Here is a 72,089-nt window from a genome sequence, read left to right on the forward strand (position 1 = left end):
ATAAATTTTGACATGGCTTTTAAATTATCTATTTATGGTAGTCATGTGGTGGTTGATATGAATGGAATCACCTTTTTGTTTTATGTTTTCTCTAGAAATTAAAATTAGTTGAGCTTTTTTTGTTCTATTTCGATGATGCGGTTCATATATAAATTGTATTTCATTTAATTAAATTGAAGAATGCCACATCCTATATACTTTCAGTTAGAAAGTACTGTGCTCATTGCAAAGAAAAATGTGTCACTGAGCATTACCAAACACAGTTTACATTAGAGAAAAATAAAACTTAAGAAAAATAAAGTTACTGACAAGAACAGCAAATTATATTTATAAATTTAGAGAAAAACTACCTAGAATACCTAGAATAATTTTAACTCGACCTTCACCATCTAATAGGGAGATAATAATCCATTTTGTATGTGCCCTTGATTGCTATTATCCATCCCTCCAAAATAGTTGTAAGAGGCTTATTAAACATATTTTAACAGAAGGAAAAATCTGACCTCTAGGATTAAAAATTGTATAAAATGCTTAACTTGAACAAAAAGTAAATACTATTGATTAAAATTTGTAGTTTGCTATTTGTATAGAATCTTTTATGATACTTAATAGATATTCTGTCATGACATATTTGTAATATTAAGGGAAGTTCAGCTGAAATGATCCAACTAGCAAACTATTTGGCTGAGAACTGAAGACATCTAAGTACAATGTTTTGAATAACTAGACTTCTCTTTGCCATGCTTCTCTGACCCCAGCCTTAAATTTCAGGTAGTGTATGCATGGACTGGTAAAGGAAGAAATATAATTTAATAGTCAATAAAATCAATAGAATTAGCCATTTAATTAGCGAAGTGTCAGGAAGCTGAATAAATCATACATTATTATTTCTAAAACATATCAATTATATTTTAATTATTGAAATTATGAAAGGAATTTTACAAATTTTATGAATTTAATGAAAGGTTAAATTATAAAAGTATTAGTTTAATAGGATTAAGAATTTTTTAAATTATGCATTTTGATTCATTTCACAACTTTTAAAGTATTATCGATGTTGTACATTATGTTTTTGCTTGATACTTAATTGTATTTAGTTACAAACTAGACACTACATGCTTTTTATTTTTTTGGCTTTAATTTAGTTCAAATCACATACTTATAAATTTTTTTCAAGTAATTTAGAAAAATATTATTCATTGTTGTTTTAGGTGTGTTTTAAATCAAATGATTGGCACTTAACGTGTGGGCAATCTCTGGGACTGTACTATATCTTTCTATGTCCATTTGTCTTATAGTCAAATGCCTGAAAGGTTATTATGAGGTTTGAATGAGTTAACATTTATAAAGAGCCTAGAACATTGTCTGGTAAATATTATATGGAATATAATCATGATGTAACATATTTTCATCTATGATTATTTGTATGTTTATGACAATATTATTTTCATTTTCAAATGGACCTTTTATATCTTTTTGTTTTCTATTTTGATTTTATACTATATAACTTAAATTTCTATTGAGATCTCCTTATCTCTTAGAAATTTTTTTCAATTCCTCCCATTTTGTTAAATTTAAATATTCCCTTAGGTTTCATCTTAACCTAACTTTTTTATCCACATACTTTCCCTGTAGGATGTCATATAATGCTCTAACTGTAACAGCCAACTATGTAATACTAACTTACAGATTTAAGTTCTAACTGTCATGTCTCTCTTGAACCACAGAACCACATATAAAACAACCTGTCACATTTCCCTTTGTCCAGTTGGCACCTTGAACTTAACAGACCCAAATAGAATTCTTGTATGGCCTCAATCTCCACAAGCTATTCCTGCACCTTCCTTCACTTGTCTGTAAATAGCGATTGAACTGCTCTCACCTTAGCTGCTCACTTTGAGAACCTAGGAGCCATCTTGATTCCACTCATCCCTTCTCACCTCACAGTTCATCCTTCAGAGAGCTCTTTTTTTTATTTTTTAAATTTTATTTATTTATTTTGAGAGAGACAGAGAAAGAGCAGAGGAAGAAGAGAGAGAGCAAGAGAGAAAGAGAATCTTCAGCATGCTCCACACTGTCAGCACAGAGCCTGATGTGGGGCTTGAACTTAGAAATTGTGAGACCATGACCTGAGCCAAAACCAAAAGCCAGATACCCAACTGACTGAACCACCCATGTTCCCCATCCTTCAAAGAGCTTTTAGACTTGACTTCAGAAAAAAACGCCTAGTATGTTCATTTCTTTCCATCTTGTCACTATTGTCCAAGTTTCTTATTTTTCATTTTGATTATTATGATAGCCTATTAACTCAGTTCTCTATTTACTTCTGTCCTCTATATGATGTGCTACTTACAAAATCTAAATATATTAGATAATTTCCTTCATCTGTTGGAACTTTCCATGTTTGGTTTTATGTTTTTTCCATGTTTAGAAGACTATTTTAAAGTCTAAACCTACATGATATTTCAGGTTGTATCTCTGTGATTTATTGTGACTTATAATGAGAAAAATATATTTAGTCTTTATCCCAGTTTATGGCAGAGCCCCTAAAACCCTGGGAATATCCTAAGTGATGACAGCAACAAAGGTGTCTTTTGTTATGTTATCAGGGTGGCTTTTTGACAACATCTAAGGATAGGGCTCTTTGCCAGAGGAACAAATCTAGAATAAAATGTTGGAACTTTTTGTGGAGTTTGAATCAGTCATCAATCAACAGTGATGTAATTAATCACACCTATACAATAAAGACCCCATAAAAACCCAAAAAGAACAGATTCAGAGAGTTTCCAGGTTGGTGAACAAGAACATTTCCATGTGCCACAGTCTAGGTCCCAGACTGCACCAGAAGGAAAGAAGTTCAAAATTAATCCTGCATTGTAACTGGTTTGCATTAATTGAATAAATGAATTTGGAGGTAGATAATACTCTGTAGAATAAATTATAAGCACTTAAAAAGAAAGACTTTATATATAAAGACTTTATAATAACAACTAATTTTTGCTGAATGCATATGGTAAGTCAAATCCACCCCTTAAGCTCTTTAACATATATTAACTGTCTTAGTCCCTTCAGGCTGCTATAACAAAATGCCATAGACTGAATATCTCATAAACATCATAAATTTGGGGCTCCTGAGTGGCTCAGTTGGTTAAGCAACTGATTTCGGCTCAGGTTGTGATCTCACGGTTCGTGGGTTCAAGCCTGCATCCGGCTCTGTGCTGACAGCTCACAGCCTGGAGCCTGTTGCAGATTCTGTGTGTCCCTCTCTCTCTGACTCTCCACTGCTCACACACACTCTCTCTCTGTCTCTCCGTGTCTCTCAGAAATAAATAAAACATTAAAAATTAAAATAAAAAATAAACATCATAAATTTATTTTGCACACTTCTGGAGGCTGGGAAGTCCAAGATAAAGGTACTTGCAGGTTCTGTGTCTGGTGAGTCCACTATTCACAGCTGTAACTTCACATAGCCCAAGGTACAAATGAGCTCTTCCGGGTCTCTTTTATTATTAAGGGCAATAATCCAATCCATGACAATTCTGTCTTCACAACCTAATCATCTACTAAAGGATCTAACGTCCTACTAACATCACAATATGAATTTAGGAAGAGCACATTTTCAGACTATAGCATTGACTAATATATTAAACACATATTCAGTAATATTCACATCTATGAGTTTACACCTGTGAACAAATATTCACAATAAATCTATGGTTAGAGTTACTCATATTAATCTCTATCTTACAGAGAGTGAAACTGCAGCAATGGAGGGTTAGAGAATTATTCCACAATTATAAAAGCAGTTACTGCAAAAAGCAGTATCAAATCCAGACATTCTAAAACAAGCGGTCCTGGTCTTTAAGCTATCAGATCCATAAAGATAGAATTAGTTTTGTGCTTTCTTGTTTGTGATGCTGAGCTTTTATCCTACCATGTTACTAAGACATATATATATTTTAATTTCCAATTATTTAATCACATTTCCCTTTTTCCATTATCTACTACTCAGAATTCCTAGCGTAATGCTAAGACTATTACTGATGCAAGAGAGATTCCTAAATAAACTACATTTGAAACATAAAACTATTACAAATGTTTTCTCAGTTGTATATTTGACAAAGCCGAAGAAAATGAGAACGTGATAACACATTTTGAAAGCAATTCCCAATGATTAACATGTTTGGCAAATTGATAATGTATTAAATATAAATTTAAGAGGTAGGTAAAAGTGACCTGTTCCCCTCAATGTGATTATGGGCATTCCGTATTCCTCACAGTGAATTTCAGCAGCACTACCCTACCTTGGTGTATTTTGGAGTTTTGGTATTTACAAAAATTATATTAGGAAGTAGAAAGTTTTCAGGAACAATCCATCAGAAATATTAAGGAAAGCAACTTTAGTATTTAAAATAATTATATTTAGGTACTGAGGTTAAGAGCCTCAAGGAAATTTTTGGCATGCATTTTTTCCTGTTTATAATTTATTTAATGTGATTTATCTTTTTCCATTTAGAGAATTCCTGCTGCTTGCTTTGTAGTAGTATTTTGCATAGATTTTGCTATAGGTGACTTTCATTTTTGTTACATATTTTATTCATGATTAATATGCAAATATTTCCCAAAGCAAATTACCATAAATATTTGATTAAATGCAACATGTATTATTTTTAAAAATTAAAATAAGATACATATTTAAAAGAAGCACAGTCCTGTCTTCAGAGAATGCTTTAAGATCTATCCCTGTTTAATATATTTGTTGATTTCTTTGTTCATTTAACTACACAGGCTGTAACACCCTGGTGTTCTTCTAGTCCGAGTACAGCATGCAGCAAATTATTTCAAATTGTGAACAGTAAGTAGCCCAGCTTTGTGAACAGACATGGAAATCACAGTATACGGTTTTCTCTTCTTGGTTAAAATTGGACACCCTCTCCAATTCACATTGTCAAGATTGTACTATACATATTATTGTTTATTGTAATGGCTAAAAAAGACAACCAAATTAGTCATAATGCAAGGGTCTGGATATTATAGCAAGTTGAATTTGGTAAGCTTTTTTAAAAAATTGTATAACTTTCCTTTCCTGCTTTCAATTTGTCACAATTACGATACACCTTAATCTCAAACTCTCCTGCTGTGGTAAATATACTCTGCTCCCTGCAAAGACCATATTCTGACGCTAATATGATATTGAATGTTTTTTATATCCTTTTGTATTTTAACATTATCTCTAATATAACATTCTAAATATCTTATCTCTTATAATTAAATTAACTAATATATTATAGTAGAAAGTAAATTATTTCTTTTTTAACCCAGCATTATGAATATTTTAATTGCAAATAAATTCAGTTTTATGATTTTTGAAATTTTTCTAATGAATATCAATACATTATTTACTTCTTTGATGATATATTTTTATCAGAATCTTCCAATATAAAACTTTCAAACAGATACTTTGTTGGAAATTTTGAGACTAGTTTTATGACATATTATATTATTTCTTATAACATTTGTTAATGTAACTAGTTTTACTATAAAATACATATTTTCCTTCTCTTTGGGTCTATGATTCAAGCTCAATGAAAAACTAAAATAATATGAATATCTTTCTTTCCAACTTTTCCTTACAAATGTGGAGAAGTTTGTATCCAGTAAGTCCAAAAACAGATGAGTTATAGGATGAAATAACTCTGTTTCCTTCAGAATATACAATACACAAACTAACATTTCATTAGGTCCTGAAAACTTTTTAACCATTTTCCCCAAGCCTCTTTAATTATGTTGCTCCTTCATTCCCTTCTTACTCCTTTTCCTGAATTGGTTCCTCTTCTCTTCTCTACAATTTAAAGCCAGTAAGCTGAGCACACATAGTTCACTCTATAGTTATTAACATGATCTGCAGTTAGACCTATCGAGGTAAAGTCTCCACTCAGCATTCATTATACCACTGTTGACATTATATGTGAGTTTTTCTCTCTGAACTTCAGTTTCCCTATTTGTACATGTATGATTAAATATTTATTCTCTTTTGCCCCTCTTCTTTTATGTCTTGAAAGTAACATGAATGCTTTCAAATTGGCTAAAATGGCATGTCACCATCTTAGTATATTACAATATTTATTTTTGTGAACCTGGTTCCTGGACTCAATCACTTACTTTATATGTGTCTAATAGGCTACTGAGTTTTAAGACCAAAATAGGAGAGTATGTGACTAAACACAAAAATATTTGTTAGTAGGAAAAAGCTCAACGTTGACCAGTGTAGGTTTAAGAAAGAAGGTGAATGTTGATTTGTGACTTAAAGCAAAGGTTTAGTTTGTGTTTTTTGTACGCCTGGGTAGTAAAATAAAAAAAATTAAAAAAAATAGTATAGATTTATATTCTGGGGCCAGTCAGGATATAGAAACTATATAGAGGATTAGACAGGAAGAAAAATTCTGGATAAAAATCATGACAGAACTATGACAGAAGAGTAACCATAAGGTATAATGAAAGCCTTTATTGTATCCAATTGCTGAGGGAAGGTACTCAAAGAAGAACAAACTTAAAGGGGTCTCGTCTCAAGGCTGGGGTTCAGATGTTGATGAAAAAAGTATAGTTCAGGGGCTCCTTGGTGGCTCAGTCAGTTAAGTGACCGACTTCAGCTCAAGTCATATCTCATGGTTTGTGAGTTCAAGCCCCGCATTGGGCTCTGTGCTGACAAGCTCAGAGCCAGGAGTCTGCTTCAGATTCTGTGACTCCCTCTCTCTCGCCCCTCCCCCAATCATATTGTCTCTGTTTCTCTCAAAAATAAATAAACATTAAAAAAAGAATTTTAAGTATTGTTCAATCTACTGGATAGTGGCAAAATTTACTGATTTGTCCAAGCAAGAGCAAGTCCATAGTAACTAAGCAAGCAGGACACAACCCCTCCAAGTGCAGCCAGGAAGCAAGGAGGAACTCTTGGCTTGTCTTGTGGAGGAGGTTGGGTGCAGGAAGTTGCAGAGTGAGTGGGCTACGTAAGAACCCATGGAGAACAGACAGAACATACCTGTGCTTGCAGAGGTAGTGAGTGTGGTTCAAGATGGGGGCTCTCCTGGCTGTGCATCTGTCCCTTACAGAACAAATTCAGGAAGGCTGTGCAGTCAGGAAGCTTTGAGACACTGATTTCTGTGTTAAGAGGATCACAGAGAAATTTGTCACCAAGCCAAGGCTGAAAGGTAAACCAGGGACCATACTTTGCACAAATAGCCGGGCAGGCATAATGGCCTGTTCTTACATTCAGGCAGCTCACAGCAGCCAGAAACTGCATGAGAACCCCTTCTTCCTGCAAAGCTTAGAACAGTGCTTACTTTAACAGAGAAATGCTTAAAGGAAATCTGTTATCAAAAGCATACACTGTGGAGTGAATCTGGAGCTGAGACAATAAGTTAGTAATTGACACAGAAATAGAGATTGCTGAGATATATTCCCTGATGTTACAGACTTCCTTTGTGTCTTTAAACTTTTGTTCTACCTTGTAAACATGAATAGACATGCATTTTTATAGATTGTCATTTAATGATGTATTGCATTCAAAAATAGTTCAAGGTTATTTTAATAGCTTTTATCTGCTTTGAAAATATCCACTACTGAGTAAAAAATAGAGAGAAAAGAGCAAGAGAAGTGTTTTTGATGACAAAACTGTAAGCAGCTTTGCATTCGTTTTCTTATGTTGATTCTCAAATAGAACATTGAAATTAGTGTTCAAAATGTTAATAACAATAATAATGACCATTAGATAGTAATGAAGTGGACTACAATTAGTTGCTAAGGTTTTCCAAAGCCAACATCTACTGTATATCACAGTTCTTTATGGTATGCCAAGATAAAATTAATATGTGACACTCAATATACGCATTTTCAACTCTCCTTGATTTCAGAAAAGACTGAAAGGAACATACCTATACCTATTTTCCAAGATTTCTTTTGTCCTACAGTTCACTGGCTCCAAGGTAACTGATTAATAGAAAAAAAAAATGACATTCTTAAAATTCTTCTATTTCAGAACATATTATAGGATTCAGATACATTCTAAATATGTGAGAGGTGACTTACTTACATTATAATTAGCCATTCTGTTTTTTCTTAACAAGGTGACTTGACATTGCCAAGTATTGATGCCATCATTAAAATGCCAGTGAAGTTGTGTTCTTTATTGCTAATTAGGAAGTCTTTTAATATAACTGAAGTCCATTGCCACTAATTACTATCCTAATAGAATATGTCTATATATGTACTGATTGCTTGAAATACACCTTGTGTTTAGTGAGATGAGAAATGCCCTTACAGGGCTGTGGCACTGGCTCATCAGTTTTTCTTCAAACAGCAAAGAAGAGCATGAAAGAGAAGGGAGAAGGGAAGGGAGAAAGGAAAGAAGGAAAGAAACACATATATGGTGGTGCTCAATATTGTAAATCCCTTAGAACAATAGAGTAATTGACTTTGAGCTGTGGTAAATTAAAATGTAAATTTCCATTAAGTCATCTTGTAAACCTAGGAGGGCATGCATTTGCTAGTATGCATGTTTGTATTTTGTATGTTCCTGAAGCAATCTGCATCTTTTTGACTCTGTGTATTTTGGCTAACATAAATCTCTCCTTTACCACATAAGGAAAGAATGCAAATAAAGCAAGAAAATAAAAAGAAACAAAGGGAGGTAACTGTATAAAAGGGTAGAAGAACATTCACTGAGTATGAACACTTTGCTAGATTCTAGTCCTAAGCCCATCAACAACTTTCCCATTATTTCCATCATTATACTCTGTCTTTGCCACAGTTCCAACAATAGAAAGTGAAATATGAAATAACTGGTGATTTCTAGTTGTAAAATTATTTTCTTTGGCAGTCATTTATGAACATTTCATTATGAAAGCTCAGTTTAATGTATCACCAAAGAGGAGTGAAAACTTATGTGCCAGTCATCTTAAGTGGCCATAACAGTTACTTTTATTATGAACCCTATTAAATATATAACAGTTCCAATTTTATTGATTAGAAAACAACATTTGAGAAAAGTTAAATATTTTTTTCTTGGCAAATGACTCAAAGATAAGGGGAATGCACTGCTCTTTGTAAAGTCCCAGTAATTTAGTACATTTCCCTAAGACACTGGAAAAAAATTCATGTTATAGAAAACAAAAAGTAGTCTACAAAAGTAGTCTCCTAAAAATAAAAATTACTAATAAGTAGATTTTGTCTACCAGGGATTTTTAGCCCTTCAGTTGGCTTTCAAGTTCAGAATTTTCCAAGATGCATACAAGATGATATTCTTACCACGAGTCCATTTTGAGATTTGAGTCTAGGCATATTACTCTAAATATCATGCTCTTTCTATGATAAGAACTGTTTTTGAATCACCTGAATAGCTCAGTTGGTTGAGTGTCTGACTTCAGCTTAGGTCATGATCTCCCAGTATGTGGGTTTGAGCCCTGTGTCAGACTCTGTTCTGACAGCTCAGAACCTGGAGCCTGCTTCAGATTCTGTCTCCCTTTCTTTCTTACCCTCCCCTACTTGTTCTTTCTCTCTCTGTTTCTCTCTCTCAAAAAAAAAAAAAGAACAAAAATGTAAAAAAAATAAAACAGGTATTTATAAAAACTATTTTCAATCTATGTCAAATTTTCCACTAATAACTGATTCTATTCCATTTTAATAGATAGTTTAACCATTTGTATAACTAAAATAAATGCATAACACTGGCTTATCAAATGTTAACACCAGCAATGAGTCAAATTATTTTTGTGCCAAACTTAGAATAAATTTTCCTGTCATCTCAGCGCATTTGTGTGTCTACACACACACATAGTTTTAGATCCAAAGTCCAAAGAGCTCCTATGGAAATGAAAAGTTAATAAAGTAGAAACATACTTCCTTAGAACTCTTTATTTTTTTAAGATAGAGAGTGGTTCCAAGAATTGAATTTTAATCATGTAGCTTCTGAATTAATAATGATATTTCAGACTTTCTAAAATACTTTCTCCGTATCCTGTTTTTCTTATTGTTGTTTTTATTTATTTGTTTGTTTTGGAAACAGACCCAATTCTCACTGGTCCTTCTCTTTAATTATTTTACATTATAATTGGGATATTATCTCATATTTATTTATTTATTTCTAAAACTCAAAGGAAGGTATGGGGTTCTCAAAATAGGTGTTTATTCTTTAGAGGGAGCAAATTCATACTATTCAGCAATCAAACCATCCTTTAACCAGGAGTCTAAGTTTATTAAAATCTATTTTGAATTGATGTTTTCTTTATTCTAGCTTACTTGACCTCCAATTTTAAAAACAGCTAGTTAGATTTTAACTCTATGTCAGTAATGAAAGATGATGCCAACAAAGTTTTATCCTTTGTTGTCCTTTGTCTTCTTTCAAGGTGAAAAAACAGACTGAAATTGTAAGAATAGTGTGTGTGTGTGTCTGTGTGTATGTGAATGCAGAAATGTATCATATAAGGATAAAAACTGAAATCAGCTATTATAAGTCAACTCAATATATATACACTGAGCATAAACCCATATAATTTCCAGGCCAGATAGTATAGGCCACATAAAAATCTCTATCTGTTTATAATGGAGTTGTGAATAGGAAGGATAAACAATATAATTTAATGAACAATCAGATGCTAAATCATGGGTAAAATGAATTGTTTAGAAATGCAATATATAATTGATATTATTTATTCAGTTAGATTTCAATATTCTAGGATTTATATCATTTTATGTCTCTAGAAATGTTATGTAGTTTTTAAATAATCATTTTTGTGCTAATTTGCCCTTTAAGTAATGTGCTTATTCCTTTACATTTTTTCCCTTTTCAGTCTTATTTCTTATGCCTTCCCATTCAACTTTTGTCTTGTTTGCATTTTAAGTTTCTTATCTTTTTTTGGAATATATTTGTTTATATAAACACACCATCAGGCTTTATTGATAGAAATCAATTAATTGTCACATGACTTAATTACAAGACTAGCATAGTATAATTGTGTTTCACTGATAAACACAAATTAAAAAATTTTGTCAATCTTTGGAAGCAAATAAATTATGATTATAACTTACACAGTTTGAAATCAAAGACTATGGGATATTAAATATATCCAGTGCCTTATGTCTATCAGCACTATTTCTATCCCTTGAAAAACTATGTCACTGGTCAGAATTCCCACTCTGTTTTAGCAAATATATAGTGTTTCTATAGGCTAATTTACAAGGAATTGTTTTTCACATGGAATTATAATTTACATGGAATTATTTTTCACTCTAATTAATTCAGGTACATTAAAATTACATAAAACAGACACCTAGGTGGCTCAGTTGGTTAAGCACTGACTTCTGACTTCAGCTCAGGTCATGATCTCACGGTTTTGGGTTTAAGTGCCACATCTGGCTCTCTGCACTGACAGTGTGGAGACTGCTTGGATTCCCTCTCTTCCTCTCTCTCTGCCCCTGTCCAGCTTGTGCGTGCTGCACACACACTCTCTCTTTCTTCCTCAAAATAAATAAAACATACATTAAAAAAATACATAAAACATGGAAAAGAGCAGGGCAGGTTGAAGTACATTTCTAATCCACATATTATAAGAATCATGTTAAGATAGAATAAGCATAGTAAGCAATATTAGTTTTTATATATAATAATACTTATATTTGTATTGGAATTAATGATTAAAGTTACAAATAAAAGTTGGTGTTTATGTTTCTATGTCACAGAAAATATTTTTGTTTGTAATTTTATGTTAAACGATAAAATCATTTTTATTATGCATAATGTGCCTTGGTCCAAAAATAATTTTGGTATCTTAAGAACCAAAGGATTGCATTAGGATTTAGAACTAGACACTTGGGATTTAAATTTATTTGCAAGAACTCAGAGTGGTGAAATAGAGAATATAAAGGCATGAAAGTCAGATGTTCCCAGGAGGGAAGCTTATTTACAGATCTCAACATAGGGAGCACAATGACTTCAGAGGCCTGCAGGTAATATAAATGTGTGAAGTATCTGGGTATGAGAAATAAATAGCTGTTGTTCCAAAGAACTAGAGAGTACACAAATTCTATAAAGTTATTCATCTTATTGAAAATAATAAAAACCAACTTAAAAAAAACCTGTTGGCCAAGTAAAATAAGTCAGCTGGTCAGATTCAGATCAGGAACCACCAGTTTTTTTTTTTTTATAACAAAATCATATCACTTCTCTATTTGTGTCTTTTTATGGACATTTGCACATGAGTTATTAATAATTTATTAAAATAAATAATATATAAATACTTGTCTTAGAGAGTTTTTTATTTATTGAACAGATAACATGATACTAGTTCTACAGTAAATTGACACTGTTAAATGCTTATGAATATCTTCTTTTATATAAATTCAATATTTTCCTGTGTTTATTTGCATATATCACAAAATATTTGTTAAGTGCACCCATACTTTGATTTTAGTTCAGGCCTGGTCAGTAAAAAAGAACTTTCTTGTTATCAGTAGTTACTGTATTAAATTTAACTAAATACAAATATTATTAGAAAGTAGATATATAGAGAATAAGGAGATTGAAAAAAATATCAAAACTATAATTTTCATTCTCAAAGAGTTAAAAGTAAATATTATATCTCTCAAAAATTATTCTGAGGCTATGCAAGAAGCAATTTCAGCAAGCAGGCAACAAACATATACATTAAAAAACAAATAGAGGGTTGGAAACCAAAACCCAGCAGCAGATGTGGAATTATTCCAGAATTAAGCAAAGAGTGAATTCATCCCAGAATAATTTCACCATAAACAAAAAGTAATAGTTCTAGATTCTCTGGGGGTTTTCATTGTATTGAGAAGACATTGTTATTGATGACAAAGAGCTTAAACTTGGATTAATATTTAATACATGGAAAAGTAAACAAATTAAGAATGAAAACAGTGCAAAGCCATGATATATGAAATTTTTTAAATATCTATGTAACAAATAAGAAAAATACTTATAGCATAATAATATAAGCAGTATGCATTATGTTACCCAAATCTTATAACTAAAGAGAATAGAGGGAAATGAAAAGTTCCTGGTAGGAAGAGGTAATGAAAAAGACATATGAAAGCTGCATCCTAAATTTCTATAGGAGAAGTTGATATAATATACTTAATTAAGTACTTTATTCTTTATTAAGTATAATACATATATAAGTATAATATATAACTAGGCATATATATTATACTTAACAACATTTTAAATAAAGCCAGTTATATATAAGACAGAGATAAATATAAGAAAAAAAATTCCTGAAATAGTTGAAATGTGTTGTTTCTGAGGAATAAGAATCAGAGTTGTAGGATAAAGAGAAAAAGTCTATATTTTTTTATGATAAACTTTGAGATTAAGTTTCCTTTTGTAACTTTCTACACATATGTGTGCATATATTTGATTAAATAAAATATAAATTAAAAATGGAAACTTCTGTTTTCAGTCCAACATGCAAAGAACTTGAAAGTCACCATCACCATCCTCACAACAACAACAACAACAAAAATGCTGAACAAATGGAAATTCAAAAATTCTTAGTCAAAGACTTGATGTCATAGGATAAACTGCCCAGAGTGATAGGTTTTCCCTTATCACTTCCCTAAAATGATAGCCTTCTCTCAAGGACATTATCAAAGCCTAAAGAACTGTAGTTTTATCAGAACCTAATGGACTTGGAAGAAGAGAAATACCCAAATCCAGGCTCCTCTAGAGTTCTTACCTAAATGGGAGACCTGGGAAGACCATGCTAAAATCAAAGACCCCTGGATCACAAGCTTACTAAAAAATCAAGACCTCATTGTGGAGGCATAGATTTTCTCCTGCTGCCGCACATAACACACTGATAGGTCTTCAGTATAATCACATGAGATTACAGCTGAAGGACCTGCAAGGCACAGCCCTTATTTAAGAAAAAAATAGCTGTAGGGAAATCCAAAAACAACAGAAGAGGCAAAGACAAAGAGACTGGAGGAAATTTCAGCCTCTGACACCACAGCTATAACAAACAGAAAACACACCTATACTCCTAGAGAGATAAACATAAAATTCTACAGGAAAGCTCTTTGTCTTAGTTTCTTTAACCCATGTCCAATTTGAAACAAAAATTATAAGGCATGCTAAAAGGCAAACACAGTTTGAAGACACAAAAGCAATCATCAGCACCAGACCCTCATATGGCAGAGGTTTTGGAATTATGAGAGTCAGAATTGAAACCAATTAGGATTAGTATTCTAAGGAGTTTAATGGGAAAAGTGGCCAATATGCCAGAGCAAATGTATAATATAAGCAGAGTGATGTAAATTCTAAAGAAGAATCAAAAAGAAATTTTAGAAATAAACAAAAAAAACACTGTAAAAGAAGTGAAGAATGCCTTTGATGGCATCATCAGTAGACTGAACATAGCGGAGCTAACAATCAGTGTGCCTAAATATACGTCAATGGAAATTCTCAAATTAAAAATCAAAGAAGAAAAAAACAGAATAGAATATCCAAAACTTGTGGAATAGTTATAAAAGGTACAATTTCTGTGTAATGGAAACAGCATAAGGAGAAGAGTTAACAACAGCAACAACAAATAGTTGAAGTAGTGATGGCTGAGAATTTTCTAAAATTAATGAAAGATACCAAATGACAGATCCCGGAAGCTCAGAAAGCACCAAGCATAATAAATACTAAAAACACCTATACTTAATGTATATCATATTCAAACTGAAGAGAATCAAAGACACAAAATCTTGAAAGAATCTATACAGAAACATGGACACAAATGTTTATAGCAACTTCATTCATAATTTCCAAAACTTGGAAGTAACCAAGATGGCCTTCAGGGGGTGAATGGGTAAACATACTCTGGTACAGTCATACAATAGATATTATTTAGCTATAAAAAGAAATGAACTATCAGGCTACAAAAAACATAGACAACCTTAAATACATATTTCTAAGTGAAAGAAGCAGTCTGGAAAGTCTATATATACTGTTTGATCCCAATTACATGACCTACTAGAAAAGGCAAAACTATAGACATAGTAAACTGATTAGTGTTCACCTGAGGGTGAGGTAAGGAATAGGTTGGGAGTGTATTTAGGGCAATAACTCTATTCTGTTGAGTGTGATGGTGGAGACATGTCATTGTACATTTGTCAGAACAGATAGAACTGCACTACCTAAAAAGTGAACTCTCCTGTAAACTATGGACTTCAGCTAATAATAATAAATCAATTTAAGTCCATCAGTTATAATACATATACCACAGTAATACAAAGTGTTAATAGGGGAAATACTTTTATGTGAGCTGGTTGGGGGGAGTGAGCATATGGGAATTTTCTGTGTTCTGCTTAATATTTCTATAAACCTAAAACTTTTCTAAAATAGTTTATTAACCTAAAAATATTTTTCAGGGGTGCCTGGGTGGCTTAATTGGTTAAGCAGCCGACTTCAGCCCAGGTCACGATCTCATGGTTTGTGAGTTCAAGCCCTGCATTGGGTTCTGTGGTGACAGCTCAGAGCCTCAAGCCTGCTACAGATTCTGTATCTCCCTATCTCTGTCCCTACCTCATTCAGGCTGTCTCTCAAAAATGAATATTAAAAACAATTTTTTAAAAATTTTTTCATACACCCATGCCAGTTGATATTTAAGCCTGTGGTGATAATCTAGAGGAAAAATTATTAACGTTACCTAATTAATGACCCAGGCTACCAGGTAAAAATTGTTTTTAAATTTTTTTTAATGTTTAATTATTTGTGTGAGAGAGAATAAACTTGAGTAGGAGGACAGAGAAAGAGGGAGACACAGAATCCAAAGCAGGCTCTAGGCTCCAAGCTGTCAGCATAGAGCCCGACATGGGACTCATCACAAGCCATGAGATCATGACCTGAGCTGAAGTTGGACGCTTAACTGACTGGTCTACCCAGGTGCCCCGGAAAGTTTTTAAAAAGGATCTTCAAAATCAGGGTATTGAGACTTAGAATAGGTAAGATTTTGTTTAATATATCGGTTAGTGTTTCTTCTAAGCATTCATTTAGTGACGTGGAAAAGTGGAGAAAATTACAGTAAAGAGACATGATAGAACAGTTAGAATTAGAAAGAGTATCTAGATTTAAGTTAGAATATTCTAGAAGTGAGCTAAGAGAGTCAAAATTAGACTTGTAAGAATGGGCATGGATAAAAATTATGAATCTATGTAATCAATTGTTACATTATATTATTTACCTTACAATTTATCTTGGGGCTCCTGGGTGACTCAGTCGATTAAGTGTCCGGCTTCGGTTCAGGTCATGTCTCAGCGTTTCTGAGTTCAAGCCCCACATTGGGCTCTGTGGTGACAGCTCAGAGCCTGGACCTTACTGTGGATTCTGTGTTTCCTCCCCCACTCATGCTTTGTCTCTCCCTGTCTCTCAAAAATAAATTTTTAAAAATTGAAAAAATTATTTTAATTTATCTTAAATATAATTTACTTATACCAGGGACTTGATATATAGAGAAGACTATAAAGGAGAAATTCTTTGAATTTGATCTGATTGACAGGCATGATTTGGTGAAAGAAGTACTGGTTTGGAAAAAAGAACTAGTTTTGTTTTAGAATGAGTGAGCATATACATTTATCTGAAATCCTAGTTTAAAATCCAAGTAGAAATATACTATGTAGAAAGGTATTTCTGTGATCATTTCTCAGAGAAAAAGTAATGACAGAACACTAAAAATGATTATCTTAGAGGTTATATGAAGAACTATAAGAACCACTGAGGAAAGAGAATTCAAAAGAAATGTAAGGTCTTAGAGTTTTGGAATGCCTACTGATAGGATTAAAAGAAAAAAAAAGATCTAATGAAGAAAGAAAGACACATTAGGCAAGATACAAGGTGGAAGAGATACAACATTTGGCAAAATACAAGGTGGAGGTCAAGGCAGTATGCTACATTTTTATAGTGAAGTCAAAGAATAGTATTAGCTTAAGGCAGATGTCTAAAATAGGTCAAATCATTTTCTGCTCCCCACCTTCTTTACACTCTCCCCTTTTATTAATCTCTACTTTCTCAATGTGTTTAATCTTCATCTAGAGGAGTATTTCTTGGAAACATGCATTCTGCATTTTTAATAAAGTTGCAGGTAATGCTGATGCTGGTAGTTTTGACCGCACTTTGGGTAGTAACATCTTAAAAGGTCAGATCTCAGCCCTTTAATCTCTGCTCTGCAATTTCCACATTCTAAAATTATTCTCACTCTTTCCCTCTCTTTATCCATACTTTTATTTCCTTAAACTGAAGGAAAACTATATATGATACGATTGCCTCACAATTCTGAGACTTGGAGTTTATTTTGAAACATGTAAGAAAAAGAATAATTTTTTTCTCCAATTATTGTAAGGATGCTATTTCATTCAGCATCCCAGATGTTATTAGGCAGAGCAGAGTGGAGTTCCATATATAATATCTTGATTTCAAAAAATGTAAGCATGCATGAATGGCTTTGTGCTTCGAGCTAATCCAAATGCCAGATCCAGGGACTCACAGGGATTCTATTTTTCCTGCAGATGAATTCTCTCTAACTGTTTTAGCTAATAATAAGAAAGCATCACCTGTCACCTTTGGTTCCTAATGAGTTCTTGAAAACTATCTGGGGGCAGCTATATTTTCACCCTGAAGAATCAAATAGCTGTCATACTGCACTAAATTACTTTCTGCATTCCTGAACCTTGTAAGCCAAAATAACTTCCTATCCTTGCCTATTCATTTCTTTCATATTTATTGCATAATATTTTTTCTGTCATTACATAATTAAATATTAAATAGAAAAATTTAGGCTTACCAGATATTCCTCATCTCTAATAAGGATAATTTATTTGTAGCATTATAATGTTTATAACTCCCTGAGATTATATACTGGAAATAATTGTTGTGTTAAGAGAGTTAGAAGTTGCCAAATAGTTAGATTCCCATTTATATTAAAGTTGGTTGGCTTGTGACATCAAATCTTCTCAGATTTAATTGGCATATTTCTCAGAAAACCCTATGAGATATATTTTGGGAACAAAGATAAATAGTATTGAACAAAAACTCTTTTGCAGTTTTCTTTCTTAATGGACAGAAGGATGGAAGAAGAGAGAAATGGAAGCCATTTCTCTAGAGTAGGTAACTGCTTTGAGACCAATTCCATGAATACCTGATTGGTATTTAGGAAGTAGCTGAAAGGTCACCACCATAAGGTATTTGGGAGCCTGGTGTTCACAAGTCCATGTTTCCCATTCTTGAGACATAGAGCAGACCAATCACTGTTGTCCATGGACCAACTAGATTAACATGGACAACCTTTTCACCTAAAATCCAGCAGAGACGCAAAAGCCTAGCTTCGAACCCCAAACAGAAATTGGTGTAGGATAAAAAACTAAAAGGATCAATTCTTCTAGTTTCATTAACTGGGGGAAGGTAAATTTTTGATGACTCCTCCTCCCATGGACACACTCCTTTCCAAATAACAACAGCACAAAATTTTGTTTTTAGAAATGTAAATATTAATTTGTCATTTATAATAAATTTTTTTTGTCAACTGTGCCTAATAACTACTCAGCCATTAGGAGTCACACATATCAATAATAATCAGAATAACTAGGTTGTAAAGCGTATTTGGTGTTCATTCTGGAATTCGTCTAAGGATTCTCAGGCTCTAAATGTATTACTCGTGCCCCATGCTAGTCCATTTATATTATAAATAATTACTTAAGCTTTATAAATATGTAGAATATTAAATGCACAAGTTAATGATATGTTTTGGTAGAAGTGACCTTGTGGCTATTTGTAACCACATAGAATCCAAGGAAATTAGGTGAGAAAAGACTGCACAGATGGGAGAAATTTGCAATTTTAATGAGACACTAGCAGAAAACTAGGATCTTAAGTGAGAATTTGTTTTTTCTCACTACCTAACTAATAATTTTCAAAAGATATGCTGGCAGTAAGAATTCACTTTATTTTTTTTTTCCTTATACTGAAGAAATTCTTGAATAGTTGAACCAGTCATTCTGGAGGATAACACTTAATAAGCCATAATTGCAAGGTTAAATTAATTAATGGCAATCAAATATTGCTGCACTTGGAGGCAGTTCAACATGTCAGTTTGTGAAAAAAAAGGAATTTTTGCATATATCAATAGTCACTGGTATATTTTATAATTGTTGTTATACATAAACTCAGAGTGGTATTAAAGGAACATTAGTTTTTGGAATAATCTCTGTATACCTTACATTGCCAAGCACACAGCTGTGGTTTAAAGGGATGCATTTATCCTGACATCCACAATACAAAAAGGCAGCCCTTTTGTGGTAATCTTGAGGAGGGAAAAGCTACCTAGCATTGGGATTCCATATAAAGTAATTCACAATTCACAGTATATGCAAAGGATTTGCATTTATTTCTGTTACTGTATTTTAAGAGAATTTTTCATGCATTGTTTTTGACATCTGCTCCTGTGCACAGAGGAATTTTTTTTTTCTTCCGCTGACAGATATTGAATGGATAGTGAGGCCAATCAGTACATGTTAACTCTGTGACTCTAGTAAACTCTGCAATGATTTCTCATGGGATATGCTAAGGTAATATTAAAATAGGTTATTATAAGTCAAAATGTCTTTAGGCAAAAATAAATTACTACCAGTGCCATTAGGGCTGCTGAATAAGGTTTTTAGCCTCTTAACTATGATTCCTTATTTTATACAGCTTCTATTAATTCCTCTCAAAAATTGTAACTTCCATTTTTATTCATTCATAGTTACATTAGATCTTATATTTTTAACATATCAAAGGTGTATTATTTTTCATTGATATTAAATATAAGGTATTTGTGAGGTAAACATAAAGCATTCTCTGGGATCAGACGTAAACAATGAGTTGTAAATAGACTCAAGGCAAAGAACTGGACTAGAGAGTGTTACATGTAAGAACAAAGTAATTCCTGTACTTGCTTGAATTCCTCATATCTGCCAGTAATTGCATATATTCCATCTGCAGTTTTCATAAATGTGCAATGTGCATACAGTTCTTGGTGCTATTTTTGTAATATTTGGCACCAACTGATATTTGTACCATTTTGACAAGTTGCCAAAGCCATATAGTTGCTTAGGATTTGTGCTACCACTTAAAAACAACATAACCTTTTTAATAAGTGAGGTTGCTTCTCTGATCCAGAACCAGTAATTTAACCTGGATGAAGAAGAGGCAAGAACCGGCAGCACACTGGGCTGGAATTCCAAGAGCCATAAATGTGCAGTGTCACACGGGGTCATCTGGCAGACAGGGAAGCAGCCCACAGCCAGAGTGCCATTTAGATTTAGAGGGAGGGATATGAATCATACCAACGTGTTTGGGAGTGTTCAAGTAATTTATCACTTTTATTATTTTATTTAATTTATTTAACAAATTAGAATTCACGTATTTGCCAAGTGCCCTCTTGGCTACTTGAAGCACCTACATAACAATTTGGAAATACTTACACAGTATCTGGCCTCATTCAGATTGTAGTCTACAAATACTGAGCAAGCAGTAGCTCCACCTGAGGCAATGATGAAAACCCTTTCAGTCTCTTCTGGAGATTTAGTAATAAGAAATAAAGATGGACATACAAATAGATACAGAGCAAAGTAGATCTTGTAATTACTCATTAGATCAGGAAATGCTGATAATGACATGAAGATAATAGAAAGGAAATATTCCTTGCTTTGAGGGGTAAAGACTGGGTCTAGATTAGGATAACTTCTGAAATGAGGCATTTGTTTTAGAATTAGCTAAAAATGTTATGTGCAAAAGTTGGGTATAACAACATAGTTTCATAATCGATTTATGAAATAGTAAGCTTAGAAATGCTAACGATATTTATCTTCTATGTGACATATGGTTTACACAAAACCATTTGTTTATATACGGATCATTTGTTTATCAGTTCAAAACATTTCTGAGGTTCTCTTATGTGCTGTTTTGTTAGTAACAATGAATATAATGACAAATTTAGAAAATATGGTATGAAGCTTTAAGAAGCCTTGTGGGGTAAATAAATATCATTAACCCTATTATAGAGTATGCGTGAATGAAAAAGTGGAAGTAGAATGTGCTGAGACAACATATATTAAGGTATTTGACCTTGACTAGAAGTCAGAGAAAGCCTTTCTGTAAAAATAGCATCTAATGGAAAAAAAGGAATGCTTTCGCACTGCTGGTGGGAATGCAAACTGGTGCAGCCACTCTAGGCAACAGTATGGAGGTTCTTCAGAAAATTACAAACAAAACTACCTTACAACCCAGCAATTACAGTACTAGGTATTTATCCAAAGGATACAGTGGTGATTTGAAGGGGCATATCTACCCCAATGTTTATAACAGTAGCCAACATATGGAAAGAGCCCAAATGTCCATCAACCGATGAATGGATAAAGAAGATATGGTATATTTATGCAATGAAGTATTACTCAGCAATCAAAAAGAAGGAAATCTTGCCATTTGCAAGAACGTGGATGGAACTGGAATGTATTATGCTAAGCAAAACAACTCAGAGAAAAACAAATATCATATATTTCACTCATATGTGGAGTTTAAGAAACAAAACAGATGAACATAAGGGAAGGGAAGCAAAAATAATATAAAAACAAAGATGGAGACAAACCATGAGACTCTTAAATACAGAGAACAAACTGAGGGTTGCTGCAGGGGTGTTGGGTGGGAGAAGGGCTCTAGGGGTGAGGGGCATTAGGAGGACAATTGTTGGGATGAGCACTGTAAATGATGAATCACTAATTTCTATTCCTGAAATCATTATTACACTATATTTTAACTAACTTGAATTTAAATTTAAATACAACATACTTGTTCAATTTCTCTATACATTTTGTTATGCTCACTATAAGGGTGGCTGCCATCTGCCACCGTACAACTCCATTACAATGTTATTGACTGTATGCCCTGCCTTTTGTTCTTGTGACTTACTCATTCCATAATTGAAAGCCTGTATCTCCCACTCCCTTTGACCCATTTTTCCCATCCACTTACCCCTTCACCTCTGGCAACTGCCATCTTGTTCTATCTATACATCTGATTCTGCTTTTTGTTCATTTGTTTATTAATTAGTTTTTTTAATTCCGTATGTGAGTGAAATCATATGTTATTTGTCTTTCTTAATCTAACTTATTTCACTTAGTGTAATAGTCCCTAAATATGATTAGGTAACTCCATTAATGTGTATTTACCCAAAGAAAATAAAAACACCTACTTGAAAAGATGTATGCATCCCTATATTTATTGAAGCATTATTTACTATAGCCAAGATCAAGAAGCAACCTAAATGTCAATCAGTAGATAACTGGATAAATAAGATGTGGAATATATACACTATGGAATATTAAGCTGTTATGAAAAATAGATGAGCACTTTCCATTAGATAGAAGCTTTAAATCCATCAATAAAACAAAAAATAAAATGCAGACAATAGTATTTTGAACAATAGTATTTAACATATATTACTAGTAAATTTTAGAGTGAGTATTCACAAAAGGTAGAATATTATCACACCTTATCTTAAATAAATACCACAGTAGCATGATTGTATTTCCTGAATTCCTGTGTTTTCCTTTCTTAGAATGTGAGGTCACTTGCAGAAAGCATATTTAAATATAAATAAGTATAGTTTCCAAATTACTGCTATTGGAATTAAAATAAGCTTCAGATTGAAAGCTATTGCTTAGACAAACAAATACATTTTTGGAACATGAAAAGAAAGAATACTAGATGTCCCCAAGAGATAGAAAAATGATTTAAAAACCAGAAAAATGGAACACAAACTATGAAACAAAACATTAAGCAAAGTGAAGATTAGCTGGTGAGCTCTATCGCAAGTGCTTAAAGCTCTGAGTGAAATGTGCTGATATCAAAATAAATAGGAAGACAAACTTTTCTGCAGATAACTATTCTAAATCTCCAAATAAATGCAAACTATGAAATTATCAAATTGAATTAACCAAATGGAATACAATGTAATGAAAGATAAGTAAATATGTGGCTTGAGAAGTATTACATCAAAGCGAATCTAAATTAGTAAATTAGTAAAATAGCAGTACTCTATCAGCCATTTTATAAGAACCAAAACATTTCATAAATACTATTCATAATTATACTGTATTGATTTTATCCTTTATTATTTTATAAATAAACATTAGGTAATGAATACAATTTTAATTAATAATTGAATGGAAGCTTATTAAAGTCTAAACATTTAAAAGTAATAGGAAAAATAAGTTTTATGCCTCATCATCTACATAGAAATTCTCTTGTTTTTAAGCACTCATTATGATGCTTATAGGAAATTAATGAGTTTTGATAATATAGAGCCTAACAGCCCCTGAAAACTCATGAATGTTTTCTATAATGCATTTTTCTCCTGTTCTATCTTTTATCTCTTCTAGTTTCATTATTATTGATCATTCTTTTTCTCTTCATATTTATTTTTTCCATTCATTAAATAAATATTTCTTGGACACTTATGAGAGAGTTATGTTCTCTTTTAGATATTTGGGACAAATCAATGAACTAACAAACCAAAATTCTGCATCCATTGTTCTTTTATTCCAATAGAAATAGAGAGTTTTAAAAAAGTGAATAATAAAATGTGCAATAAATCTGAGGAAGACAATCTCTACTGACAAAATAAAAGAGTAGGAAGGATAAGGAATATGGGAGATGAAATTTTAAAAGGTAGGGTAATCAGGTTATGTTAAACCCAAAACATTCTGCCTATTATGAGATATCCTTACATTTACACTACAAATTGATTGTATTTCTATGGAGTCCTGATTATTTTTATTTAATTAACACTTTATATTTAAATTTTATTTTTTGATATTTTTTAATATTTTAAGCAGGTTTTTACATGACTATTTGTTTTCAAACTGTTCGACTTTTTGTCAAACTATTTTTTCTATTTCATAAAAGCAACATTTCCTCTCATATTTGGAGAAAACCCACATACATATTAAAAATGTTACTTATTTCTTACAGAAGTAATTTTCATCTATATCCTGTTATTACTTAGTTATAAAGGAATCTTTCCCTTTCATTACGACTTTTTATTTGTAAAGGTTTTATCATTGTAATGATCTTCTCTTGCTGTGAAACAAATCATCACATAGTACCTTAAGGCTACACATATTTATTATCTCAGTTTCTACAGATCAGAGTTCTGGGCACACAGCTTAGCTAGGTTCTCTGCTTCAATGTCTCACAAGGCTGCAGTCAAGGTGTCATTTGGAACTGTCATCATATCTGAAATTTGTTTAGGTAAAGATCAGCCTCCAAGCTTCCTCAGGATGTTTGCAGAATTTATCTCCTTTTATTTGGTGGAATGAGCTCCCCACCCCCTTTTTTTTTCCTGGCTACTGGCAAGGGGCTACTCACATCCTAGAGGCTTTCCACATTTTCTTACATGTCCTTCTCCATTGGCCCACTCACAACATGGTAGCTCATTTTTCAAAACCAGCAAAAAAAGGTCCTTGATCTCATCCATACTAATGTGATAGAGCGTATAAATAGCATAACATAAACATGAGAATGAGATCACATCAACACTGCCATATTTAAGGCACAGAACTTTTCCACATTCAAGAGGGGAAGGCAGTAATATAGGGCATGAACATGGGACCATCCTGGAATCTTCCTGCCACATTTTATGAATGTTTTTGTTCAGGCCTGGTGATCTTGAACAGGCAGTTCTTATTCATGGAACATCCTTCTCTCTCTCTATTTTAAACGTACATGTTTTGAACATTGATCTCTCAAATATAGTCCTCAGTTCTATTTTCCATGACTACTGCATCTATAGAATGGTGTGGAATTATGTCCTATGACAAAACTAGAGAATAAATACAGCTTAATAAAGTTTCTCTTCCTAATATAACAATTTAAGAATCACTTGGGGCGCCTGGGTGGCTTAGTCGGTTAAGCGTCCGACTTTCGCTTAGGTCATGATCTCGCGGTTCGTGGGTTCAAGCCCCGCGTCNGTTTTCATCTTTGCATTTTCATGCAATTATTTTCCTTTATACTACTGTGCTAAGATACAACAATGTTATAAAATTCCTTTTCACTTTTTTATTTTATTGTAAACATAAATGCCTCTAAATGGTTGCTAAATTAAAAGAACTAATCCTGATAATGTAGAGCTGAATCCAAAAATTGGGAGTTGAAATTTGTTTGCTGCTGGTTTGCGAGATAGCTCCAACATACATTAGATATGATTTTTTTATATTCTAGGAATTATATCCCTTACAATCTCAAATTAGTAAGAAATGACCTGGAATGAATGGAAGTCCATCTTTACCTATGCTGAAGCTTCTTGCCTAATTATAAATGAGAGCATGAATCTTGTAGTTGAATTCAAATTACTGATGTGGTTAGTATAAATATTCCTCAGACATTTTCACTTTATCCACATTTATTTGGATTTTCCTTTATTATATGTCATCATGGTTACTATAAATGTAAACTGATAGGGGATGCATTATGTACCTTATTAAAATGGATTTTTTCCATTTATTGTTTTACCCTATTTTAGTAATGTAAACTGATTCATGAGGATTTTAAATTTAATCACTATTTTCAAATTTGCTATTTAACCATTCTCTATTAGTATAAGTTTAAATTATTATTATTATTGTCCTATTATGTTTCAAGTTCACTGATTTGTGTGATTTATTTTTATAATTAAAAAGGCCAAAAAAAGCTTACATTTGTTTAAAAATCAACATTATGGATAGAGTAAATTAATTGGGATTACATTTTCTGAACTTCCCTACTAGGTAAAGCAAGAACAATTTCAATCAAGAGAGGTAAAGAACTGTGTTATTCACTTCTCTTCAATATTTATATTAATAAACTCAATCATTAATTTGGATTGACTATTAATGTACATTTCCAGCATTTTAAAGTCTGATGATTTTAAATGCTTTAAACTAGACTTTTAATATTAGGGTTAATTGAATTTAGCTAAATTTTACAGTATTGATGTTACCAGTGGGATGAGATGATCATGCTATTATCATCTGAAACATGATTAAAATTATGCATCATTAGAGTAATCTTCTTTCCTTCATAATAGGTGTATGAACAGGAAACTATGACATTGAAGGTAAGCATACGTATATTCCAAGAATTAAAAATATACCTTTGTGAAAAATGCACATTTTTATTTACAAAACTAAAGGCATTATAGTTTCATGGGCATTTGAGGAATATAATTTCATAGGGTAGAATGTTGAGTGGCTCTATTAAAAGATCTGTGGATTTTTTTTTAAAGAACTATGGATTTCTTAAAAAGCAGTGTTGCAATGCACAGTTCTTTATATTTAATGTCATTTTTATTTAGAAATTTAAAATATATATCATATCCTCTAATTTCTCACTCAATACTCCTTTACTAGCCTGGAATATATTGTGATCATTTACAGTTCTTACCTTGAGTATACCAAGATATTTTTACCCAACAGATATAATGTTTAAATAGTTGTTGGCAGCTTTAACAGGAAAGCACAGCTAAGAAAAGGAAGTAGATATAATATATTATTCATTACTCTGATTATTTTTTGATAAAGAAGTACTTTTTTAGTCATCAAATGATATTTGCTGTAAATAGTATTGGATTAGTCATTATTCTGATCTGGTTTCTAAAAGAAAACTGTAATGTGTATCACTAAAACTAATAACCTTTGGGACTGAAAAAAAAATTAACTCTATATAATTGTCTTTCAGGGCATGCTTTCAGTTATAAGAGAACCAGAAAACCACTAAGGTATTTCTTTGCTTTCATTTTAACTGATATTATCTCTGTTTCTATTTGTCTTAACTTTATCTTGGAGAGTTATTAGGCAGTCGTTCTGAATTCTTAGTAATTCCTTTTAAAGAAAATTGGCCATATTTTAAACTCTATAGTTTCTGGAAATTAAATGCCTTATATTTCCATACAGTTCACATAGAATCTGGAGAACTGTAATAAATTAAGGGTGAGTGAGAATATGAATTCATGCCACATTCATATATTCACATTCTGTTGAGAAAATGGTAGCCTTAAAAATGGTCATATATTTTTCTGGAAATACATTTTGCTGGAATGACAGAAAAACAGAGAGAAGACATAACATATGCAAGAAAAGTGGGTGGAGGAATTACTACAGAGGTGGCAGAGATGACAGAGATAAAAAGAAAATATTATCAATGACAGCATGCTAACCATTTTTAGGCCTAAATTTAAATGAAGCCATGCTTCAAAAAAAAGTCAACAAAACTTAGTCAAATGAAATAAAAAAGCTTGAACAGTGTTGTAAGCATTTAATAAATGTAAGCAGTGGCTAAATAACTGCACATAAAGAAAATATCAGACTCATACCATTTTAAGTGAGAATCTACCTTACTTCCAGAATTCCTTATCTGATTCTATATTGCCTTTTTGAAAAAAAATAAATGACTCCTCAGGATTCAGTTCATTAGATCAACTTTAAGTAATATCAAAACCAGGCAAATTATCACAGGCAATTTCCCTTAAGTATCCCTCAAGTTGCAAAATGTATAAAAGAAAAAAAGAAGAAAAATTCAACAGCTATTCGAAAGATAATACATAATCATCAAATATATTTAATCCCATCCTGCAAAGACAGCATTTGATTTCAAATATCTATAAATCTCATTTGCCACATTGACACATCAGGGATATCTATCCTAAACAGGAAAAAATTTGTAATGTTCCCTTTAAAATCATGAATGATAGAAAGATGCCCACTACTATCACTTCTATTTCACATGATATTAGAAGCCATAGTTCAATTAAACAAGAAAAAGTAATTAAAGTATATGTTTGGAAAAAAGGAAATAAAACTCTTCTTACTTTCAGATATTATTATTTGTGAACCCACAAAATCTACAGACACCTTAAAAATAATGGGAGGGATTCTTGGGTGGCTCAGTCAATTAAGCATCTGACTGTTGATTTCAGCTCAGGTCATGATCTCATGGAGATGGAGTCCTGTGTTGGTCTCTGTGCTGACAAGACAGGGAGCTTGCTTGGGATTCTCTCTCTCCCTCTCTTTGCCCCTCTCCCCTTCTCAATATAAATAAATATTAAAAAATAAATAAAAATAAGGGAAGAGTTTAATCACTCAGTTTAATATACAAATACAATGTCAGTTGTATTTTGTTTACATTTTTAGCAAACAAATAATTTACTTATAGATTGCATACTATTTATGGTAGTACTTAAGTATATCAATTTCCTAGGAATTAATCTAACAAAAATATGAATGTCCCTTGTAGGAAAAATTATCAAAAAATTTTGAGATTTTTTGAAAGCTTAGGTATGATTGTATCTATCCATAATATAATGATATACTATACTAAAATATATTATGTGTTATTACTGTGTATTAGTGTATTAATATTATAACATTGTATAAGAGCTTGTGTGATTTTTACAAGTTGGAAAGCAATAACACAAAAGTCCATTCTTCCCACATCAAGCTTTAGATCCAATATTATAGTAAAATTTTCAATAAGGTTTTTATGGAGCTAGAAAACATGGTTTTAAATTTTACATGTAGAGTCAAGAGCCAAAGAATAGCTAGGTACCTTAAGAAGATGAATATATATATGCATATGTACATGGACACTCACACATACACAAGGAAGGGAATTTGGTGTATAAAGGAGCATAGACATACATCAATAGACACATGCAATAAACGCATGATGTACTTTTTATCATATAACAGAAGCAAAAGCAGAGATATTGAAGAGTTACATATAATCCTTTGAACTGCCTTTCTATCTCACATCCATGCTCAGGCTGGCATAGTTAGATGCAGCAGGGAAAGTTTTCCAGAAAAGAGAACTGACTGCATGACATTTTGAGTCTTTAGAGGGACGTTGTAATTAGGTCAGGAAATAACTAGTACATTAGTTACCAAGATTCCTCTTTGGAAAATGGCTTTGTTGAAAAGAGTATGACTCTGAACCTGAGGCTTTGGTATTATCAGAAGGTTTTCTATTTCTTAGGCTAATCTAGACCTAGATTAGGAGTGGAATATTTCTAAGCTACTGATAAGAAGTAAGAAATAAACCTCTCACTTTGTTTCTCCCACCACAGGGGATTTGGAGACAGTTAAGTGTAAGAAATATAAAGGATTAGGGGTGTTGTCTTTAAAAATGAACCAAAAACATTGGGTGGTAGTTGTTGTAGAAAGTGTAGCCAAAATAATATATTTTTTTCAATATGAGAAATAACAGGAAGTTTGTTAAGTGAATAGGAATCATTCAATACAAAGCAAATAACTGATAATATAGGAGTGAGTGGAGAATTCTAAATCATTGTTCTTAACAAAATATAATAGGATTTATTTCAGAAACTGAAAGAAAAGTTTTAATAAGGATCACTTTTAATAAGAATACCTAGTGTGTAACAGGCAGTAAGGCAAAATAGTTGGGGAAGTCCTGAGTTTATTAGTAAACTAATAAATATGGTAGAGGTTGCTATAGGCATTCTCATAGAAAACATGATGTGAGGATGGAGGAAAAGTCTTCGAGATTTAAGGAGGAAGGAGAAGGTGTGGAGTAGAGGTCTTGTAGAGGGGAAGAACATGTGGAGTAGGGAAGTAAATAATATTTTCTGCTATCATTAAAATAACAGCTGACATCCAGATCATGAATTAGGAATGTAGTCTTGTAGCTTCCTCTAAGAATATTCATCCATATATCTCCAACCACATATCAGAGAATGAGCAGAACTTAACTAGAGGCATCTGGGCATCCAACTTCATCTCAGGTCATGATCTCATGGTTTGTGAATTGGAGTCCTGTGTTGGGCTCTGTGCTGACAGCTCAGAGCCTGGAGCCTGCTTCGGATTCTGTTTCTGTCTCTCTGCCCCTCTGCTGGTGCTCTGTCTGTCTGTCTCTCTCTCTCAAAAATAAACATTATTTTAAAAAAGAACTGAACTTAGTCCTATTTACATAACTATATGAACTCTACAGCAATTAACAATATTCTGAATGCCGTCCAATTAGTGGCATTCTCTCACTTCTGTAAGCTCACCATCCATCATTATCAGGCACACCTTTTTAACTACACTTTTTCTACTAAAGTTCACCATCCCTAAATATCCCTGCTTCTGAAATTCTAAATTCTAGATAAGCTGTACAGTTGCTTCATTCAGACACATTGTGTTCTACAAATGCCATTCTCCATTGATTAAAATCCATAAATACAGCTCTTTTGAGTAATGTCCTCTTCTTTCAACAGGGCAAGGCAGTTGAGAGTATGTACAAGAGAATGACTGTAATGATTTATCATTAAGTTTTAATTGAGCACAGTGGGATGAGAGGATTCAAGGAAGTGGTGCACAGTGCTAAGGGAGTAGGAGAACAATTATTAGAGTCAGAATTCAAAAAAAAAAAGCAAGTTGAAATTATAGTGGTTTCCAGGTTCGCGTCCATGAGTTTATGATTATAGCAAGTTTTTAACTGTATGCACTCTGGGAATGAAAAGCTGAGGTAAGGAAGAAGAACTGATCATACAATGAGCTAACAATTGATCATACACTGAGCTAAGAACTAAACACATTAAAAAAGGAGATAACCTGTTGGTTGGTACATCAAAACAACAGTAATAGGCTTCATATATAATATAATCTGACAACATATGATTAAAAACTAAGGGCTCCTACCCAACCACTGAGGATTAGGAGAAAGATTACTTGGAAAATGACCATGAGAAACAAGAGAGACCTCTTAGCTACATCCAAGTTCAATGGCCCAAGAATTAAGGGGGAAAATAGGGAAACAATTTTTGGAGAGCTTTATGAGAAGTGTTTTCAGGAAAGAAATAGATTTCCAGAGCAGAAAATTGGAGGAAATATTCAGAGAAGAGGTGGAAAATACTATAAATCTAGTAATGGGTTGTGAGAGGTTCAAAAGTTGGGAAATGTCAGGAGGATGGGGAAAGCATAGAGTATGTATGAAAAATTACAGGGCCAAAACATGGGAAATGAGGGTTGAGGGAGTGGCCTGGGACTTCTGGTGGGTGAAATAAACAAGTATAAAAGATACAGTGAAACTAGTCTTGGTGAACTGCAGTAATGGCTTTGGCTCTCAGGGAGAAAGAGAAGTATGTCTGGGACTTCACCTTCGTCCGTATAACGTGAGTACAAAACCTTGGTTTTTGTTCAAGTGCTAGATTCATTCTTGCCTTCTCTTGAGGGAGGGGCAAATTTACTTTGAGTGTTTTTCTTAACTCTGCTGATGGAATTGAGTCTTCAGGAAATGGTGGATGTTACCTTGAGCAACAAGATTCCAACTGTACCTCTTTCTACTGTCTTTCCTCAAAGTCCTCATTGTGGTCTCTATATTAAGTGAATAATTTTTAAAACTACAGTATGAAATATTCTAATCTTAGGAATTGACATTGCTAGAGTCTTTTAGATAATCATTCATACAGCTCAGTAAATTCAGGGTTTTAGTCTTTAAAGAATTTCATATGCTCTGATTTTTCTGTGTGTATCTAATAGTCTATCTGTTGCATGAGATACAAACACACACTCAATATGGAAATTTACACTCGGGGAACAAACACACACTCAGTATGGAAATTTACACTCAGGGTGCCTGAGTGGCTCAGTCACATCATCATCTGACTCTTGATTTCAGCTTAGGCCATGATCTCACAGTTTTTGAGCTTGAGCCCCATGTGGGCTCACTCTCTCCTTCTCTCTTGGACCCTCCATTGCTCATGCTTTCTCTCTTTCTCTCTCTCTTTCAAAATAAATAAACATTTTTTAAAGATTAGAAAAAAGAAATTTACATTCATTCTCTCTTTTTCTCTCATACAGAGAGAGAGTATTCTTAAAGTGTATAATCTATGTATTAGGAGACTATTGAATTTAGTGTATCATCTTATGTCTTAGCAATATGAAAATATCTTATTCTAGATAGTTCTTTGTTAATTTCATTGTAGATTGCCAATGGATGGTTATCACACTTAACAAAATAATACTGCTTAACAATTTTGATATCTTGATATTCTCTGTTTATGAGAGAAGAGAAAAAGATTTACCTAATCAATCAGAGGTCAAGATCTCTATTGATTTTCTTCACTAAGGAACCCACACCTAGTGCAGCAGATACAATTGGATATATTACATAAAACCATTTATCATCCATGTAATTCTTCAAAACCTGTTTTTGTCCTTGCTAAACTTAAGAATTGAAAGGCCAGGACACCAGGGTGGCTTAGTAGGTTAAGTGCCTGACTGTTGATTTCGGCTCAGGTCATGATCTCATAGTTCATGGTATGGAGCCCCACATTGCACTCATGCTAACAGTGCAGAGTCTGCTTGGGATTCTCACCCTCTGTTTCTTCCCCTTTCTTGCTTCTGCTTTCTCTCTCTCTGTCTCTCTCTCTCTCTCTCTGTCTCTCTCTCTCTGCACCTCCCCTTCCATCCCTCCTCCTTTCTCTCTCTCAAAATAAATAAACTTTAAAAAAAGAAAAAAAAGAATTGAAGAGACCTCTGATTCAAATTGAAACCTCTGTGTCTGTGATGGTTTTCTGGTAGACCTAAATTTTGTAACTTCCTTAAAATTCTGTATTGATGTTAATTGGCCACTTTTGTTAGAGATGGTAGCACTAATATCTTCCACTGCACAGTTCTTATTATAACAGCCTTTCCTTCATGAGACAGAAACCTACTGTGAGGATTCTTGCCAGTTGCTGAGTGATCAATTCTTATTTAACTTGCAGAAAATGGAAGAGCAGTGGCTGGTATATTTGCAAACTTGTCCCCAACCTTGGGGACACGGTAAAATGAAATTTGGCCAAGACACTCTTCCTCCCACCCCATCCCCTCACTTTCTGTGTCTCTTTGAAGGCAAAATCAGCAATTCTGTAAATTCAGGTTTTTCTTCTGCTATAGTGAATCCCACTATACATGCAAGTGCTATCTGGGCCCTTCCTGGGTCACTCTGCTGGGATGGGGAGTCAGAGGAGAGATACAAAAGAAATACAAGATCTTTCCCTGCTACCCTACCACCCAGGTCTCCCCTAATGAATGATAAACAGTGTTTGTCTCTTAATAAAAAGTCCTGTGTGTCCTGTGAGCCCAGGTATATTTTTTCAGTATACAGGTCTTTTGTATCTTTTGTCAGGTTATACCTCAACAAAGGCTTATATACTATATTTTGAAACTATTGTCAATGCCATTTTTTCATTTTTTGTTTGTCTTTAATATTGATAAATACATTCATTTTGTATTTTAAACTCATAGTCTATGATCTGGCTAAACTCTCATTAGTTTTATTAGCTTTTTGGAAGATTTTTTCAGATGTTCTACATAGACAAATATGACCTCAGTAAATTAAGAAAGCTTTACTTTTTTCTTTGCAGACTGGTTGCTGGTTTATTTTTCTTGCTTATTGCACTGATTACAATCTCTACTAAAATGTTTAGTAGAACTGGTGAAAATAAGTGTCCTTGCTATGTTTATGAACTTAGGGGAAAAGCTTTCCATCTTTACCATTAACTATGTGGTTAGCTAGATTTATTTTTCATAATGTCCTATTTTTATGTGTGTTTCCATCCATTCCTAACTTGCTAAAACTTTTTATAAGGAATAGATGTTGGATTTTGCCAAATGTTTTTCTATGTCTATGGATATTATCATGCCATTTTCACTTCTAAATTTCACATTTACTTCTAAACACAGTGAATTTCATTGATCGAGTTTCAAATATTAAACCATTCTTGTTTTCTATGGATAAATCCTACTTGGTTATTATATATTATGATTTTAATATATTGCTGGATATGACTTACTAAACTTTCTTGTAGAACTTTCATCTCCAGCTTCATGGAGAAATTTTGTCTATAGTTTTATTTTTATCAGAATAATGCTGAACTAGTGAAATGAGTTTGGAGATATTCCTTCTTTAATTTTCTGCAACTTTGTGTACAATTGGAATTATTTCTCTCACAAATGTTTGGTAGAATTTATTATCATGACTACCTGGACCTTTAAGGAAAAGATTTTCAGTGAATATTAATGCCAGAATAGATACAAGGCCATGGAGCTTATCTGTTTTTTCTAGAATGAGTGTTTGTAATTTGTGTCTTTTCATAAATGTATAATTTCTTCTAAATTAGCACATAGTACCCACAAATTGGCATAATATACTCTTTCTATCCTTTTAATACCTCCACAGTCTGCAATGACATCATTTTTCTCATTCCTGATATCTGTTATATGTATCTTATGTCTTTCCCATATCAGTCTGTCTAAAAGTTTATTGTTTTATATTTCTTTTTACTTTATTAATTTTCTATATAGATCTTTTATTTCCATTTTCTGATTGCCATCTGTTTGTTATTAATTCCTTCTTTCTGTTTACTTTGGATTTCATTAGTTCTTTTTATTTTAATTTTTAATGTTATTTATTTATTTATTATTTATTTTGAGAGGGAGAAAGAGAGAGAGAGAGTGTGTGTGTGTGTGTGAGAGAGAGAGAGAGAAAGAGAGAGTGTGTGTGAACCAGGAAGAGGCAGAGAGAGAGAGAGGGAAGAGAGAATCCCAAACAAGCTCTACAAATGTGGGACTCAGTCTCATGAGCTGCAAGATCATGACCTGAGTGAACATCAAGAGTTGGACACTTAACCAACTGAGCTACCCAGGCTCCCCTTTATTTTACTTTTTTCAAGGTGAAAATGAGATAATGGTTTTGAGACTTTCTTTTACAATGTAGGCACTCAATGTTGTATATTGTCATTTAAGTACTGCTTTAGTGGCATTTACAAAATTTTAATAGATTGTGTTTTCACTTTCATTATGTTCATAATGCTTTATGATTTCCATTTTGATTCGTTTTACCCATGGGTTATTTTGAAGCCTATTACTTAGTTTTCAATATTTGAATATTGTGATTGTTAATTTTATGTATCAATTTGACTGGGCTACAGGATACCTAGATATTTGGTTAAACATTATTTCTGAGGGTCTCTGAGAATATTTCTGGATGAGTTTAGATTTGGTTTGGTAGCCTGAGTAAAGGAGATGGAGCACCTGGACAGAGCAAATAGGTGGAAGAACGGAGAATTCATTTTCTCTTTCTAGCTGTTGAGCTGGAACATGGGCCTTTTTCAGATTTGAATTACACCCTTGGCTTTCCTGGTTCACAGCCTTTCACATTCCAACTGGAACTATGTCATGTGTTCGCCTGGGTCTCAACCTTCTCGATGACAGGTTGTTGAGGCTTGTAATCATGTGAGGCCATCTGTTATAATAAACTTTATAATAATTAATCACTCTCTTAAGCTCTCTCTCTTCCTCTCAGTCCTATTGGTTCTGATTCTCTGATGAGCTTGAATATAGGGATTTTTCCAGAGTTTTCTGGAACTTAATTCCTTGGTTTTTTGACAAGCATACTTTTTATGACTTGGATCTGTTCAATCTTACTGAAATTTATTTTATGTTTCAGAATATGGTCTGTCTTGATAAATGTTTGGTGTTCATTTAAAAAAATGTGCATTCTGCAATTATTGGGTAAAGTTTTCTATAAATGAATGGGCAATCATTGGATTTACTTTGTTTCCTATCTTTCATAGATGGCTGTTCTTTTTTTCTTGATGTTCAATGTCTTAAAACTTGTGTTTCGTATAATTTTCCTGTGTTTTCAGTTGTTTCAGGTGAAGAAGTAAACCCATCCTTATTAATCCATCTGAGGTAGAAGCAGATGCTTGGTCGTTTGTCCCTCTGTTGCTTCTTCTTTTCCTGTCTTCTTTTGATTTAAAATGAATACGGTTAGTATGGCATTTTAATTATTCTATTAGAGTTGTAATTATTTCTGCACTATTTCTTGTAGTAGTTTAAAAAAACCAAATGCACTTCATCAAGTTCAATTTAGAGTATATTTTCAACTTACTATAAATATGAAAATCCTGAATCAGTACAGTTCTTTTAGAACCATGGAGTGTTCTGCAGCTGTAATGAGTCATATATCTATCTACTTTATAAATTCCTCAATACAGAGTAGTATTATTTCAATTAAAGAATAAAATATATTTTAAATAATGGAAGAATTTTGTAGCCTTTCACGTGTTATTATCATTTATCATTCTTTGTATTCATTATTTCCTATAAAATGAAGTGTCCATCCTTTGTTATTTTAATTCATCCTGTAGGTTTTTCTTTGGAATTCTGTGTAATGCTGTTTCAATAAAGATTAATTCTCATGGGGCGCCTGGGTGGCTTAGTCGGGTGAGCGTCCGACTTTCGCTTAGGTCATGATCTCGCGGTTCGTGGGTTCGAGCCCCGCGTCGGGCTCTGTGCTGACTGCCAGCTCAGAGCCTGGAGCCTGTTTCAGTCTGCGACTCCCTCTCTCTCTGACCCTCCCCTGCTCACGCTGTCTCTCTCTCTCCTGGAAATAAATAAAACATTAAAAAAAAAAAAAAAAGATTAATTCTCTCAGATAACAGATATTTAAAATTGTATTATTTGATTCTGTTTTGATAGTTTTTAAAATGGAAATGAAACTGTAAGTTTACATATTGTTCTTTAAGAATGATTCCATTCATTGTATTCTGTATTCAAATAGTTTTTTTAATGTTTATTTTTGACAGAAGGAGAGTGTGCATGCGGGTGCATACACACATGCACACAAGTAGGGGAGAGGCAGAGAGAGAAGGAGATAGAGAAGCCAAACCAGGTTCTGTTCTGACTGCAGAGCTCCTACTGTGGGACTCGAACCCATTAACTGTGAGATCGTGATCTGTGGGATTACGACCAGAGCCAAAGTTGTACGCTTAACCAACTGTGCCACCCAGTTGGCCCATGTCTTCAAATTGTTTTCATACGTGAAAATGAGTAACCTTTAGTATCATTGTTACTTCATAGGTACTGTTTTATTTTTGTCTGTTTTCAAAATGTTCTTTTTTGCCAGTTTGATAAGGTGCACCAGTTTATCTTCCTATTTATTTATTTCTATATTAATCTTGCTTTGAGTTTCCTGGGCTTCTTATATATGAAAGTTTATGTTTATCACAAAATTTGGGACCTTTTCAACCTTTTTTAAAAAATATATTTTGTTTTCCTCCCCACTGATCTATAACTCTAATGACACATATATTAGATATTAGATGTTTGATATTACACATCTTAGTGATCTGTCATTTTTTAATCTTTTTGAAAATTTGTCCTTTACATTGGAAATCTGTAGGTCATCACCAGTTTCAAATACCCAGTTTTCTGATGTTTCTAATCTATTGTTCATTCCATCCATTGGATTTTTCGTAAGGTACCTTACGATTTTGTTTTACAATTTATATTTGTTTTTTTTGTTAATAGTTTTCATTTCCCTACTGTACTTACCAACCTGTAAATTCATTGTAAACATATTTTACCTTAATTTCTAAACTACTACTTCTAATCCATTCAGCAATTCAGGATCAGATTTTATTGGCTGCTTTTTATCTTAACAATAGCTTAAGATTTCTTTCATTGCCTAGTATATTTGCTTGTTTTTGCATTGCAGACTATGCATTGTGAATATCTAATTTTGAGAAAGTTTTGATTATTACTTTCGTGTGTATATTGATTAATTTTCGCTCCACCTGATTTTTATTTTGGCTGGACTCACATTGCGTACAAAATCTTTCCTATGGTAGGCAGTTGCTGAAATCATTACTTAGTCTTTTTACTCTTTCACCTTTGCCCTTTAGAATCTTGGTATCTTTCCCATTTATGTGGGGCTTTTCCCTTTTATGATTCTTCTCACTAGAATCTCTCCCCTCATTTCACAGAAACTCTGGAAGCTCTTCAATTTGTTTCAATGAGCTTTCAATTTCAACCAGCAATACTATAGCCTTGTGCTTGATTTCTGTTTGCCCTATAGCGTGCAACTAGGCTATGCTTTCATGTGGAAAGTCATGTCCTTTTCAGCATCTATTCATTTCTAGTTTATTTTTTTTTCTTTTTAGTTGTTCTCCAGTGCCTTCAGATATTTGTTTGGTTTTTCTTAATGTACTTTGTTCACATTTAATCATTGTTATCTGGGTATCTGAAGCAGAACTACAAGCCGTCCCTTTTTATTTTGGAAAACAAATCATTATGGTGCTTTTGTCTTTTCTCAGATCTTAGAAAAGGAATCCTCAATGATTTCAGGCTAAATTGTGTTATGTAAACAAACACATAATTAGAATATCACTAAACTAATGTGATTATAATTAATATAGCACACCTGCAAAGTGATTAGTTGAATCAGTTTAAATTAAATGTCCTAGATACTTACATAAAATCAAAACTTAATGAAGTACTACATTTTATGTTTTATTTTGTTTGCAAGAAAGGAATGACTCATTTTAATTTGAAAGTCCCAAAATAGTTATCATTGTTGTGATAAATATTGGCAGTACCTCTAAATGTGTAATAAGTGTTATTTCATTTCATATATAATTTGAAATATATTTCATAGGCTATTAAGAAAAATTGTTAACATTTATGGGAGCAAGAGAAATGATTTACTTTATGTTTAACATCTCCCCAGAAGGGTAAAAAATAGTTGATGAATGATAGAAAAAAATAGTAATGCTCACAGAGTTTGGGCTGTCTCAGGGCAATGCACAGCATATCCGTGATTTATATCTATTATTATCTTCAAATAATATTTCCTGATATAAAAAACAAGAAAATCCCTCACTTAATAGTGACCTATTTTTACCACTCCTTCCATTCCTCTGTTACTAAGCAACCAAAAGACCTTAAGAAAAAAGACTTGTAACACTTTCACATATATCATGCACAGTAATATACCCCAAATGTGCTCTATATATTGAATAAAAATAATGTTTTTTGTGTTTGTGTTTTGTAGGATTTACAGGATTGCCACAACACTGTATACCAAAGTTTTCTATCACAATATATTTTATAGACAGTTTTACTTGAAGAGGAACTTATTCATGTAGCAGCCAGAAGATTCAATTTCTTTCTTTCTTTCTTTTTTTCTTTTCTTTCTTTTTTTTTTTTTTTGATGAAACTTGTACTGTGACGATTTAAATTGCCTTTGTCTCCTCCCTGACATCAAGTAGTAAGAACACCCATGGTCCAAAGCATCTTCTAAATTCTTTTGCATATCTCCCAACTTCAGCCTTTCTTTTCTTGATACATCCTGCTCATCTCCTCTAATATATCTTATCAATACTACCTTCTTCTCTTTAAAGAAAAACAAAAACCACAACCATTCCAGCAATCACAGTCGCAGTATCTAGTAGAAATCAGATCTTATCTGTGTTTACTATAAATTCAGGTAGGACCTTTTAACTCAATAATAGACTCTTTAAGCATGTCCTATGTAACATTATGATCATTTGTCATTGGTTCCATATGTGTTATTTTTTTTCTTGATCAGGATTAAAACGTAGTTTTACATTATGTGAGCATACAAAGGAAAATGGCTATCACTGAAATTATGAAGTCAACTTACTAACAGTAGAGTATGATTCTCAGTTTTTTTATTTATTTTTTCAACATTTAACATTTAGAAGGACACAGAAGAATCAGCTTATCTTGGTGAGCTTCAATATAATCTTCAGCTCAAAATTTTCTATTGAGATTCTTAACACTCAGAGCCTTTAACCAACACCTTTGTCAGAAGCATACTTTTTTTTTCTATGTTTTGAAAATCGAGGTGTGATATATATATATATATATATCTCACATATATATATATGATTGAAATGGGAGTGTCAGAAAATTAACCATCTTAATTTGAAACTGAATTTTAGCAATAGATTAAGAGGTGTTTAAAAATTTATATTCATGGTTTTACCAAATAACCAGCACTACATCACTGACTTTCACTTCATTTTGGCATTTCACTCAGTTGCTAAACCTAACCCAATCTCTGTTTCTCATCCAACTCTACCCCATATATGAAATAGGGAGTTAAAAAGATAGCATGCTGTTTACTTGAAAGACACATTTATCACCAGGGAACTCTAATTCCTTGTATCTAGGCATGATCCAATATTAGCCTTAGATTTCATAGTGTTTTTAAGTCTCAAGCTTTTCAAAGATTTCTGCAAATTCTCTGAATCTTGAATTTTAGATTTCCTCAATTCTGATTTCTGCAATTTCAAATATTATATTTATACCACCCTGCAGTAGTTAGAATAGAAGCTAAGCTATATAACAAAGATTGACATAAACTCATTGATTACTGAAGAATAACTCTTTTATTGTTATGTAGCTGATTTGATGTAAATGGTCCAGATGTAGAATGCCTACATCTCTATCTTGTAGACTCTCAAGAGCCCACATTTCTTCTATTGCATGGCTCCACCCCCCTCTAGGGCATTATCATTGTCAGGCTGGTCAAAAGATGACATCTATTTTTTTTTTTANCTATTTGGATGGAAAGTAAATCATTGACTTAAGATTCTGAAGTATCACTAGTACAGGTACATTACTTCTTGCAACATTCCACTGTCCTAACAACAAAGGAGAGTGAGTAGTAAAGTGTTCCTGGAAAGCTTTGTATCCTAACAACTAAAATTCAGAAGAGAACAGTAAAACAAATTGTGTGATTGTGTGTGTGTGTGTGTGTGTGTGTGTGTGTGTGTGTAATGATAATGATCTCACCATAGTTTTCCCCTCTGGCCACCCTTTTACCCATGCTTAGAATACATACACTCCCTTGTGAAATGAGAAAAACAAAATCCCATACAGTTACTCTGTTCACTTCAAACTCCAATTATCTGTATGATGTGCAAACCTCTCTATTAGTTAAGATATGGATTCTCATGATCCCCCAAATTTAATACACTTTTAAAATGTAGTCGCCTAAAACTATTCTTCCCAATATATAATGTGCTGATAACTTTAACAAGCAGCCAACTAAAAATGGAAAGAGTGAGGGGACACCTGGGTGGCTCTGTCAGTTAAGCAGCTGACTCTTGATTTCAGCTCAAGTCATATTTCACAATTCATGGGATTGATCCCGCATTGGGCTCTGTGCTGATAGCACAGTCTTTCTGGGATTCTCTCTCTTACTTTCTCTTTGCCCCTATCCTGCTCACACTCTCTCTCTCTCAAAATAAGTAAATAAACTTTAAAAAAATGAGAAGACTGGGAAATCATTAATTGATAGTAATTAGAAAACTCACCTGGGCTATAATTATGAAACTTCTTACCATTGCAGTGAAATAAATTTATTTCTTAGTCTATCTAGGCACCCCTATTTCTGCTGTCTGGCATAGTTTCATTATTCCTCACCTTAGTACATTAGGACTCCTACTTTTAAAAAGTACCATGGAATGGTGGCTTAAACAGTACACACATATTTCTCACAGATCTGAGGGCTGGGAAGTTTTGAGGGCCCAATTCTGGTTCATAGATGGTCATCTTCTCAGTGTCCTCATCTGGTGGAAAGGATCAGAGAGCTCTCTGTGATCTCTTTTAAAGGACAATTACCCCATTCATGAGGGATTCACCTTCATGACTTAATCCCAGTGGCCACACCTCATATTACCATTCCATTTGGGGTTAGGATTCCAGCCCATGAGTTTTAGGGCTACACAACATATTTTATATTTTGAGAACCCCTTTTGTCTTTTGTGAGAGTAATATATAATCATCTTTGTCTGCTCTCCTCTATAACATCTTTTGAAGTAGGTGTTGGAAAAATGCCTTGCTTTATGATCTTTGGGGTGGGCAATGTAGGCCAAGCTTAGTATTTCTTTAGCACACAGTTTGCAAAACTTAGTATCCTTCTGCTCTCTTTAAGTCAGCACTGTGCATGGTAGTGGATATAATATTTAAGCTTACTTTTTTCGTTGTTGTTCTTCTACTCTGTACTCTTGTTTTTTTGTCTCATTCCAATGGAAGCTACCTCATGCCATCCAAAGCACTAGACTGAATGTGGGAAGGAAACCGTATTTTGACATTTGCTACAGAAGTTCCTCTCATCCTTTTAGTCTTACTAGACACTTGAGAAAGTCTCTTTTGAGAATAGGAACATTTGTTTTTCTGAAACTCTGGGTCCCAGATCTCTAAATTCTATTTCCTTCTATTGTTTATTAACTGGCAACTTTTTGCCTGAGCTCATTGCTTTATTTTGTTACTTTGCTAAAATAGCAAGGAGCAAACAATTACTGCTAACATTCTGATTCTTTCTACATACTTTCCCTGTAGCTATGTGCTCAATTAGCACATGGTACCCACTGATTCATAACCAGGAAGATATTTTTGCCGTGGCATAAGACGTCTAATCAAGTCTATAAGCCTAATTCTAGTTTGCAGTATGTTTTGCCTTACTGTCAACAATTTCTCAGCCAATTTCAAATATTTATTTTTGTCACATCACCTGACTCCTAGGTTGAATTTCTCAGTTAGAGTGAAGGAATAACTTCTAAAATAAAGAGGACTGCACATTAGCGTATGAATGAATAAAAGTTTTATTTCTCTCTTACCCTACAGTTGTATTTTCAGGGAACCAGACTTCTTTCATTTGGGGTTGCCAACACCCTTCAGAGCAGGGACTCCCAACATGTGGTCCCGAGAATCCAGGGAGTTTCTGAGACATTTACAGGAGAACTTAAGGTCAAAACGATTTCATAATAGTATTAAGACATTATCTGCAGGGCACCTGGGTGGCTCAGTTGGTAATGTGTCTGACTTTGGCTCACATCATGATCTCACTGTTCGTGAGTTCAAGCCCTGCATTGGGCTCTGTGCTGACAGCTCAAAGCCTGGATCTTGTTTGGATATGTATCTTCCTCTCTTTCAGTCCCTCCCCTGCTTGTGTTCTCTCTCTCTCTCTCTCTCTCTCAATCTCTCTCTCTCACTTTCTCTCAAAAATAAACAAATAAACATTAAATTTTTAAAAGACATTATTTGCTTTTTTTTCCCTGTGTAGGTATTTGCATGTAGGTATTATATTCTTCACTGCCATGCAATTACAATAAAATAGTTTAAAATGTCTAGTGATACTTAATAATGTTTTGATGAAGTAATAAAATTATTCCTTTTATTAGATATAGTTGAGTATAATACCTTTTTAATATTGTATGTGACAAATGATTAAATATATAAAAAATTCTGCTAAGTATTGAAATATGATGGTTGTCTCTAGGTAGTGTACCTGTGTGATTGTGTATATGTATTTGTATGTGTTTTACATAGAACACCATTTTTACTTGAAAAAGCAACTGACAAACAATTACAGCCTGGGAGATTTGATATATAGTTTTTGAAATTCACATTTTACAAGGAAAAATGGCCTTATTTGTTACTAACAATAAAATTGGAGCTTTGAAGCAAAAATAAAAACAAACCAAAAACACCTTGAGTTTTGGAAAACTCATATATGCCTCTGTGTGCCAGTCTACTTTCTGACACTTAAATACTTTTCTGATGAGACTGGTAGAGATATTAACAAATATGAATAGTTGGTATTGCATAAGGAAATGTGTCAATGTTAGATCTTAGAACTACTAAGCCAAAATTTCCAAAAGAACAATGGACAGTGTATCAAAATCATAGATATTTGAAGTATAGTGCAATAATGTGGGAGGAGTTGTTACATGTGGTTTCAAATTCCACATCACAAAAAAATTTCAGAAAACTAGCACTTATCAAATGTTAATGAATTATCAAAAATAATCACAACCTTCTGAAAAGGCTATGAAAATATTCATCTTTTTCAACTACATATCTGTGCAAAACCAAATTTCTTCAAATTGATTAAAATGATAAATGTGATAACAAGTTGAATAAAGAGTTAGAAATGAGAATTCAGTGGCCCTCTATTAAGCCAGGCATTAATGAGATTTGAACATTGGAAAACAGTGCTATTCTTTTTACTAAATTTGTGTTTGAGGATATAATTGCTCTTCATAAAAATGTGCTATTTACTTTAGCATGTAATGGATTCGTTATTTCAAAGGAATGAATATATCCATAATTTAAAAGTTTCTGTTATTATTTCTAAAAATGCAAATGTTGATAGATATGACCCACATAAAAACAAGCTCTTGAGGCCCTCATTGTTTTTTAAGCATGAAAGGAACCAAAACATTTGAAGACATTGGTGTCATTTGTGTGGTTGAACCTGACTCACATGCACAAGATTACTATTATAAGGAGAAAGACAGCAGAAAGTAAAATACTTCTCTCTCTCTTTTTTTAAGTTTAGTTATTTATTTTGAGAGAGAGAGAGAGAGAGTGAGAACACATGCAAGACGGGGAGGGGCAGAGAAAGGGGGAATCCTAAGCAGGCTCTGTGTTGTCAATGCAGAGCCCCACATGGGGCTTGATCTCATGACTGTGAGATCATGACCTGAACCAAAATCAAGAGTCGGATACTGAATCGGCGAGCCACGCAGACACTTTCACACATTCTCTTAAAGCTGGTAGTTGCAGCAGGTTTACATCCTGTAATAAGGACCTAAATGCATGGCCACTTCTATCAGTGAGAATCTAGGATATATATTCTAGATGGGCATCCAAGTCCAGCTACAACTTATTACCATGGAGAATTTTATTTTTTTTAAAGGTTTTATTTATTTCTAGGAGAGAGAGAGCGTGAGCAGGGGAGGGTCAGAGAGAGGGAGTCACAGACTGAAACAGGCTCCAGGCTCTGAGCTGGCAGTCAGCACAGAGCCCGACGTGGGGCTGGAACCCACGAACCGCAGATCATGACCTAAGCGAAAGTCGGACGGTTAAACGACTAAGCCACCCAGGCGCCCCTACCATGGAGAATTTTAATGGACAACTTCACACCTTTTACCATGATTGACATAATAGTGTTCCCTGACTGGATTCTTCACCATTCATTCAAATATGATTGAATAAAGTGGCTAATTGTCATGATTACATTGGAGAAGTAGAGGAAAGTATTAAGAAAAAACTCTAAAAACCAAAAGGCCTAGATTAGATAGATGTCATTTCCAAAGTTCTTCATTGGACTCACTGACTGCTAGTTTTCCATCAGCATGATAGTTAACTTTATGTGAAATGTAGTGAGGCCACGGTCTGCAGATAGTCAAACATTATTCTGGATATTTCTGTGAAAAAATTTTTGGTGTGAAATTCACATTTCAATCTGTAGACTTTGAGTAAAGCACATTTCCCTCCATAATGTGGCTGGCCCCCATCCAAACAGTTGACAGCCTTAATAGAAGAAAGACTGACCTCTCTGGAGGAAAAAAAAGAATTCTGCAAGCAGATTTAAGCCTTTGGATTTAAGCTTCAACTCTTACTTGAGTCTCCAATCTACTGGACCTCACCATCAGATTGTGGACAGTGATCATTAAGCCTCCATAATCACGTGAGTATCTTAAAATCTATCTCTGATGTATATGCATGTATATGTAAAAAATAAAAACAGTTAAAATTGGGCCAGAGAATATTGTTACTAAATCAGAATATATATATGTATATGTAAAAACACATTTGTGTGTGCATGAGTGTATTCATAACTTTTAATCCTCATACCCCAGCTTCTTGTTCCTATCTCACTATTATATAGAAAAAAATTGATTACCTCTGGCTCTTACACTGAAATTGTATACCCAAACCCTTCAATATATTTGATAAACCCTAGCTTACCATTAGCATGGTCTACTCAGAGAATTTGAGTTAGGAAAAAAAGTGTTGGAAATTGTTTCTGCAGGCTTTGCTTGGAAATAAAAAGTTGCTGAAGTTTAATGCATTTTTGGGATAGGGGATCATTTCAAAGCAATTGTGATTAACACACAGCTTTAAAGTGATATGTTGCCTGAGGAAAGTTTAGGCATTTTATTTTAAAATGGCTAAAAATGCAGAAGTTTCAAGGTGTTCAATGAACTTTAAAAATCACATAAAATAGGTATTAACTTTTGCCCATGACTCTCATTTACTTAACCATAAATATGTTGGAAAATGTTAATTTATACTTCATGTAGGGCCATGATGAACATATTATGCAGAATATGTTCAGGACACTATAATGTCTTTCAGTTCAGTTCTTTGAAACTCTCATTATGGTCTGTTTATTTTATTCCAATGCACATTTTTGTGTTGATTCTCTATAAATCTATTCACCTCTCTTTCTTCTTGCTCTCTCCAGATCCCCTTTATATAATAAGTGAATGAAATAAGCTTATTTTAATATGTACTAAAATTATTAAACTTTTGCATTTAAATTAACTAAAAATTATATATGTACAAAAAGACAAAAGTGAGAGAAAGTATTTATTTTTATAGGACTATTCTTTTCAGCGTAAGTTCTCTCTTTCCCTTCCACTTCTTCTGCATAGTTTTTTTCATATGGGTAAGTGCACATATGCATGTACTTTTACAATGAAGTAAAATATATTACAATAATTTTTCTAATTGATGTATCTTGTAAAAGACTAATGTCATCTATTCTGTTAAAATGTAAATATATTCAAATGGAAATTTAACTATGTTTTATGAAGGTCCTTTACTAATACTCTCATTAATATATTCAACAATCTGTTTAACACATTTGCAATGCAAATGTACACTGGGTTGGTATTTAATGTTTCTGGGGCACCTGGGTGGCTCAGTCGGTTAAGCTTCAACTTCGGCTCAGATCATGATCTCATGGTTCGTGGGTTTGAGCCCCACATTGTGCTGACAGCTAACTCAGAGCCTGGAGCCTGTTTCAGATTCTGTACCTCCCTCTCTCTCTTGGACCCTCCCCTACTCATGCTGTCTCTCTCTTTCTCTCTCAGAAATAAATTTTAAAAAAACGTTAAAAAAAAGGTGTTTAATGTTTCTTACTTCAGAAATAAAAGTATCTACTCCCCAGATCTATCTAATATAATAAAAGTCACTTTTTCCCTGAATTGTCATTTTATTGTGTTTAATTTGAATACAACAAAAATTTTAATATATAGAATATCACCTTAAATTCAATGAAAATCTCTTCTTAGATTGCATATGAAAATTTCATTTGAAAAATAGAAATAAGTTTATTAATCAGTAGCTCTGTAGAGTTTAAGCACAGTCTTTTCAATAATTAATTTAATCATAAGTCAAACTGCTTATTGATATAAATATACTTCAACCAAAGAAGTATGTCTGTCGCTATTCTTATTGACATTTCTTATTTTAGTTTTAACCAAAATTGTGCTATATATTCACATAATGAGCGGGGAAAGGGCAGAGATAGAGAGGGAAACAGAGAATCCCAAGCAGGCTCTGCCCTGACAGTGCACCGGCCTCAGACCCACAAACTGGGAGATCATGACCTGAGCTGAAATCAAGAGTCAGATGCTTAACCCTGAACCACCCAGGTGCCACCTCAGTAAGACATTTCAAATGTATCCATATTTTGTCTGGTTCATAGTAAAGTATTCCTTGAAGTATTTCATTTTGCTGATATTTTCATTTTACCTGGCATACTGAATCTATGATTTTATCTCAACTAGATTTCCATTTTTTGTGTAATTATCTTGTTACCTTTATCTCTCATATCCAGTATGCCACATTCTGATATGCTTTCTTTTCTCAACACATAGAATTTCTATTTTATCAGAAATTTTCTATTATATTAGCTCTATCGGATTGTTACTTCATATACTTCTGATACAGGCTGTTGGTTTATTTTGAATTTTTTCACAGGATATATAATAATCTGCACATTTCCCACATTCTCCTGCTTACATTTAAGAACTTTGTTCCCCAGAGACTTGTTAGGCATATGTCTAACTCCAGTGTTTCATTTTTATATTTTCCTTTTTAACATCTCTCCTTTCTAGCTATTTTTCTTTCTTGCTCTATTCCTGAATTAATCAACATCAATTAATTTGGATCATGAAATTTCTTAAATTTACCCTTTTTTCATGTCAACTTAACAAAGCTCTGTGCCTCTCCCAGACCTTACTTAAGCTGAGCTAATTTGCAGTCTAGTATGGTATAAAATTTGGATTTCTGATTTAGTAACAATATTATTTTTGGCCCAGTTTTAATGGTTTTTAATTTTTTGGCAAAACCCATCAAAGATAATCCCATTTGGCTGCTTGTTATTTGACATTGATTAGCTTATTTTGTAGCTTGGCAGAACAAATTGAATCTACTATGAAAAAATGGATTAACATGATATCATGAACAGATTGGTAATATAATAGTATCCACTACACAATATCTGGATTAAAATCTGAAGATATTTTTCTGGATTCCTTTCTTTGAGTTGGAAGATAGGTTATTTTAGTCACAGTTTGAAAATATCGTGGCTATATCTAAATTACATATGTAGAACCCTGCTAATAACACCATTTTATTATTTGTCACCTTAAAATATTGTAGTATGTTCAATGTAAATTTTATATCAAAATAAAAATACATAAATCATAAGCATACAGCTGGATGAATTTTCACAAACTGAACATAAGTCATGAACACCAGATCAACCAGTCAACATCACCAAAACTCCAGAAACCCCATTGTACCTTTTATAGTTACTATGTCTCCCAGGATAACCACTATCCTGATTTAACATTATAGGGTAGTGTTGCTGTTTTGGGACTTTAGTTGGGTGATTTTTGAACAGTTGATATGCTTTGTGTCTTGTTTCTTTGTTTAACATTTTATTTGTAGGTAATATCCATATCACAGTACAGAATTACAGTTGGTTTATTCTCATTGTTTTTGTCAATTCTGAATAGTTCTGCTATGAAGATCCTAATTCTTGATTTTGGTGAATATGTGTGCATTTCTGCTGAATATATAACTAGGGATAGAATTGCTGGATCATAGTGTATTAGTTAATGATTTCACCTCATTGCTCTACAACCACCTGTATAAGAGACTTCTTGTTATAGGTTCTCAGTTACACTTGGTATTATTATTACCCATTCTGATAAGCTTGTAGTTCTATATCCTCCTGGCCTTAATTTGATTCTCCCTCATGACTAATGAAACAAAATATCTTTTTATGTATCATTTAGCTATTTAGAAAACCTCTCTAAAGTGAAGCACCTCAGCCTTTTTTGCTACTGAATAGGGTAGTTTTATCTTATTAATGTTCAGGGATCCTTTGTATATCGTGCAAATAAGTCCTTTGTCAGATACCTGCATTCTCTCTCTGAGTTTTTGTTTTTGTTTTGTTTTTGTTTTACTATATCAGTGGAACATTTGATGACAAGAAGATCTAATCATTAATACAGTCAGTGTTATAATTTTCCTTTTATGGGCAGTGTTTTTGTGCTCTATTTCAGACATCTTTGCTTACCATCTTTGCTTCCGAAAGTTTATTGCTTTATCTATTACATTTATATTCACAATCCAACTAAAATTAATACTTATGAATGTTGTGATTTAAGAATCCATTATCCCCCCAAAGGATCCAATTGATTCAACACTAATTATTGAGAAGACTATCATTTTCTCACTATACAGCCTTATTGATTATAACATAGGTAAGTTGATGTTACTTTTAATACTCAATGTGGTAGATGTCTCTACTTGCTACAGCCTCAAAAGCCATTTGAGATGGCTGTTTGGTTTGGAAAAGAAGCAAGTATTTATCAGTTAAGCCAAGAGGGGCTTACCTCATTACAATCTAAGTAATAAAAATTAATGGTCATTTCTTTATTTTGATTAGCTAGGCAATCTAGATGTTATGTACAAATGAAAGATAAGAACTAGGTAAATAACAAACGCAAATAAATTAGCTTAACCAGAAAAATCCGTAATGTCTGTTTTGAAAGTCTGAATACATATATACTAATTACCGACAGAAACAGTTTCAGAGTGGTTTTTATTAAACTACTTTGAAAGGGTGAGCACTGAGAGGAAGGCATGTAAGGTTAAAAGCAAAAGCATTTTCAACAGCTCTCAGCTGGAAGTAGGTTGATGTGTTTGAAGAACAGAGATTACAGAGCCTGAAAGATGGAGAAGAACAGAGTTTGGTACAAAATTACATTAGAGATGTCACGGCCATGAATGGATGATCTTGAATGTCATGTTAACAAACTTTAAATATGATCTAAAAAAGTGAAAAGTCATTAAACATTAAGTTTGGGGTCATATAATCCTATGTTTTTATATTAAAAAGATAAATTTGGCTTTATCTTTGGAACGCATAAGAAAGAAACAAAAAAGAACATCAGCCACCAGTTAAAATAAAACAATCCAGTTATAAGCAGATATCTTTATTTGATATCTGTATTGGTAACAGTGGAAACTCATGAAAGTGACTAAATTAGGAATATATTTAGTGGAAGAACTTGTGAGAAAATGTGAGCCAGACATAGGGATGGTGTAAGAGAGAAGCATCAAGAATTGTTTCCAATTTTTTGATGTAACAACCGGATGGGAATGATACAATGGAGAGATGAGTTTCTTCTTAAGAACTGAGGAGGCAGGAGGCTCCATTAAGAATCAGATTAAACTTCTCACAGACACCTAAACATATTTGCAAGAAATATCAAGTATACAGAGAATATTTATGTCCTTGAAAACTGTACATAGAAGCAGAGTTCAATGAACACAATTATGGCAGGTGGCTATTAAGAATAATTCTCCTTTTCACTGTGTTTGGCCATGTAAATGGTTATTCAGCCATGGAATTTATTTCTTTGCTACCCTAATAGGTAGGGGTAACTGTGCCACAGGTACTGATCAATTGTGTTTGAGGGAAAATGATGCATGCACCTACTGCTTAAAAAAATATACAGATTTTTTGGTATAATTTCTTGTGCCCCATGTTTTCTCCCTCTCTTTTTTTTTAATCCCTATAACTTATTTATTTTATAACTGGAAGTTTTTGTGTATCTTCATCCCCTTTACTGAATTCACCCATGTCTACCTAACCCCCACCCCAGCAACCATAAGTTTTTTTCTTTGTATTTATGAATCTGTTTCTGTTTTTAGTTTTCTGTTAATTTTTTTAGATTCCACATAGAAGTTGAAAAGATTTGTCTTTTTCTCAAGTCTGATTTATTTCACTTAGCCTAATAACCTCTAGGGTTGTCAAAAAATTAAGAATAAAAATATCATATGGTCCAATAATTCCACTACTAGGTATTTACTCAAAGAAATGAAAGTGCCAATTTGAAGAGATATATGCACCCCTGTGTTTACGGCAGGATTATTTACAATAGCAGAGATATAATACTCTGGTTTCTCTTCAGATCACATAAATCTTTGGCCTTTTACAATAGCAGAGATACGGAAGCAACCTAAGTATGTACTGACAGATGAATGGATAAAGAAGATCTGAGGTGTATATATACAATGGAATATTACTCAGCCATAAAAAAGAATGAAGTCATCTCCCTTTTATTTCTATTGCAATGCAAACATTGCAGTGATTGTGTTTTGACCATATGCAACAACAACCTAGGTTATGGTGATGAAACAGTATAGAATCTCAAGCACATTCCATACTCCTCTTAGGTTAGACTACTGTGTGAGCGGCAAATAAACTTCTACCTTATGTGAGCCTTTTCTTTGTCACTTAAAAAATGCTTATTATGTTAACTAATACTTGTTAATTTATAAGAAACATATTGAGTTTACCTAGACTTTGTGAGAAGAGATTTTATAACTGCAATTAGATTTTCAAAGATCCCAGTATGATTAATTCTTGTTGCTAAAAACTCTTTGAAAATTATGTTGGGAGGTGGAAATCCTCTCACATATGTGCAAACATATGATATTTGTCCTTCTCTGCCTGACTTATTTCGCTCAGCATAACACATATAGAATCTACAAAGGTCTCTATAGACCATGGGAAAACAAAGGCAACATGACAACAATAATAAAACACTGGCAACTAAAGCTGCTTTAAATGATAATCTTGTCTTTAATAATGTACTGTAGCAGTGTGTAAATTAGCTTTGGTTTTCATGTTAGCAAATACAAAGTCAACAGACCTTCTTCTTCTGAGCACAGATGGCTGCTTCATGAGTTTGGAACTGGCATTACCACAGCTGCACAGTCTAAGAATGCTTAATTGCTTGTTCTCGCAAAACCCTGGTGCACAAAAACCAATAGGTTTTGCCTTCATATGTCATTTAGAGAACCTTGCTTTTTCAAGCAAGGTCCATATCTCTTCCACCTGTGCATGTCAACATGTTGTGACACTAAGGTTGTTCTGAGTATTGAAAGCAGTAAAAAAGCTTGTCAGTTATTATAAGAAAGTAAAAGACCAAAGTACAATATTGACTGGCTAATTCCAGGGGCTCAGCTTTTTATTGCTTATGTTGTTTCTTGTCTCACTAAAATTTCATATCAGATATGTCTATATGAAGTGTTGTTAAATTTAGTTCTCTAATATCATTCTTGATCAGTAAGGACTAATAACATGTGCTTTGGAGGTCAATATTCCAGATCATTCTGTCTATTCCATAAATAGTCTATTTTGGCAGGGTAATGAAAATCATGATCTATCGACTTAAATAAGCGTCTGAGCAGCTTAACATCTACTATTTCAATATTTTCAAATGAAACAAAAGTAATCCACTAAACCTTTAGCCTAACCTTAGTAATTAAAGGAGTCTGGAAGTGAAATTGAGAAATAAAAACAATAAAATGGTATGGCTTCTCAAAGGAAGTCTTACTGATTACTGGTCTGTGATGATTTTCACAAAAGAATGATATCATTGACAGTTCTGTGATATATATACATTTTGACAAATAATATCCATTAAGTGAAATATATGCTCAAAAGCACATATAACTAACCTGTAGATTTCTTAGCCTTGCTAAGAAACCTTGGATATTCTTAATGAAGTAGGTTATATCTCCTTTTACCTACATTTTTCTATTTACCCTTAAGTATTGCTTTCTAAAACCTGGAATAATTATAGTACTCTATATTTAGCAGTACATGTTTATAAGTAACATTAAAATAATGATCTACTTTTGGTCGCTTTTGCTTAACTACCATTTTAAAACCAAACCTTAACGTTGAAATAGTTATTTGTAAGTCTGATCAAAGAAAGGCTCTAAATTTAAACAACCTGAATCTGAGATATTCAGAAAGAAATATCTCTGATTTTTACTTCTCAGTCAAAATTGGTTATAATTTTAATGGGAATTTATTGAGATAATGTTATCAAAAACCAGCTAACCAAAGTCTAATATATTTTAGTACTAAATAAAAAAATTTCCCTTATGTTTTTGCATTAGGAAAGTAGAGTAATAAAATTTCAACTAGAGATCTCCAAAGAGCATTATGGGACTGAAATCAATTTCATTTGTGACATGTGCATTTTGAGGAAACAGCAGCCCTGCTACACGTGGGTTGCTATTGATGCTTTCCCATTAGAGCAGTTAAGTAGTGAGGAGGAAGATAATATACAGCATGATGAAATCTACGCAGTGCAAAATGAGAATGAAATCTTTGAGAAAGAAGTTGAGGGTAAGAAACAAATCTGTCCCTTTTTTTTCAAACAGGGTGTTAAGAAATGACAGTGGTCAAATGCAAATTAGAATGATTGAGAGAACCAAAGATCTAAACATCTTAAATAATTCTAGAACAATGAATGTAAACAAAAAAAGATACTAGGAGAATCAATAAAAACAAAGGAAAATGTCTATTCATATTAGTTTATTTTTTGCTCTTATATAACATGAAGAATGAGGCAAAACAAATAAATAAATCTGTATTTCTCATTTATAACAGGTAGGAAAACATCGATGACAGCACTAGGTAATATTTTTGTAGAAGTTGACTTTACAGACACTCAGAGTTTCTGTCCAAGAAGAGATCCTTAGATAATTTACAATAGGGATGACTACAGGATACTGTGATTTAAATCATGGTTAAAAAAAATCAGAATAAAGATTTTTTGAAGACAGTTTTGAAAAATTGAATTTAAATGACAAACAAAAGATATTTCTTCTTCTTTGCTCAAATGAAGAAAAAATAATTTGCCAGGCATTATCTGGCTGAAATACCCTTGAAACAGCTCAAGAAGAGTGTCAGATGAATTTGGTGTAAAAATGGAATGTTACTGCCAAATGGAATTTGGTTATGAAGGAGTAAAATAATTCCCCACTGATGAACTTCCATTCATGACAGAGAAAGGTGTTAGATAATAAACAATGGATCCTCAGTTAAGCCACAGAGAGAACATAATTAAAAGTACTGCCAGACAAGTGTTTTAGTTTTGAAGCCTAAGGACATACTTGTGTTTCTTCCAAAATAGAAAAAGAGCTTTATGTTTTAAGAAATGATGGGTTAGAGAGAGCAGAGTAAAAGCTACTTGTTCAGGCAGTGTAGAAACTGTAAAATTAGCTAAAAAAATGGGGGTGAAGAGAATGGAGAGAACACATCAAAAAAATTTTAAATTGTTCCTAACACTCCTAGGCTTCTTTATTCCTGAGAAACAGAGATGTAGGTTTGCACAAAACCTGCACAAACATTTATAGAAGCTTCTATACACAGATTTTTCATTTGCTTCGGAAGTGATTTTTCATTTGTTTTGGTAATAGCCAAAAGTGGAAAACAACCCAAATGTTTTTCTGTCAGTGAGTGGTTTAAATTCTCTGCTCGGCAATGAAGGGAATGATCTACTGATATACAAAATCAGTCAGATGAATCTCCAGAGAATCATGCCAAGTGAAAAATAAGGCAATTGTGCATGATTTCATTTATAAAACATTCCTGAAATAAAAAATTTACAGCAATGAAGATTGGATTGATGGTTGTTAGAGCTTAAAGAGAGAGGGTGTAGGTAGAAAGTAGGTAGGATTATAAAAGGGTCTTAGGGGGAATCCTTGTGTAATGGAAATCTCTACATTCACATATCTATATTTTAAATGTGATATTATACTGTGGGTTTACAAGATGTTACTATTGGGGAAACTGGGTAAAGGGTATGGTATTCCTTACAACTGAATGTGAATCTACATTCATCATAAAATATAAAAATTAACTTAAAAAGGATGTAAACTTTTCAAGAATGTGTCAATATTTGGCACATTTTTTGGCCATATGCAAATAATCACAATGGAAAGGATATAAGGAACACAAGATTCAGGGACTTTTTTTGGAATTCAAAATAGTGCCTATAAGAGAAGAACAAAGAAGGAGAAAGTTTTGAAAGGAATCATGATATTTATAAGAAACCACCATGCTATTAAAGAAAGGTTCCTAAGCAAAGCATAAAGCTTAAAACATAGTTTTGAATTTTTATGTATTTATTTTAGTATTCTGAAGTAAAGGATTGAGTTAAATAAACACCTAGGCTTATTATTGTCTAACTTTTTAAAATCACTTTTTTTTTAATTTGAGAGGGAGAGAGAATGCAAACAGGGGAAATGGGCAGAAGGAGAGAGATTGAGAATCTTAAACTGCTTCAAGCTCAGTGCCAAGCCAATGCAGGGCTCAATCCCATAACCCTAGAATCGTGACTGAGCCGAAATCAAGAGTCAGATGCTTAACCTGCTGAGCTACCCATGTGCCCCTAACATTTTTTTTAAACTGTTTTATTTTTACTAATAGTCCCCAATCCTTTTTTTTTTAAAGTGGACTCCATGCCCAGAGCGAAGCTCAATGTAGAGCTTGAACTCACCATCCTAAAATGAAAATTTGAACCGAAATCAAGAGTCAACCACTTACCTGACTGAACCACGTAGGGGGTACCACGTAGGGGGCCCATAGTCCCAATCCTTAATCACCACCAGAACCCTACTTTTATTTTTTATGTATTTTATTTGAATGCACTATTGATTTGGTTCTTTATCTCTACCCATGTGCACATGCACCTAAACACCTCTACTCAGATAATACCTATATATACACATACACATATACATATATAGTCACACAAAATATTGACCTGTGTACTTAAAGGTTTTATAAATACTTTGATATAAATTAATTTACTATTTACTTTTATCCAGAATCTTATTTTGAATATCTGCTTTTATTTTTATGTGAATATTTCTTCCTTCTGACTTAATAGTCATTTTAACAAAATGAAATAGAAATAAGTGAAAGGTACTGACTACTATTTAACATCCTGTCAAAAGCAGAGATATACATTACTTCACCATTAGCTTCACTTCTGCAACAAGCAGGTTAACTTCAGCTTTTTGCTTATAGATATTATATGGCAATAAACATTCTAATGCATGTCTTTTTTTTGCTCCTTTGCACGATTTCTCTATAAGTGGTTCTATATTTCCATATTTAAAAAAATATCCTTTCATATAAAAAGCTAAAGAATTATACTGAAAAATGTGAAATTTTAAAAAGGTAGTATCAAGGCACCTGGGTGGCTCAGTCAGTTAAGCGTCAGACTTCGCTCAGGTCATGGTCTCATGGTTTGTAGGTTCGAGCCCCACGTCGGGCTCTGTGCTGACAACTAGTTTAGAGCCTGGAGCCTGTTTCAGATTCTGTGTCTCCCTCTCTCTCTGACCCTCTCCTGTGTATGCTGTCTCTATCTCTCTCTAAAAAATAAATGAAATATTAAAAAAAATTTTTGAAAAAAGCTAACAGAATGAAAGCAAAGTGAATAATGAAAATGTCAGTGTAACTAAAGACAGAGTGATGAAGAAATAGTAAGATGATGAACAGACTAGTATTTTATCCATAGTCATTTTAACAAATGTAATAGGAATAAATGAAAGGTAGTAACTTTCAGGTAAAATCATACAGTTTAAAAAATATAGGGGGAAAAGAAATGTTTAAGGATGTTTCATATACAAATATGAAATCGACATTAGAGAGTATGATGAATATGTGAGGTAAAAACAATTAAAACTGCATTACAAAATTTAAAAGTATTGAAAAACTAGGTCAAATAGATTATAAAAATAAATTATTATTAAAACAAAAACTTCCACATTAAATCTAATACAAAAGAATGACTTCTTTAGAGCATTCTGGGAGGAAACAAGTTATTTCTGAGTTAGCAATTTTAGAAGGTTGCATTTCTATTTGGATACAAGTATGATGTTTTGAAAGTTAGGAAGATAGTTTGGACTGCTTAGTGAAAGACTGAGACATTTTTTTAAACTCAAAAATTAGATGGGGCGCCTGTGTGGCTCAGTTGGTTAAGCATCCGACTTCAGTTCAGGTCATGATCTCAAGGTTCATGGGTTTGAGCCGGTGTCGGGCTGTGTGCTGACAACTAACTCAGAGCCAGAGCCTGCTTCGGATTCTGTGTCTCCCTCTCTCTCCAACCCTCCCCTGCTCATGCTCGCTCTCTCTCTCTCTCTCAGAAATAAATTTTTAAAAAAATTAAAAAATCTTTGAAAACCTCTAAAATTAGGAGTGAATCTGAAAACAAGAAAAACATGTTAAAATAGAAACTAGCTTAAGAAAAATCTTAGTATATTGTAAATAATAAAAAAAATCTTAGTAATTGTAAAATAATACAATTAAAGGGGCAACTGGGTGGCTCAGTTGGTTGAGCATCTAACTTTGGCTCAAGTTATGATCTCGCAGTTCGTGGGTTTGAGCCCTGTGTCGGGCTCTGTGATGACAGCTCAGAGCCTAGAGCCTCCTTTGGATTCTGTGTCTCCCTCTCTCTCTGCCCCTCCCCTGCTTGTGCTCTGTCTCTCTCTATCTCTCAAAAATAGATAAATGTTACAAAAAAAGTAAAACAATTAAAAACAATAAATTTTTTGAAAAGCAATAAAAATATTGTAAAAATAATATGCACTCTGACAAAATAATTATGGATTTCATGGGAATTCAATTATCATTAAAACAAATATATTTATTTTGTAGTAGTCTGTGAAGATAACACATAATTGGCAAATAATAATTAAATATAAGATAATTACAAATATAAATTTGAGATACAAATCCATATATATGAATATTTTCCTAATATTAAAAAAGAGTTTCATAGCTAAGCAATCATTTTTCATGATAATTAGTACATACTCTCATTAAATGGACAAAAAGAAGAACAATAAAATGGTTTAAAAGAAAATGACAGGTAAATTGGATTGAGAGGAATAATAAATGTAATAAATATGTCATTTGTGCAATTTATAAATATTTCTATTTAAAATAGTTATATGACCACATGAATTAAAAATAAAGTGCTATTAAACCATATATGTACAAAATTTAGGGTAATATTTTATTGAAAAATTCTTACATACAAATGTATTAAAATCAATTTAATAAACTTTATTTTTATACTCACTTTTGTTTCACTTTCAAGTTAAGTGTGCTTAAGATGCTGAAATCTAGTGATTTTAGTTCAAACAAAAAATAAAGGCTAATATAGACCTATCATTTTATTTTTCTGTTTTTCTTCTCATACAAAATCATCAATTTAAAGTGGTACTTTTGCTAGCCATGTGTCACTAGTTATTTAGCTTTTTTACCATATTTTCTATCACTCAATAAAATTACTTTACATAGCCTTAAATTTGATCTCTGCTGAGTCATGAAAAGTAAAGCAAACCTTGGGTAGCTACTATTAGTGATGGTTATGTGTTAAGTGAGATTGGTAGAAAATGATTCCCTGCCAAGTCAAAATTTGATATCACTTTTCTAAATGACACCATAAGAAATGGTTAAAATTTAATTTATCTCTTAAAAATATCCTGGTATCATAATTGACTTCACCCTAAAAGTTGTAGACATTAATGATTTTGTCACTTCTTTATTAAAAGTATCAGAATATTTATGTTAGGTAAATTTATGAATATTTTACTGTTACATATCTCAAAATGCTTAACAGAATGATACTTTAATTATACTGTCTAATCCTCAAAATAGAACTGTCATTATATAAGAGAATTATAAATCTTAGTGTAAGGAAATTTCTTTTAGAGTAAACAAAGCATCAAAAGTATTCTGCTAATTATAACACTTAGAATTGCTAAGTGACAACTCTTTCCTTTATTCCAATGTATGCGTTTAAGCCCTCTTTGAAACTCTGAGCATATTTTACTCATATAAGTAGATTTTTTTTTCTGTCACAAAATTGATCCTGAAAAGATACCCGCTTTTGTTAAACACAGCAATGCACAGAAGAGGTATTAAAGTTTTAAGGTGGTTCACAGTGCTTCCCCATGACACCATTTATACCTCCTTCCCAGGTTAGCTTGGAGCCAGTGATGATTCATGTCTGAATTTTCTCATTTCTGGATAATTCTGAAAGGTCATTTCACTTCCAGAGCCTCCCATTAGGATAGCTGATGAGGCCTTCATTGGGATTGCATTTTCTCTCTGTGCCTAAAGCTGACTTGTTAAAAAATATATAATTTCCACAGGTATTGGTAATAAGAGAAAGATGGAGATAAGGCTTAGGACTGAATATTAAGTATCCAAGTTCAAAACAGGTAAACTCCCAATGAAAATAGCCTGATCTATCCAGGTCAGAGTACTGATTAGTAAAGAATGAGACACCTGATGATAATAACTGGATTGATATGCCTGGAAATCTTGAATTTCCAGATTCCCTTGACATCATGAGCCTGAACAAGTGACATGCACTTGGACATTTTGATGGCCACTGCTTTTGTTTTATTTGAAGATTGCCCCTACAAGCCAACATCTGCCTCCAAGAATATGTATTTTCCGATTGTTGGTAAAATTCAATAGATTTGTTTGAGTAAGTCTGAAAATTATATTATTCTAAAATTCTATATAGTTAAATGTTTTTCTACTGCAAGGTTAATTTTTAAACTTTATTCCACTATCATGCATTTGTTATTACTTACCTTTAATTTTACATATCTTAATACTATGCATTTTTATGTATAAGTGTTTATCTTCACAGGTAATTCTTGTTAAATTGTATATTTAATCATTATGAAATATTCCTGTTGGTGTTATTGTAAGATCTTTCATTTTAATTGTTTTGTCTGATATTAATATCAGTTCCCTTGTTTTCTTAATAATCATATTTGCTTGATGTATCAGTTTCCATTCATTAATTTTCAACTCTTCTTGTTCTTTTAGATATCTTCTAAACTAACATAGTGGGGGTTTTTTTCATTTGTTTATTTTTTTGTTTAACTCAATTTCCTCTGCTTTTTAATGAAGGATTTAAACAATTTATACATTATATACTTATATATTATTTATGACAGCACTCCTTTTTTTTGTTTGTTTTATTTTTGGAGTGATCCACAAACTTCTTTCCAGTACCCATCACATCTTCTAACATTCTAGAATTTGTGCATGTTAACACTATATTCCACTGAGTTAACAAACTCAGAAAGATTTATTACACAGATATATATACACATAGATATAGATATATATATATGCATCTGAATTTTATAAGAAGTGTATCACATTTTTATTCCTCTATTCCCTGAACTTCCTACTTTGGGGTTATCTGGATGTTTATTCCATATCCTTGTTCATTTTATAAATGTATGCAAAAATACTTACATCCAGTTACACTTTAGAAGTTTCTTTTATCACCACTTATTATGAATTGAATTGTGTCTACCAAAAAAAAAATGATATATTAAAATTCTAAGCCTCAGTACCTTAGAATATAAACTCACTTGAAAATATTGTCATTGAATATATAATTAGTTAATTTGAGATCATGCTGAAGCAGGTTGGGTCCATAATCCAATTTGACTTGTGTCCTTATCAAAGGATAAAATTTGGGCAGATATGTACACAGGAAGAATACTGTGTGAAAAGAAAGACAGAAATCAGGGCCATACTTTTACAAGCTAACCAACATAAAAAATTCCTAGCAAACCACCAGAAGCTAGGAGAGGGGTGTGGAACAGATTCTTTCAAACAGTCCTTAGAAGGAGCCATCCTTGCTGACACCTTGATCTGACATTTCTAGCTTCTGTAATTCTGAGGGCAATAAATTTCTGTTGTTTAAGCCACCAGTTTATGATATTTCATTATGAAAACCCACGGAAATTAATATACTACAATTTTTAAGCATTTTTTATATTTTCCTTTCTGCTTCTCTTTAGCCCATGCAATTATTCTGTCACACATTCCTGGGTACATTACCCTAAATGCTGGATTCTCACTTTCGTATCTTACTTTGACTAACAAGATTACCAAAGCGATCTTGGTGACAAATGAGCCCCTTACCATCATTCTCATCTTACTCCAGTTAATCTTCATCATTCTTCCATTTTCCAAATTCAAGTTTACATAGAACATTTTTCCTATATTCAAGCTTATAGGTTTAGATTTTACTTCAGATTTCCACAGCTGATACAATTTCATCTACTGGAGTCTTCTGAATTGATCCTAGATCATCAGTGCCTGCTGATCTGTACTCTCTTCAACCTAGCTGATGTCACATGAAGTTCAGTTTTTGATTTAGGTAATGTATAAAGGCTACATCTTTCAGCATGCATTGTTCTAATTGTTCTTTCTCCAAAAGTATTTTTAAAGCTTTATCAAAGCCAATTGAGCATATTTGAAGATATTTTTAAACCCTTTTTTCCCAGCTATGTGTTTGGATGGACATATCGAAGCATAAATCTGATGGTAATCTAGGTTAGTACTAGTTTCTGATTCTGTAACAACTCTTCTAGTTTTACAGCTTAGAGATATACAATTGACACTTGAACAACAGGGGTTTGAACTGTGTAGTTCCACGTACCTGCAGATTTTTTATAGTATAGTAATGTAAATGTATTTTGTCTTCTTTATGACTTTCATAATAACATTTTCTTTTCTCTAGCTTATTTTATGGCTAAAATACAGTATATAAACAGATAATCAAAATATTAATTAATTGACTGTTTATGTTATCAGTAAGGTCAACAGTAGGCAAATTAATAAGTTTTGAGAAAGCCAACAGTTATACTTGGATTTCCAACCATGCAAGTTGGTCAGTACCTCTAACTATGTTGCTTAAGGATCAATTGTACTTGGATGCTGACTAAGATTATCAATAAGATGAAGCTTTCAACTATATCCTTTGAAACTGTCCATCTTTCCATCTTTCTCTTTTTTTGTATGTGAGAATTGGTATTATTTTAATAAGGTGAATGCAAATATCAGTCCAAGGATATGCTTCTCAATCTAGATGAATTAATAATTCAGTGACAAAAACTTTAGTATTGGTCATTTCTAAGACAGAGCTTATACTGTCAAAGATTTATCTTATTGTTATGATTATTTTTTTGTATTCATTGTCTACTTAAAGTTGTGAGAGTAAATGTGTTTATTGAAAATAATATTCAAGAACCAATTTTTAATGCTATTTAATTCATGCTGCTTATAAAACAAAGTAAATCATATTGAGTAACTTAATTGTCTTGTATTTTACGTTTACACTGATTTTTGTATATAAGGGTAAAGGTGCAAAAGATGTAAGAAGGAGAAACAAATAAACTTCCAGTACCTTTCCTTAATGTATAAAAATACATTTTAGATATTAGAATGTAAATTGACTCTTATAATGACTGTTATTCAAATCTTAAAATATTACTTGAAAGAAAAATTTACTAAATCAGACATGTCAACTGTAATTTTAATATAAGTTTACTTTTTTTACCCTGCTATATTTTAAACACAGTTTTAGCACTTGATAGTATTCCTAATTACATAAAATACATATTCCAGTATATATATATCCCTTTAGGGGGATTTTGTTAGCCAAGGCAAATTGATGAGAGATATGATGATGTAGATATATTGGTAATGACTGAAACATTTTTTTAGAATTAACTTATGTGGGAAAAAAAGACCTTAAATAAGACTCTAGGAAATGGTGAGCATTGTCCATAAGTCATCTTTTGTAGTCTTTTTTCTACAGAAGTTTTATAGAGCTAGGTAATATCTTTTAAATATACCAGTCTATAACTGAGTTCTAGCTTAAAGAAAACATCCAAACCTCCATCAGAACTACAGGGCCAACAATAGTTTTAATCAGTAGGAAGATTTTGTGTAGATTTTAATCTGTGTTTATTTTCTGTCAGATCTTCTAAAAAATAAAAGATTCTCTATCCCTCTTGTTTTTTTTGAATAAACTGACACTGCATGGGTCATGTTTTAGGGAATGTTTTGGGGAATAATTGCTAACAGTATAACTGAAATGAGAGAACTTAACAAATTTATGTCATATTTTTCATATCATAGCAAACTGTGTACTCTTGAATCAAAAAGTGTCTTTCAGTTCATTTGCAAATGGTAAATTGATATTTACATGTCATACATTTTTGACATAGTCAGCATGTATTGAGTTAAATATGCAATAAGTCAGAGATAAATGTTTTACTCTTCACTGAGACATGACCATATCAATAAGTCAATAACAGGATTTAGCTTTGTCTAAATAGAATATATCACTTGGACCAATCTTTATTAAGCTCAAATCTCTCCTGAATTTATGTAAAATAAGCTCCTACTTCAAATACCAATTTTACAGAGAATCACCAGAGGTTTTTCTATTGGGTGTATATTCCTTGTGGAATGAAGGTACTTACTAACATCCTAACCCCTCCCTGTAGCTGTGGTAGTTGGCTGCTGCAATTGGCAAGTCTTTCCAAGTTCAGTGATGAACTGAGACTAACTCTTCCCCATGACTTTAGAATAAAAGAAGATTTAGTAACAACTCATTGTAACAACGTGTAGTCAAGATTTTACAATCACTTCTACCCTCAAGAAGCATGTCTCCTATATGAAAATAAGCTGCTCTGGGACCAGGCTGGGAAAACAGAAGGGTTGGGTAGTAGTAATAAGTATTGATCTCTTCTGTCTATGAACTTATCTATTTTTTTCTTGATGTACTTGAATCTAAAGGCTACACTTATGTATATACCATAACCAGGTAAATAAAATTTGCATAAACTTGTTCAGACAGACCTGTGTATAAAACTTTGTATACTACCTAGAACAGCAGCAAGTAGATAGTAGTGTTGTAAGTCATGTTGAGTGACTTAACTGCAGAAGGTAACTCAAGAGACTTTCAATCTCTTATCTCTTTCGACACTGTTCTGCAATTTCACCTAATATGCAAATAATCATTAAATTTCTCCTGAATCTCAGACACACCAGATGTCAGTGACAGAGGGTGTTTAAAAGATGGCATTTGTAATTTAGCTAGAAAAGGAGAGTGATGAGAGGAAAAAATGGTGAACATATCCAAGTTAGTTGTATAAGTTGTATTAAAGTATTGTTGAAGTCAAAGAATAGTTGTTTTGATAGTGGGTAAGAAACTTAAAAAGATAAAACATTAAATTTGAGAGAGAAGGTATCAAGTTCCAAAGTGGGTATCTGAATTCATACATAAACAAAGGAATTTATGGGCAGTTCCATTGGAGAAGGTTCTTGGAATTCAGCAATACAAAAAATTAAGTGGCTTTGATGCTGGATATATTGTCTATGCTGTTATTTAAGTAATTTGACATGACAGTAGTCATAAGATTGGAAAGAAAGATTAGCCAAAGTTCCAAACATTTCACTGAAGGCAGGTAAATTTTTTAAAAATGGGTCAATAACAGTAAGGAAACCTAGTAATGCAAGTAAAATTGCATCTCTATCAAGGAAGTAGTGTTTATTTAAGTAGACAGAGTAATAGTGATCTGTTTTTATTTTAAGTGAGTAGAAGGAGGAGACATATCCTGACCCTGATGTCTGTGAAATATTGGAAAATAACCCTCTTCATCTTGAGAATGTTGCCCGGGATAGAAGTCCAGGTACAATATGTATTTGAAAAGAACATTCAGAGAGGAATTGAGGGTAAAGAAGGGTTCTATGATTATGTAGCATAAAGTCAAAAGAGGGAAGTCTATGATTTGGAGAGAGAAAAGAAGAGTGTTAGGTAAAAGAAGCAAAAGGCAGAATGAGAATATAAGTACCAAAGATGATGGTAGAGGAGTGGTAAGTAATAGATTAAAATAGGAAACTGAAGCATGGTGGGCTTAGAGTCAAATATTTATTTATTTACTTAATCACCCTTTCTTTAGACTTGTGGGTATTTACACTTTATAGCATTTAAACAAGGCCTGTAAGGGTAATCTTGTAATGTGTGTTAGGTGATTAGTCATTCCTTAAGTGTTCCTTTCCACTCTCTCTTCTGTGGCAGGCATTGATGATGACAGGCAGATGCAAGAGATTGGCACTAAGATCTATGAGATTTGAACACAGAACTTTGGGTTTGAAGAGCAAGAAAGTAGGAGCAGTGGTGTCTGAAAGATATGAATGAATAGCAGAATGGGGTAAACTTTTGAGAAGAGTACATCAGAGAGCCTAATTATTTAATGATTTAATATTTAATGGTCTAATATAAAAGTGAATTTGGTTTTACAGCAAGACTCAACACAAATGTTCTATATAAATGCCTACTAATTTGAATTTGCATACAAATGATCTTAAACCTTATTTAATGATTCTAATTCAGTAAATCATGGGTTCGACTCATACTGCAGTTCCAAGTTCCTAAGCAATGCCAGTGCTTCTAGTCCCTGGACTGCACTTTGAGTAACAACTCTGTTTGCTTGTGAAGAGCAGGTGTGGTTTCTAAAGAAAACAGAGATAACAAAATTTGAGAATATTTCCATTAATTTGGGGGAGTCTCACTATCATAGTATCATAGGGAGCTAAGTAGAAAAGGAGGAAATCAGTGCCACCATGTGGAAGTTGAGGGAATTACACTACAGAACACAATCCATTAAATATTTCACGGAGATGGGATAGGCTTGGCTACAGATAAGGGTGTTTTGTGTGGAGCTATAGATTATGTTTTATAGGGAGGTCAAGAGCCTTACAAGAGTTGTTGGCACTACTGACTCTGTAATTTTCTCATCTTATCAACTATATTCGCAATATAACTCAGAAATACCATTCAAATATTTTTCTTCATGCTTTCTGTCTTCTTTAAAATAACTCTTCCACGGATCTTGAACTGCTGTGGAATTCAAACATGTTCATTTTATACTCAGTAGGTAAAGATTTTCTTCTTGTTATAACTTACATTTTAATTAAAACTTATTTATTACCATCCTATAATATTATTCTTTCCTAAGTTTTATAACAAATTTGATTTATTCTCATTCACTTTTCTTAAAATGTGTATGTTTGTATTTAATGTGCTTTTTGTTTCTTTCAAACTAGTTTATACATTTTTTATATATAGCAGGACTTCTCAATTCTGACCTCACACAGGAATTAATTGAGGACATGTGAAAATAAATAAACAAATAAAAGACTGATGTCATGCTCCATCCCAGACAGTATTTTAATTGATAGACTCAGTGCTGGGAGGTATTAAAAACCACTATAATGGTTTTCTAACATGAAGTTACAGGTGGGTACCATGCAAATGAACTATCTTATAAAGGTTTACTTTTACTGTGTACTCCCTCCTCCTTTATACATTGTATACGAACTACAGATTCATTTCTACAGTACTTCAGTAAAGAAATGGCTGCACGTAGCACAGCATGTAGGGAGGCTTCTCATGAATGAAAAACTGTACAAAAGGCAATCAGCAACAGCATTGAGAGCTTTAGGTGGCCAATAACTTTCTCAAAATCCTTTTTGAAGAAGTACGTAATAGCTTAGTAGCTTGGTCCAAATAACTTGAATGCTAAATCACAGACAGCTGTGTCCGTATCTTTCCCATTGTTTCATTCATGAATAAATACACACAGTAATAAACTACTGTAAATAAAATTAATCACATATGCTTATGCACATAATAGGAGCTTACTGAACGTTGGGCTGTTTTGAATCTATGGATGTGTTGATACAGTCTTTGTGTGTAAACATTCACAGATGGGCACATTTTCTCTATTAAAAACACCTGCAAAAGGTTTCTGGAAAAGTTTCAGAAAAACCTTGAATCATTTGAAAATTTATTTTACACCACCTGGTGATTGAAGCTTTTATAGAGTTTTTCCTTAAGAAACGTGTGTTAGAACATTATGAGTAGTTTACTGGTGCCAGCAGAAGAACCAGATAAGGTGAATATTGCTGTTTCTGTCTTTCCTTCATTCCCTTATGTATTCTTTTTTTTTTTAATGTTTATTTATTTTTGAGAGAGAGAGACAGAACAAGTGAGGAATGGACAGAGAGAGAGCTTGAAGCAGGCTCCAGGCTCTGCATTTTTAGCCCAGAGCCTGACATGGGGCTAGAACCCACGGATTGGGAGGTCATGACCTGAGCCTAAATCGGTCGCTTAACCAACTGAGCCACCCAGGCGCCCCAGTTCCCTTATGTATTCATTTCATCCTTTCTGCACTTTTTCATTCATTACTTAGTACATACAAGAAAGAACTCTGCAAAAGTGAACAAGGAACAAATGATTCTGCGCAAATTATAATTTCATCCGTGTGGCCCATCCTGATGAACAAAGTGACACAGAAACTTGAACAATTACTTTTACCATCTCCATTTATTGATCACTTCAAACTTAATCTTCTCTTCCTCTAGACTCAGCATCATTCCTACTTAGATTTTCAGATACTTCCATTCCTGAATAAATAAAAGAAGAAGAAGAAGGAGAAAGGGAGCTTCCTCATACTTCCATTTAATATTTCTTGACTTCACCTATAATTAATCCCTAGGTGCAAGTGCTGTTCTACTCTGGCCCTGTCATATATCCTTAAATTTACTCTCGACTAATGTACAGATTTTGAAGACAGATTATATTTACCTCTGTACTGAAAGGAAGAACCAGGAAATTCTGAACCTCTAAAGTTTCTATGGCAATTGCCAAGTGCAAAAATAAAACAGACCTGGAAGCACATTAATGACATAAAAAACCTTGCCAAGTGCATTTTAAAATCATTTTGTAGGTAAAGTAATACTTGTGCTGTGCTGGAACAAAGCCATATTTGTTTAGTAGATGTGTTTTTGTTTGTCTTCCCTCTTTCTCTTTCTTTGAAATTGGCAAAACAAATAATGAACAAAATATGGATGCATTGTCTGTATTTTATTGAATCTATTTGGTGTCTTAATATCCTAATACACACCTTGAACATATGTCAACTTAAGAAACTATGGCACATCCCTAAATCTCTGGAGTCTGTATTATTGAGGGGAGAGTGGAATCCATGAATAAATATTATTGAAAGGTAAGGTGTTGAATTTCATTTTTATTTGATGGATACAAACTGTAGTTTGTTCACCAGCAGGGGAAATATAAAGGACAAATGAAAGTTTTTATTTATTATATGCTTAGCATAAAGCTTTGAGCTATTAAATGTCAGTTATATCCCCATTTTTTATGTGAAAAAGTTCATTGTTATCCTAGAAATAAACAGTAAAATAAGGTATTAATTATTATAGCTATAATCACAGTATAAAAAATCATAATGACATAAATGTTTAAAATGTATGCTAAGATTAGGACTACTACCAGAATAAGCTTCTCTTGGTTAGGAAGTAGCATAATAATTCTCAAAAATAGGTATCTAAGCTATTGTTATTTAAATAAAAATATTTGTCCAAATGATAATTATCTTGTAAGATTTTTTCTCTAACGTCTTTATTAATCTCATCAACTCAGAATCCTATGATTTGTTAAAGTACTCACGTTTAGTTTTACATGTCTTTTATTTCTATACATGGGTCAAATATCATTAAAATACATTAAATTAAAAAGAGGATAAGCTTAGTCAAAATTTAACTCAATTGCTTCTTTTTACAAGATGACAAGCTTAAATGAATATCAACCACAAGGGACCAAGATCTTCTAGAACATATTTTCTGAAGATAGAGGGGAAAAAAAGCATGAAAATTTGCTGTGACATTGAAGCAATAATATTAATAACTATGGCATTATTCCAAGTGTTTTATATAATTTAATCCTAAGCAACAACTTTACAGAGTTAGTATGCTATACAATTTTCATTTTTATGATGAGGATGCTGAGCCACAGAGATATTAATTCTTTTTTGTCCTAAATTGTACAGCTAGCAAGCTGCCAGAGCAGGGCTCAGTTCCTGGCAATCTGTTGCTAGATCCAGTGCATTTTTCCAGAAGAGAGATACCTCAATATAAAGTAATGAGCCAATTGTAGATGCAACCCATTTGGGAATTATAATTTTATTGCTGAGGTAATTAGAGTATTCCAGAAGTCTTAATGAGACCGAGATGTTTTACAGGTAAGTAACTAAAGAAAAAATATAGAATTTAATTGGTAAATTCCAGTGAATACAAACTCAGTCATTTGAAATCAAACTCAATTTATATACCTAACTATATATATATATAAATATATATACTTTAATAAAGGTAATGACTTTTTGAACCCTGAATTCCTCACATATAATATTAAAATATTAATAGCACTCATATTTATAATACGTAGTATATATAGTGTAGTATAAACATGTATGCAATATATATATGTGTATCTATATACCTATATGTATATAATATATGTGATATATATTTCATATGTATATACGTATGTATGTTATTTGTGCATATGTGTGTATGTGTGTATATATATACACAGTCTTGTATACATAGTCCATATATCTATATATACTTATATGCATACAGTGTATATATACTTATATACATACAGTCTATATATCCATATATAGATAGATACTTACACATACAGTCTATATATATACTTTATCCATACAGTCTATACATATATGTGTATATATATACATATATATGTGTGTATATATATACTTATATACATATATACATACAGTCTCTCTATATATACTTATATGTATAGCCTATATATATACTTATATACATACAGTCTCTATATATACACATAGATAGATAGAGACTTATACATATGGTCTATATATACAGATATATATCACATATTATAGCTACTAGGAGGAAACTAGCTATGCAACATCCAGAATCTATTGAGCTAGTTTCCTCCCACTGCTGAATTAATTTTTTTAAGTTTATTTATTTTTGAGAGAGAGCAGAGGAGGGGCAGAGAGAGGGAGACTGAACCCCAAGCAGACTCCACACTGTCAGCAGAGTCCCATGTGGGGCTTGAACCCATGAACAGGGAGATCATGACCTGAGACAAAACCCAGTGTCAGATGCTTAACAGACTGAGCCACCCAGGCGCTTCACTACTGAATTAACTTTTTACCAGTAATTCTAATGCTTTACAAAAAGCATTTAAAATTAGGTTGATGTCTACGTAGTCATAGTGTTTAGTCCGAACAAGATTGATATGGATAGACACAAAATATACATCCACTGGGAACATTTTAATGGAATATCACCAAATTAGACCTTATCAAAGTTAGCTCTCTTACTATTCCATGGAAATGTTGTCATTCTTTCTATCTGTCCCCAAACCTCATCCATGAAAGTACTCCTGTTGGATAAGGAAACACAAGTGAGAAAATTACCTTTAAAATGTCCTTGTTAAAATATGAACTTAATGAAAAGGAGATATACAGTATTCTGCAACTCTTACCTCGTCACACATCTGAAATTAGTTTCTCTGATTTTAGAATCCAAGACCTGGACTAAGAAACCTTCACCGAGAAAAGGGAAATCAAAAGTTCATAATACTGTGTCCATAACATGATTGGTTAAAAAAAATCTGCTATAAAATTTAAGAAACTTTCTTTTGAGTTTCAAATAAATATTTGTCACTTGATGTGAGGCTTGGTATAAAACAATGAATCCTTCTTTATTTTATTTTCATTTGCTGCAAAACATAGGTCATAACGTTTTGCAAATAAAATTTTTAAAACGTTGAAGTACAGGAACATCATTACAAACACAGTCCTTAGATTACTATGTAATACTGAGTATCTTCATTTTGGGTTGTAAAGAATCCCAACTTGGCAGTCACCACTGATGATAAATTTAAAATTGAAATACATTGATTTTATTTGTGAACTGTTCATCTTCTAGTACTAAAAACACATGTATTGCAAGAGATTAAACATAATAAGGAAAATATCAAAATTAGCATTTCATAGTGACATTTAAAATAAATACTCAAATATGTGAGTGTAACAGACTAAATTATTTTAAATACCAAGCACATTTTTCCTCTCAAAAAAGATAAGTTTATATTTAGAATTGTAGAACTTCCTGTTATACACATGCAAAACTATGCTGAAGAATTTGAGCAAACTAATGAAAGGTTTACTTTGTTTAGACTTTTTTTTAAGTACATATATAAAAGCCAATACCACAAAAGTAAAAAGGAAAATTGACAATTTACACTAATAATATGTTTAGTGCCAATTGAAATTCTATCAATTCTTTTTCAATTTAGAAAATTTTGCCATCATATCAATATTATAAAAATAAACTTGGGGTGCCTGGATGGCTCAGTCAGTTAAGTGTGACTCCAGGTCTGGTCATGATCGTGGCTTAGGAGTTTGAGACCCATGTCAGCTCTGTGCTGACAGCTGGGAGCCTAGAGACTGCTTCAGATTTTGTATTTTTCTCTCTGTCCCTCTTCTGCTTGTGCTCTCTCTCTCTCTCTCTCTTTCTCCAAAAATAAATAAACATTTAAAAAAAATTTTAAATAAACAACTCATCTAAAGAGACTGGAATTTTAGTTTTATGTAATTTTGATAAAAGTAATATGTATTGAGTAGAGAAAGTTCAGCTATATTGTCCCAAGACTTGCAATATTTTTCTAACATACATTATTTTAATTGTCTTTCCACCATTTGGTTACTGTCAATAAGAAATTTGTGTGTGAGTTTGTAGATAAACCATAATCTTTTTTGAGATCTTTTTGAAAATTGGAAAACAGAGAAAGTGTTCCTTGGTCTAATTTGTATTTTCTGGGTTTTTTCCTGCAACATAGATAAACATTAAATAGTAATTGTATACATGTATAAATATGCCACACCTGCCAGTTAAGACTCAGTTGCATTCTTCTACCCCATTTATAACAAAACAGCTCCATAATTTTAGTTTGGGTAGCCATACTTCCTCCAAGAACCCTAGGTGTTTTTTCGTAAATTGGCACCATCATTGCCTGAAATTTCTTGAGAAGCCAGAGTGGTTGACTAACAGGTGGGCAATAAACCTTTTTTTTTTTTTAAATGAGGCATGAGGGGAAATTTCCTGTGGCTCTTGGAAAAAGTATTCACTGATATTCTATAGAAGCTACATGGCAGGGCATACCATGAAAGGCTGCTGTCAGCCATTTTGCCACTATAAGGAAAGC

The sequence above is a fragment of the Crocuta crocuta genome, unplaced genomic scaffold (genome assembly GCF_008692635.1).
Source record: "Crocuta crocuta isolate KB4526 unplaced genomic scaffold, BGI_CrCroc_1.0 scaffold724, whole genome shotgun sequence".
NCBI lineage: Eukaryota > Metazoa > Chordata > Mammalia > Carnivora > Hyaenidae > Crocuta > Crocuta crocuta.